Here is a 72,089-nt window from a genome sequence, read left to right on the forward strand (position 1 = left end):
TTTAGAAACCTTTCCCGATCACACGGTGTACCATCTTCTGGGTTTCTCATGCATGTTTTCGATGTAGGAAGATGCCCTTGAACCTGGAGATTTGGGACCCATGGGATGGGTACCACGCAGTATTACTTTAAAGGGTCTGCGTTTGCTCACCCAACCTCACCAAACCTCTGAGCCCCAAGAGTGTTCACCCTTATGTCTCAATCAGCAGTGGGTCTAGATATGGTCAATCCAGGTGGCATCACAGCCCCTGAACGAATTTTGTAAGAATTTCTCTCTCTTTCACTGTCTTTGTTTCACGGGTTTTTAAAAGTAGTTGATTTTTATAATGGGGTTTAGCTGCTTTTCACTGCTGTGTTTAGGCCGCTTTACACCCACTTGACTCACTTACAGAGGGATATCAACACATAGGTTTTAAGATTCTTACTAGTCAGATATATTCTTGGGCGTTGAATAGGGGGTGTTGAGTCCAGTTCACTGAGCAAGGAGTAGGTCTTGTCTATTACATATTGGGTTTATGGAACGGTATCTGAGCTAATTTGAAACCCTTCTTTTACGCATCACCCCACCTCACCTTTCCCGTTAAGCAGCCATAGTGTGTTTTCTAAACGTGTGACTCTGTTCTGTTTTGTAATTCAGTTCCAGTGTAGCGGTTTTTACATTCCCTCTATAAGTGATATCTTATGATAAGTGTCGTTTTCTGTTTGACTTATTTCACTTAGAATCGTCGTACCTAAATCCACTCATCATGCTGCCACTAGCCTTATGACGTTGATTTCATGGCTGATTGATATTCCATTGTACATAAGGACCACAACGTCTTTATCCATTTTTCTCTTTCCTGGGATATTTAAGGTGTAAGGAAGTGGAGGTTCTTGTCAGCAGAGCAGCCCTAAACTTTGGGGTGCCTGTGTCTTGCTGATTTTTAGTTTTCCCAATTTATACGCCCATGAGTGGAAGTGCCCTACGCTCTCTAAGCTGCGTTTTTTAGGTGTTTCAGGACACACCGTACACTTCTCCAGAGTGGCTGTTGGCAATTTACATCCCGCCCATCAGCGTAGCAAGGCTCCCGTTTCTCCATGGCCTGCCCTGCATTTCTGGTTTTGACACTTTATTCAGCATGGTCCTTTTGACCGATGGGGAGCGAGACTTCTTTATAGCGCTGATTTGCCTTTCCAGGTTGCTTGGTTGGCCAAAAAGGGCGTATGCGTTTTTTCCTGAATATATTCAGGAAAAAACTCATACGCCCTTTTTGGCCAAGGGCATCATTGTCGAGGTTTTGCCGCTTTTCCTGTGCTTTAAAGGCGATTCGAATCTACCTCCTGAAATCAGTTTCCTGCAATTCTGCCTTGCTTTCAAATCCTCTTCGTTGCCTTCCCTCAATATATTTGTGGACGAGAGTTATCAGTTATAACTCTGCAGGTTTGTGAATTGCAGTGCCCCTGAGCTCCATTTTTCAACTCGCTTTTTTGGGAGCTGGTCGCAAAAGCGCAGGATTGCTTAAGGCCCTATTCTGGTTCCGGGCCGCAAGCTGAGCCTCTGGTTAATTCTTCTTCCTGATGGGAAAATAGAGTGACCTGTGCCTGCCCCAACACCTAGAGCTAGTCTCTCATTGTTTGGCCCTCTTCCCGTTCATCCTCAGGACAAATGGCAACCTGGACGGAACAGGAGGTTAAAGGTGCTGATTCTCCAAGGAGGGAGATTGCTAGTAAAGCGGCTGGAATGGCGAACCCGAGCACAAGGACATGAGAAATGAGGTGCGTTTTAGAAACCTTTCCCGATCACACGGTGTACCATCTTCTGGGTGTCTCATGCATGTTTTCTATGTAGTAAGATGCCCTTGAACCTGGAGATTTGGGACCCATGGGATGGGTTCCACGCAGTATTACTTTAAAGGGTCTGCGTTTGCTCACCCAACCTCAGCAAACCTCTCAGCCCCAAGAGTGTTCACCCTTATGTCTCAATCAGCAGTGGGTCTAGATATGGTCAATCCAGGTGGCATCACAGCCCCTGAACGAATTTTGTAAGAATTTCTCTCTCTTTCACTGTCTTTGTTTCACGGGTTTTTAAAAGTAGTTGATTTTTATAATGGGGTTTAGCTGCTTTTCACTGCTGTGTTTAGGCCGCTTTACACCCACTTGACTCACTTACAGAGGGATATCAACACATAGGTTTTAAGATTCTTACTAGTCAGATATATTCTTGGGCGTTGAATAGGGGGTGTTGAGTCAAGTTCACTGAGCAAGGAGTAGGTCTTGTCGATTACATATTGGGTTTATGGAACGGTATCTGAGCTAATTTGAAACCCTTCTTTTACGCATCACCCCACCTCCCCTTTCCCGTTAAGCAGCCATAGTGTGTTTTCTAAACGTGTGACTCTGTTCTGTTTTGTAATTCAGTTCCAGTGTAGCGGTTTTTACATTCCCTCTATAAGTGATATCTTATGATAAGTGTCGTTTTCTGTTTGACTTATTTCACTTAGAATCGTCGTACCTAAATCCACTCATCATGCTGCCACTAGCCTTATGACGTTGATTTCATGGCTGAGTGATATTCCATTGTACATAAGGACCACAACGTCTTTATCCATTTTTCTCTTTCCTGGGATATTTAAGGTGTAAGGAAGTGGAGGTTCTTGTCAGCAGAGCAGCCCTAAACTTTGGGGTGCCTGTGTCTTGCTGATTTTTAGTTTTCCCAATTTATACGCCCATGAGTGGAAGTGCCCTACGCTCTCTAAGCTGCGTTTTTTAGGTGTTTCAGGACACACCGTACACTTCTCCAGAGTGGCTGTTGGCAATTTACATCCCGCCCATCAGCGTAGCAAGGCTCCCGTTTCTCCATGGCCTGCCCTGCATTTCTGGTTTTGACACTTTATTCAGCATGGTCCTTTTGACCGATGGGGAGCGAGACTTCTTTGTAGCGCTGATTTGCCTTTCCAGGTTGCTTGGTTGGCCAAAAAGGGCGTATGCGTTTTTTCCTGAATATATTCAGGAAAAAACGCATACGCCCTTTTTGGCCAAGGGCATCATTGTCGAGGTTTTGCCGCTTTTCCTGTGCTTTAAAGGCGATTCGAATCTACCTCCTGAAATCAGTTTCCTGCAATTCTGCCTTGCTTTCAAATCCTCTTCGTTGCCTTCCCTCAATATATTTGTGGACGAGAGTTATCAGTTATAACTCTGCAGGTTTGTGAATTGCAGTGCCCCTGAGCTCCATTTTTCAACTCGCTTTTTTGGGAGCTGGCCGCAAAAGCGCAGGATTGCTTCAGGCCCTATTCTGGTTCCGGGCGGCAAGCTGAGCCTCTGGTTAATTCTTCTTCCTGATGGGAAAATAGAGTGACCTGTGCCTGCCCCAACACCTAGAGCTAGTCTCTCATTGTTTGGCCCTCTTCCCGTTCATCCTCAGGACAAATGGCAACCTGGACGGAACAGGAGGTTAAAGGTGCTGATTCTCCAAGGAGGGAGATTGCTAGTAAAGCGGCTGGAATGGCGAACCCGAGCACAAGGACATGAGAAATGAGGTGCGTTTTAGAAACCTTTCCCGATCACACGGTGTACCATCTTCTGGGTGTCTCATGCATGTTTTCGATGTAGGAAGATGCCCTTGAACCTGGAGATTTGGGACCCATGGGATGGGTACCACGCAGTATTACTTTAAAGGGTCTGCGTTTGCTCACCCAACCTCACCAAACCTCTCAGCCCCAAGAGTGTTCACCCTTATGTCTCAATCAGCAGTGGGTCTAGATATGGTCAATCCAGGTGGCATCACAGCCCCTGAACGAATTTTGTAAGAATTTCTCTCTCTTTCACTGTCTTTGTTTCACGGGTTTTTAAAAGTAGTTGATTTTTATAATGGGGTTTAGCTGCTTTTCACTGCTGTGTTTAGGCCGCTTTACACCCACTTGACTCACTTACAGAGGGATATCAACACATAGGTTTTAAGATTCTTACTAGTCAGATATATTCTTGGGCGTTGAATAGGGGGTGTTGAGTCCAGTTCACTGAGCAAGGAGTAGGTCTTGTCTATTACATATTGGGTTTATGGAACGGTATCTGAACTAATTTGAAACCCTTCTTTTACGCATCACCCCACCTCCCCTTTCCCGTTAAGCAGCCATAGTGTGTTTTCTAAACGTGTGACTCTGTTCTGTTTTGTAATTCAGTTCCAGTGTAGCGGTTTTTACATTCCCTCTATAAGTGATATCTTATGATAAGTGTCGTTTTCTGTTTGACTTATTTCACTTAGAATCGTCGTACCTAAATCCACTCATCATGCTGCCACTAGCCTTATGACGTTGATTTCATGGCTGAGTGATATTCCATTGTACATAAGGATCACAACGTCTTTATCCATTTTTCTCTTTCCTGGGATATTTAAGGTGTAAGGAAGTGGAGGTTCTTGTCAGCAGAGCAGCCCTAAACTTTGGGGTGCCTGTGTCTTGCTGATTTTTAGTTTTCCCAATTTATACGCCCATGAGTGGAAGTGCCCTACGCTCTCTAAGCTGCGTTTTTTAGGTGTTTCAGGACACACCGTACACTTCTCCAGAGTGGCTGTTGGCAATTTACATCCCGCCCATCAGCGTAGCAAGGCTCCCGTTTCTCCATGGCCTGCCCTGCATTTCTGGTTTTGACACTTTATTCAGCATGGTCCTTTTGACCGATGGGGAGCGAGACTTCTTTGTAGCGCTGATTTGCCTTTCCAGGTTGCTTGGTTGGCCAAAAAGGGCGTATGCGTTTTTTCCTGAATATATTCAGGAAAAAACGCATACGCCCTTTTTGGCCAAGGGCATCATTGTCGAGGTTTTGCCGCTTTTCCTGTGCTTTAAAGGCGATTCGAATCTACCTCCTGAAATCAGTTTCCTGCAATTCTGCCTTGCTTTCAAATCCTCTTCGTTGCCTTCCGTCAATATATTTGTGGACGAGAGTTATCAGTTATAACTCTGCAGGTTTGTGAATTGCAGTGCCCCTGAGCTCCATTTTTCAACTCGCTTTTTTGGGAGCTGGTCGCAAAAGCGCAGGATTGCTTCAGGCCCTATTCTGGTTCCGGGCGGCAAGCTGAGCCTCTGGTTAATTCTTCTTCCTGATGGGAAAATAGAGTGACCTGTGCCTGCCCCAACACCTAGAGCTAGTCTCTCATTGTTTGGCCCTCTTTCCGTTCATCCTCAGGACAAATGGCAACCTGGACGGAACAGGAGGTTAAAGGTGCTGATTCTCCAAGGAGGGAGATTGCTAGTAAAGTGGCTGGAATGGTGAACCCGAGCACAAGGACATGAGAAATGAGGTGCGTTTTAGAAACCTTTCCCGATCACACGGTGTACCATCTTCTGGGTGTCTCATGCATGTTTTCGATGTAGGAAGATGCCCTTGAACCTGGAGATTTGGGACCCATGGGATGGGTACCACGCAGTATTACTTTAAAGGGTCTGCGTTTGCTCACCCAACCTCACCAAACCTCTCAGCCCCAAGAGTGTTCACCCTTATGTCTCCATCAGCAGTGGGTCTAGATATGGTCAATCCAGGTGGCATCACAGCCCCTGAACGAATTTTGTAAGAATTTCTCTCTCTTTCACTGTCTTTGTTTCACGGGTTTTTAAAAGTAGTTGATTTTTATAATGGGGTTTAGCTGCTTTTCACTGCTGTGTTTAGGCCGCTTTACACCCACTTGACTCACTTACAGAGGGATATCAACACATAGGTTTTAAGATTCTTACTAGTCAGATATATTCTTGGGCGTTGAATAGGGGGTGTTGAGTCCAGTTCACTGAGCAAGGAGTAGGTCTTGTCGATTACATATTGGGTTTATGGAACGGTATCTGAACTAATTTGAAACCCTTCTTTTACGCATCACCCCACCTCCCCTTTCCCGTTAAGCAGCCATAGTGTGTTTTCTAAACGTGTGACTCTGTTCTGTTTTGTAATTCAGTTCCAGTGTAGCGGTTTTTACATTCCCTCTATAAGTGATATCTTATGATAAGTGTCGTTTTCTGTTTGACTTATTTCACTTAGAATCGTCGTACCTAAATCCACTCATCATGCTGCCACTAGCCTTATGACGTTGATTTCATGGCTGAGTGATATTCCATTGTACATAAGGACCACAACGTCTTTATCCATTTTTCTCTTTCCTGGGATATTTAAGGTGTAAGGAAGTGGAGGTTCTTGTCAGCAGAGCAGCCCTAAACTTTGGGGTGCCTGTGTCTTGCTGATTTTTAGTTTTCCCAATTTATACGCCCATGAGTGGAAGTGCCCTACGCTCTCTAAGCTGCGTTTTTTAGGTGTTTCAGGACACACCGTACACTTCTCCAGAGTGGCTGTTGGCAATTTACATCCCGCCCATCAGCGTAGCAAGGCTCCCGTTTCTCCATGGCCTGCCCTGCATTTCTGGTTTTGACACTTTATTCAGCATGGTCCTTTTGACCGATGGGGAGCGAGACTTCTTTGTAGCGCTGATTTGCCTTTCCAGGTTGCTTGGTTGGCCAAAAAGGGCGTATGCGTTTTTTCCTGAATATATTCAGGAAAAAACGCATACGCCCTTTTTGGCCAAGGGCATCATTGTCGAGGTTTTGCCGCTTTTCCTGTGCTTTAAAGGCGATTCGAATCTACCTCCTGAAATCAGTTTCCTGCAATTCTGCCTTGCTTTCAAATCCTCTTCGTTGCCTTCCCTCAATATATTTGTGGACGAGAGTTATCAGTTATAACTCTGCAGGTTTGTGAATTGCAGTGCCCCTGAGCTCCATTTTTCAACTCGCTTTTTTGGGAGCTGGTCGCAAAAGCGCAGGATTGCTTCAGGCCCTATTCTGGTTCCGGGCGGCAAGCTGAGCCTCTGGTTAATTCTTCTTCCTGATGGGAAAATAGAGTGACCTGTGCCTGCCCCAACACCTAGAGCTAGTCTCTCATTGTTTGGCCCTCTTTCCGTTCATCCTCAGGACAAATGGCAACCTGGACGGAACAGGAGGTTAAAGGTGCTGATTCTCCAAGGAGGGAGATTGCTAGTAAAGTGGCTGGAATGGCGAACCCGAGCACAAGGACATGAGAAATGAGGTGCGTTTTAGAAACCTTTCCCGATCACACGGTGTACCATCTTCTGGGTGTCTCATGCATGTTTTCGATGTAGGAAGATGCCCTTGAACCTGGAGATTTGGGACCCATGGGATGGGTACCACGCAGTATTACTTTAAAGGGTCTGCGTTTGCTCACCCAACCTCACCAAACCTCTCAGCCCCAAGAGTGTTCACCCTTATGTCTCCATCAGCAGTGGGTCTAGATATGGTCAATCCAGGTGGCATCACAGCCCCTGAACGAATTTTGTAAGAATTTCTCTCTCTTTCACTGTCTTTGTTTCACGGGTTTTTAAAAGTAGTTGATTTTTATAATGGGGTTTAGCTGCTTTTCACTGCTGTGTTTAGGCCGCTTTACACCCACTTGACTCACTTACAGAGGGATATCAACACATAGGTTTTAAGATTCTTACTAGTCAGATATATTCTTGGGCGTTGAATAGGGGGTGTTGAGTCCAGTTCACTGAGCAAGGAGTAGGTCTTGTCGATTACATATTGGGTTTATGGAACGGTATCTGAGCTAATTTGAAACCCTTCTTTTACGCATCACCCCACCTCCCCTTTCCCGTTAAGCAGCCATAGTGTGTTTTCTAAACGTGTGACTCTGTTCTGTTTTGTAATTCAGTTCCAGTGTAGCGGTTTTTACATTCCCTCTATAAGTGATATCTTATGATAAGTGTCGTTTTCTGTTTGACTTATTTCACTTAGAATCGTCGTACCTAAATCCACTCATCATGCTGCCACTAGCCTTATGACGTTGATTTCATGGCTGAGTGATATTCCATTGTACATAAGGACCACAACGTCTTTATCCATTTTTCTCTTTCCTGGGATATTTAAGGTGTAAGGAAGTGGAGGTTCTTGTCAGCAGAGCAGCCCTAAACTTTGGGGTGCCTGTGTCTTGCTGATTTTTAGTTTTCCCAATTTATACGCCCATGAGTGGAAGTGCCCTACGCTCTCTAAGCTGCGTTTTTTAGGTGTTTCAGGACACACCGTACACTTCTCCAGAGTGGCTGTTGGCAATTTACATCCCGCCCATCAGCGTAGCAAGGCTCCCGTTTCTCCATGGCCTGCCCTGCATTTCTGGTTTTGACACTTTATTCAGCATGGTCCTTTTGACCGATGGGGAGCGAGACTTCTTTGTAGCGCTGATTTGCCTTTCCAGGTTGCTTGGTTGGCCAAAAAGGGCGTATGCGTTTTTTCCTGAATATATTCAGGAAAAAACGCATACGCCCTTTTTGGCCAAGGGCATCATTGTCGAGGTTTTGCCGCTTTTCCTGTGCTTTAAAGGCGATTCGAATCTACCTCCTGAAATCAGTTTCCTGCAATTCTGCCTTGCTTTCAAATCCTCTTCGTTGCCTTCCCTCAATATATTTGTGGACGAGAGTTATCAGTTATAACTCTGCAGGTTTGTGAATTGCAGTGCCCCTGAGCTCCATTTTTCAACTCGCTTTTTTGGGAGCTGGTCGCAAAAGCGCAGGATTGCTTAAGGCCCTATTCTGGTTCCGGGCGGCAAGCTGAGCCTCTGGTTAATTCTTCTTCCTGATGGGAAAATAGAGTGACCTGTGCCTGCCCCAACACCTAGAGCTAGTCTCTCATTGTTTGGCCCTCTTCCCGTTCATCCTCAGGACAAATGGCAACCTGGACGGAACAGGAGGTTAAAGGTGCTGATTCTCCAAGGAGGGAGATTGCTAGTAAAGCGGCTGGAATGGCGAACCCGAGCACAAGGACATGAGAAATGAGGTGCGTTTTAGAAACCTTTCCCGATCACACGGTGTACCATCTTCTGGGTGTCTCATGCATGTTTTCTATGTAGGAAGATGCCCTTGAACCTGGAGATTTGGGACCCATGGGATGGGTTCCACGCAGTATTACTTTAAAGGGTCTGCGTTTGCTCACCCAACCTCAGCAAACCTCTCAGCCCCAAGAGTGTTCACCCTTATGTCTCAATCAGCAGTGGGTCTTGATATGGTCAATCCAGGTGGCATCACAGCCCCTGAACGAATTTTGTAAGAATTTCTCTCTCTTTCACTGTCTTTGTTTCACGGGTTTTTAAAAGTAGTTGATTTTTATAATGGGGTTTAGCTGCTTTTCACTGCTGTGTTTAGCCCGCTTTACACCCACTTGACTCACTTACAGAGGGATATCAACACATAGGTTTTAAGATTCTTACTAGTCAGATATATTCTTGGGCGTTGAATAGGGGGTGTTGAGTCCAGTTCACTGAGCAAGGAGTAGGTCTTGTCTATTACATATTGGGTTTATGGAACGGTATCGGAGCTAATTTGAAACCCTTCTTTTACGCATCACCCCACCTCACCTTTCCCGTTAAGCAGCCATAGTGTGTTTTCTAAACGTGTGACTCTGTTCTGTTTTGTAATTCAGTTCCAGTGTAGCGGTTTTTACATTCCCTCTATAAGTGATATCTTATGATAAGTGTCGTTTTCTGTTTGACTTATTTCACTTAAAATCGTCGTACCTAAATCCACTCATCATGCTGCCACTAGCCTTATGACGTTGATTTCATGGCTGAGTGATATTCCATTGTACATAAGGACCACAACGTCTTTATCCATTTTTCTCTTTCCTGGGATATTTAAGGTGTAAGGAAGTGGAGGTTCTTGTCAGCAGAGCAGCCCTAAACTTTGGGGTGCCTGTGTCTTGCTGATTTTTAGTTTTCCCAATTTATACGCCCATGAGTGGAAGTGCCCTACGCTCTCTAAGCTGCGTTTTTTAGGTGTTTCAGGACACACCGTACACTTCTCCAGAGTGGCTGTTGGCAATTTACATCCCGCCCATCAGCGTAGCAAGGCTCCCGTTTCTCCATGGCCTGCCCTGCATTTCTGGTTTTGACACTTTATTCAGCATGGTCCTTTTGACCGATGGGAAGCGAGACTTCTTTGTAGCGCTGATTTGCCTTTCCAGGTTGCTTGGTTGGCCAAAAAGGGCGTATGCGTTTTTTCCTGAATATATTCAGGAAAAAACGCATACGCCCTTTTTGGCCAAGGGCATCATTGTCGAGGTTTTGCCGCTTTTCCTGTGCTTTAAAGGCGATTCGAATCTACCTCCTGAAATCAGTTTCCTGCAATTCTGCCTTGCTTTCAAATCCTCTTCGTTGCCTTCCCTCAATATATTTGTGGACGAGAGTTATCAGTTATAACTCTGCAGGTTTGTGAATTGCAGTGCCCCTGAGCTCCATTTTTCAACTCGCTTTTTTGGGAGCTGGCCGCAAAAGCGCAGGATTGCTTCAGGCCCTATTCTGGTTCCGGGCGGCAAGCTGAGCCTCTGGTTAATTCTTCTTCCTGATGGGAAAATAGAGTGACCTGTGCCTGCCCCAACACCTAGAGCTAGTCTGTCATTGTTTGGCCCTCTTCCCGTTCATCCTCAGGACAAATGGCAACCTGGACGGAACAGGAGGTTAAAGGTGCTGATTCTCCAAGGAGGGAGATTGCTAGTAAAGCGGCTGGAATGGCGAACCCGAGCACAAGGACATGAGAAATGAGGTGCGTTTTAGAAACCTTTCCCGATCACACGGTGTACCATCTTCTGGGTGTCTCATGCATGTTTTCGATGTAGGAAGATGCCCTTGAACCTGGAGATTTGGGACCCATGGGATGGGTACCACGCAGTATTACTTTAAAGGGTCTGCGTTTGCTCACCCAACCTCACCAAACCTCTGAGCCCCAAGAGTGTTCACCCTTATGTCTCAATCAGCAGTGGGTCTAGATATGGTCAATCCAGGTGGCATCACAGCCCCTGAACGAATTTTGTAAGAATTTCTCTCTCTTTCACTGTCTTTGTTTCACGGGTTTTTAAAAGTAGTTGATTTTTATAATGGGGTTTAGCTGCTTTTCACTGCTGTGTTTAGGCCGCTTTACACCCACTTGACTCACTTACAGAGGGATATCAACACATAGGTTTTAAGATTCTTACTAGTCAGATATATTCTTGGGCGTTGAATAGGGGGTGTTGAGTCCAGTTCACTGAGCAAGGAGTAGGTCTTGTCTATTACATATTGGGTTTATGGAACGGTATCTGAGCTAATTTGAAACCCTTCTTTTACGCATCACCCCACCTCACCTTTCCCGTTAAGCAGCCATAGTGTGTTTTCTAAACGTGTGACTCTGTTCTGTTTTGTAATTCAGTTCCAGTGTAGCGGTTTTTACATTCCCTCTATAAGTGATATCTTATGATAAGTGTCGTTTTCTGTTTGACTTATTTCACTTAGAATCGTCGTACCTAAATCCACTCATCATGCTGCCACTAGCCTTATGACGTTGATTTCATGGCTGATTGATATTCCATTGTACATAAGGACCACAACGTCTTTATCCATTTTTCTCTTTCCTGGGATATTTAAGGTGTAAGGAAGTGGAGGTTCTTGTCAGCAGAGCAGCCCTAAACTTTGGGGTGCCTGTGTCTTGCTGATTTTTAGTTTTCCCAATTTATACGCCCATGAGTGGAAGTGCCCTACGCTCTCTAAGCTGCGTTTTTTAGGTGTTTCAGGACACACCGTACACTTCTCCAGAGTGGCTGTTGGCAATTTACATCCCGCCCATCAGCGTAGCAAGGCTCCCGTTTCTCCATGGCCTGCCCTGCATTTCTGGTTTTGACACTTTATTCAGCATGGTCCTTTTGACCGATGGGGAGCGAGACTTCTTTATAGCGCTGATTTGCCTTTCCAGGTTGCTTGGTTGGCCAAAAAGGGCGTATGCGTTTTTTCCTGAATATATTCAGGAAAAAACTCATACGCCCTTTTTGGCCAAGGGCATCATTGTCGAGGTTTTGCCGCTTTTCCTGTGCTTTAAATGCGATTCGAATCTACCTCCTGAAATCAGTTTCCTGCAATTCTGCCTTGCTTTCAAATCCTCTTCGTTGCCTTCCCTCAATATATTTGTGGACGAGAGTTATCAGTTATAACTCTGCAGGTTTGTGAATTGCAGTGCCCCTGAGCTCCATTTTTCAACTCGCTTTTTTGGGAGCTGGTCGCTAAAGCGCAGGATTGCTTAAGGCCCTATTCTGGTTCCGGGCGGCAAGCTGAGCCTCTGGTTAATTCTTCTTCCTGATGGGAAAATAGAGTGACCTGTGCCTGCCCCAACACCTAGAGCTAGTCTCTCATTGTTTGGCCCTCTTCCCGTTCATCCTCAGGACAAATGGCAACCTGGACGGAACAGGAGGTTAAAGGTGCTGATTCTCCAAGGAGGGAGATTGCTAGTAAAGCGGCTGGAATGGCGAACCCGAGCACAAGGACATGAGAAATGAGGTGCGTTTTAGAAACCTTTCCCGATCACACGGTGTACCATCTTCTGGGTGTCTCATGCATGTTTTCTATGTAGGAAGATGCCCTTGAACCTGGAGATTTGGGACCCATGGGATGGGTTCCACGCAGTATTACTTTAAAGGGTCTGCGTTTGCTCACCCAACCTCAGCAAACCTCTCAGCCCCAAGAGTGTTCACCCTTATGTCTCAATCAGCAGTGGGTCTAGATATGGTCAATCCAGGTGGCATCACAGCCCCTGAACGAATTTTGTAAGAATTTCTCTCTCTTTCACTGTCTATGTTTCACAGGTTTTTAAAAGTAGTTGATTTTTATAATGGGTTTTAGCTGCTTTTCACTGCTGTGTTTAGGCCGCTTTACACCCACTTGACTCACTTACAGAGGGATATCAACACATAGGTTTTAAGATTCTTACTAGTCAGATATATTCTTGGGCGTTGAATAGGGGGTGTTGAGTCAAGTTCACTGAGCAAGGAGTAGGTCTTGTCGATTACATATTGGGTTTATGGAACGGTATCTGAGCTAATTTGAAACCCTTCTTTTACGCATCACCCCACCTCACCTTTCCCGTTAAGCAGCCATAGTGTGTTTTCTAAACGTGTGACTCTGTTCTGTTTTGTAATTCAGTTCCAGTGTAGCGGTTTTTACATTCCCTCTATAAGTGATATCTTATGATAAGTGTCGTTTTCTGTTTGACTTATTTCACTTAGAATCGTCGTACCTAAATCCACTCATCATGCTGCCACTAGCCTTATGACGTTGATTTCATGGCTGAGTGATATTCCATTGTACATAAGGACCACAACGTCTTTATCCATTTTTCTCTTTCCTGGGATATTTAAGATGTAAGGAAGTGGAGGTTCTTGTCAGCAGAGCAGCCCTAAACTTTGGGGTGCCTGTGTCTTGCTGATTTTTAGTTTTCCCAATTTATACGCCCATGAGTGGAAGTGCCCTACGCTCTCTAAGCTGCGTTTTTTAGGTGTTTCAGGACACACCGTACACTTCTCCAGAGTGGCTGTTGGCAATTTACATCCCGCCCATCAGCGTAGCAAGGCTCCCGTTTCTCCATGGCCTGCCCTGCATTTCTGGTTTTGACACTTTATTCAGCATGGTCCTTTTGACCGATGGGGAGCGAGACTTCTTTGTATCGCTGATTTGCCTTTCCAGGTTGCTTGGTTGGCCAAAAAGGGCGTATACGTTTTTTCCTGAATATATTCAGGAAAAAACGTATACGCCCTTTTTGGCCAAGGGCATCATTGTCGACGTTTTGCCGCTTTTCCTGTGCTTTAAAGGCGATTCGAATCTACCTCCTGAAATCAGTTTCCTGCAATTCTGCCTTGCTTTCAAATCCTCTTCGTTGCCTTCCCTCAATATATTTGTGGACGAGAGTTATCAGTTATAACTCTGCAGGTTTGTGAATTGCAGTGCCCCTGAGCTCCATTTTTCAACTCGCTTTTTTGGGAGCTGGCCGCAAAAGCGCAGGATTGCTTCAGGCCCTATTCTGGTTCCGGGCGGCAAGCTGAGCCTCTGGTTAATTCTTCTTCCTGATGGGAAAATAGAGTGACCTGTGCCTGCCCCAACACCTAGAGCTAGTCTCTCATTGTTTGGCCCTCTTCCCGTTCATCCTCAGGACAAATGGCAACCTGGACGGAACAGGAGGTGAAAGGTGCTGATTCTCCAAGGAGGGAGATTGCTAGTAAAGCGGCTGGAATGGCGAACCCGAGCACAAGGACATGAGAAATGAGGTGCGTTTTAGAAACCTTTCCCGATCACAAGGTGTACCATCTTCTGGGTGTCTCATGCATGTTTTCGATGTAGGAAGATGCCCTTGAACCTGGAGATTTGGGACCCATGGGATGGGTACCACGCAGTATTACTTTAAAGGGTCTGCGTTTGCTCACCCAACCTCAGCAAACCTCTCAGCCCCAAGAGTGTTCACCCTTATGTCTCAATCAGCAGTGGGTCTAGATATGGTCAATCCAGGTGGCATCACAGCCCCTGAACGAATTTTGTAAGAATTTCTCTCTCTTTCACTGTCTTTGTTTCACGGGTTTTTAAAAGTAGTTGATTTTTATAATGGGGTTTAGCTGCTTTTCACTGCTGTGTTTAGGCCGCTTTACACCCACTTGACTCACTTACAGAGGGATATCAACACATAGGTTTTAAGATTCTTACTAGTCAGATATATTCTTGGGCGTTGAATAGGGGGTGTTGAGTCCAGTTCACTGAGCAAGGAGTAGGTCTTGTCTATTACATATTGGGTTTATGGAACGGTATCTGAGCTAATTTGAAACCCTTCTTTTACGCATCACCCCACCTCACCTTTCCCGTTAAGCAGCCATAGTGTGTTTTCTAAACGTGTGACTCTGTTCTGTTTTGTAATTCAGTTCCAGTGTAGCGGTTTTTACATTCCCTCTATAAGTGATATCTTATGATAAGTGTCGTTTTCTGTTTGACTTATTTCACTTAAAATCGTCGTACCTAAATCCACTCATCATGCTGCCACTAGCCTTATGACGTTGATTTCATGGCTGAGTGATATTCCATTGTACATAAGGACCACAACGTCTTTATCCATTTTTCTCTTTCCTGGGATATTTAAGGTGTAAGGAAGTGGAGGTTCTTGTCAGCAGAGCAGCCCTAAACTTTGGGGTGCCTGTGTCTTGCTGATTTTTAGTTTTCCCAATTTATACGCCCATGAGTGGAAGTGCCCTACGCTCTCTAAGCTGCGTTTTTTAGGTGTTTCAGGACACACCGTACACTTCTCCAGAGTGGCTGTTGGCAATTTACATCCCGCCCATCAGCGTAGCAAGGCTCCCATTTCTCCATGGCCTGCCCTGCATTTCTGGTTTTGACACTTTATTCAGCATGGTCCTTTTGACCGATGGGAAGCGAGACTTCTTTGTAGCGCTGATTTGCCTTTCCAGGTTGCTTGGTTGGCCAAAAAGGGCGTATGCGTTTTTTCCTGAATATATTCAGGAAAAAACGCATACGCCCTTTTTGGCCAAGGGCATCATTGTCGAGGTTTTGCCGCTTTTCCTGTGCTTTAAAGGCGATTCGAATCTACCTCCTGAAATCAGTTTCCTGCAATTCTGCCTTGCTTTCAAATCCTCTTCGTTGCCTTCCCTCAATATATTTGTGGACGAGAGTTATCAGTTATAACTCTGCAGGTTTGTGAATTGCAGTGCCCCTGAGCTCCATTTTTCAACTCGCTTTTTTGGGAGCTGGCCGCAAAAGCGCAGGATTGCTTCAGGCCCTATTCTGGTTCCGGGCGGCAAGCTGAGCCTCTGGTTAATTCTTCTTCCTGATGGGAAAATAGAGTGACCTGTGCCTGCCCCAACACCTAGAGCTAGTCTCTCATTGTTTGGCCCTCTTCCCGTTCATCCTCAGGACAAATGGCAACCTGGACGGAACAGGAGGTGAAAGGTGCTGATTCTCCAAGGAGGGAGATTGCTAGTAAAGCGGCTGGAATGGCGAACCTGAGCACAAGGACATGAGAAATGAGGTGCGTTTTAGAAACCTTTGCTGATCACACGGTGTACCATCTTCTGGGTGTCTCATGCATGTTTTCGATGTAGGAAGATGCCCTTGAACCTGGAGATTTGGGACCCATGGGATGGGTACCACGCAGTATTACTTTAAAGGGTCTGCGTTTGCTCACCCAACCTCACCAAACCTCTCAGCCCCAAGAGTGTTCACCCTTATGTCTCAATCAGCAGTGGGTCTAGATATGGTCAATCCAGGTGGCATCACAGCCCCTGAACGAATTTTGTAAGAATTTCTCTCTCTTTCACTGTCTTTGTTTCACGGGTTTTTAAAAGTAGTTGATTTTTATAATGGGGTTTAGCTGCTTTTCACTGCTGTGTTTAGGCCGCTTTACACCCACTTGACTCACTTACAGAGGGATATCAACACATAGGTTTTAAGATTCTTACTAGTCAGATATATTCTTGGGCGTTGAATAGGGGGTGTTGAGTCAAGTTCACTGAGCAAGGAGTAGGTCTTGTCTATTACATATTGGGTTTATGGAACGGTATCTGAACTAATTTGAAACCCTTCTTTTACGCATCACCCCACCTCCCCTTTCCCGTTAAGCAGCCATAGTGTGTTTTCTAAACGTGTGACTCTGTTCTGTTTTGTAATTCAGTTCCAGTGTAGCGGTTTTTACATTCCCTCTATAAGTGATATCTTATGATAAGTGTCGTTTTCTGTTTGACTTATTTCACTTAGAATCGTCGTACCTAAATCCACTCATCATGCTGCCACTAGCCTTATGACGTTGATTTCATGGCTGAGTGATATTCCATTGTGCATAAGGACCACCACGTCTTTATCCGTTTTTCTCTTTCCTGGGATATTTAAGGAGTAACGAAGTGGAGGTTCTTGTCAGCAGAGCAGCCCTAAACTTTGGGGTGCCTGTGTCTTGCTGATTTTTAGTTTTCCGAATTTATACGCCCATGAGTGGAAGTGCCCTTCGCTCTCTAAGCTGCGTTTTTTAGGTGTTTCAGGACACACCGTACACTTCTCCAGAGTGGCTGTTGGCAATTTACATCCCGCCCATCAGCGTAGCAAGGCTCCCGTTTCTCCATGGCCTGCCCTGCATTTCTGGTTTTGACACTTTTTTCAGCATGGTCCTTTTGACCGATGGGGAGCGAGACTTCTTTGTAGCGGTGATTTGCCTTTCCAGGTTGCTTGGTTGGCCAAAAAGGGCGTATGCGTTTTTTCCTGAATATATTCAGGAAAAAACGCATACGCCCTTTTTGGCCAAGGGCATCATTGTCGAGGTTTTGCCGCTTTTCCTGTGCTTTAAAGGCGATTCGAATCTACCTCCTGAAATCAGTTTCCTGCAATTCTGCCTTGCTTTCAAATCCTCTTCGTTGCCTTCCCTCAATATATTTGTGGACGAGAGTTATCAGTTATAACTCTGCAGGTTTGTGAATTGCAGTGCCCCTGAGCTCCATTTTTCAACTCGCTTTTTTGGGAGCTGGCCGCAAAAGCGCAGGATTGCTTCAGGCCCTATTCTGGTTCCGGGCGGCAAGCTGAGCCTCTGGTTAATTCTTCTTCCTGATGGGAAAATAGAGTGACCTGTGCCTGCCCCAACACCTAGAGCTAGTCTCTCATTGTTTGGCCCTCTTCCCGTTCATCCTCAGGACAAATGGCAACCTGGACGGAACAGGAGGTTAAAGGTGCTGATTCTCCAAGGAGGGAGATTGCTAGTAAAGCGGCTGGAATGGCGAACCCGAGCACAAGGACATGAGAAATGAGGTGCGTTTTAGAAACCTTTCCCGATCACACGGTGTACCATCTTCTGGGTGTCTCATGCATGTTTTCGATGTAGGAAGATGCCCTTGAACCTGGAGATTTGGGACCCATGGGATGGGTACCACGCAGTATTACTTTAAAGGGTCTGCGTTTGCTCACCCAACCTCACCAAACCTCTCAGCCCCAAGAGTGTTCACCCTTATGTCTCAATCAGCAGTGGGTCTAGATATGGTCAATCCAGGTGGCATCACAGCCCCTGAACGAATTTTGTAAGAATTTCTCTCTCTTTCACTGTCTTTGTTTCACGGGTTTTTAAAAGTAGTTGATTTTTATAATGGGGTTTAGCTGCTTTTCACTGCTGTGTTTAGGCCGCTTTACACCCACTTGACTCACTTACAGAGGGATATCAACACATAGGTTTTAAGATTCTTACTAGTCAGATATATTCTTGGGCGTTGAATAGGGGGTGTTGAGTCAAGTTCACTGAGCAAGGAGTAGGTCTTGTCTATTACATATTGGGTTTATGGAACGGTATCTGAGCTAATTTGAAACCCTTCTTTTACGCATCACCCCACCTCACCTTTCCCGTTAAGCAGCCATAGTGTGTTTTCTAAACGTGTGACTCTGTTCTGTTTTGTAATTCAGTTCCAGTGTAGCGGTTTTTACTTTCCCTCTATAAGTGATATCTTATGATAAGTGTCGTTTTCTGTTTGACTTATTTCACTTAAAATCGTCGTACCTAAATCCACTCATCATGCTGCCACTAGCCTTATGACGTTGATTTCATGGCTGATTGATATTCCATTGTACATAAGGACCACAACGTCTTTATCCATTTTTCTCTTTCCTGGGATATTTAAGGTGTAAGGAAGTGGAGGTTCTTGTCAGCAGAGCAGCCCTAAACTTTGGGGTGCCTGTGTCTTGCTGATTTTTAGTTTTCCCAATTTATACGCCCATGAGTGGAAGTGCCCTACGCTCTCTAAGCTGCGTTTTTTAGGTGTTTCAGGACACACCGTACACTTCTCCAGAGTGGCTGTTGGCAATTTACATCCCGCCCATCAGCGTAGCAAGGCTCCCATTTCTCCATGGCCTGCCCTGCATTTCTGGTTTTGACACTTTATTCAGCATGGTCCTTTTGACCGATGGGAAGCGAGACTTCTTTGTAGCGCTGATTTGCCTTTCCAGGTTGCTTGGTTGGCCAAAAAGGGCGTATGCGTTTTTTCCTGAATATATTCAGGAAAAAACGCATACGCCCTTTTTGGCCAAGGGCATCATTGTCGAGGTTTTGCCGCTTTTCCTGTGCTTTAAAGGTGATTCGAATCTACCTCCTGAAATCAGTTTCCTGCAATTCTGCCTTGCTTTCAAATCCTCTTCGTTGCCTTCCCTCAATATATTTGTGGACGAGAGTTATCAGTTATAACTCTGCAGGTTTGTGAATTGCAGTGCCCCTGAGCTCCATTTTTCAACTCGCTTTTTTGGGAGCTGGCCGCAAAAGCGCAGGATTGCTTCAGGCCCTATTCTGGTTCCGGGCGGCAAGCTGAGCCTCTGGTTAATTCTTCTTCCTGATGGGAAAATAGAGTGACCTGTGCCTGCCCCAACACCTAGAGCTAGTCTCTCATTGTTTGGCCCTCTTCCCGTTCATCCTCAGGACAAATGGCAACCTGGACGGAACAGGAGGTGAAAGGTGCTGATTCTCCAAGGAGGGAGATTGCTAGTAAAGCGGCTGGAATGGCGAACCTGAGCACAAGGACATGAGAAATGAGGTGCGTTTTAGAAACCTTTGCTGATCACACGGTGTACCATCTTCTGGGTGTCTCATGCATGTTTTCGATGTAGGAAGATGCCCTTGAACCTGGAGATTTGGGACCCATGGGATGGGTACCACGCAGTATTACTTTAAAGGGTCTGCGTTTGCTCACCCAACCTCACCAAACCTCTCAGCCCCAAGAGTGTTCACCCTTATGTCTCAATCAGCAGTGGGTCTAGATATGGTCAATCCAGGTGGCATCACAGCCCCTGAACGAATTTTGTAAGAATTTCTCTCTCTTTCACTGTCTTTGTTTCACGGGTTTTTAAAAGTAGTTGATTTTTATAATGGGGTTTAGCTGCTTTTCACTGCTGTGTTTAGGCCGCTTTACACCCACTTGACTCACTTACAGAGGGATATCAACACATAGGTTTTAAGATTCTTACTAGTCAGATATATTCTTGGGCGTTGAATAGGGGGTGTTGAGTCAAGTTCACTGAGCAAGGAGTAGGTCTTGTCTATTACATATTGGGTTTATGGAACGGTATCTGAACTAATTTGAAACCCTTCTTTTACGCATCACCCCACCTCCCCTTTCCCGTTAAGCAGCCATAGTGTGTTTTCTAAACGTGTGACTCTGTTCTGTTTTGTAATTCAGTTCCAGTGTAGCGGTTTTTACATTCCCTCTATAAGTGATATCTTATGATAAGTGTCGTTTTCTGTTTGACTTATTTCACTTAGAATCGTCGTACCTAAATCCACTCATCATGCTGCCACTAGCCTTATGACGTTGATTTCATGGCTGAGTGATATTCCATTGTGCATAAGGACCACCACGTCTTTATCCGTTTTTCTCTTTCCTGGGATATTTAAGGAGTAACGAAGTGGAGGTTCTTGTCAGCAGAGCAGCCCTAAACTTTGGGGTGCCTGTGTCTTGCTGATTTTTAGTTTTCCGAATTTATACGCCCATGAGTGGAAGTGCCCTTCGCTCTCTAAGCTGCGTTTTTTAGGTGTTTCAGGACACACCGTACACTTCTCCAGAGTGGCTGTTGGCAATTTACATCCCGCCCATCAGCGTAGCAAGGCTCCCGTTTCTCCATGGCCTGCCCTGCATTTCTGGTTTTGACACTTTTTTCAGCATGGTCCTTTTGACCGATGGGGAGCGAGACTTCTTTGTAGCGGTGATTTGCCTTTCCAGGTTGCTTGGTTGGCCAAAAAGGGCGTATGCGTTTTTTCCTGAATATATTCAGGAAAAAACGCATACGCCCTTTTTGGCCAAGGGCATCATTGTCGAGGTTTTGCCGCTTTTCCTGTGCTTTAAAGGCGATTCGAATCTACCTCCTGAAATCAGTTTCCTGCAATTCTGCCTTGCTTTCAAATCCTCTTCGTTGCCTTCCCTCAATATATTTGTGGACGAGAGTTATCAGTTATAACTCTGCAGGTTTGTGAATTGCAGTGCCCCTGAGCTCCATTTTTCAACTCGCTTTTTTGGGAGCTGGCCGCAAAAGCGCAGGATTGCTTCAGGCCCTATTCTGGTTCCGGGCGGCAAGCTGAGCCTCTGGTTAATTCTTCTTCCTGATGGGAAAATAGAGTGACCTGTGCCTGCCCCAACACCTAGAGCTAGTCTCTCATTGTTTGGCCCTCTTCCCGTTCATCCTCAGGACAAATGGCAACCTGGACGGAACAGGAGGTTAAAGGTGCTGATTCTCCAAGGAGGGAGATTGCTAGTAAAGCGGCTGGAATGGCGAACCCGAGCACAAGGACATGAGAAATGAGGTGCGTTTTAGAAACCTTTCCCGATCACACGGTGTACCATCTTCTGGGTGTCTCATGCATGTTTTCGATGTAGGAAGATGCCCTTGAACCTGGAGATTTGGGACCCATGGGATGGGTACCACGCAGTATTACTTTAAAGGGTCTGCGTTTGCTCACCCAACCTCACCAAACCTCTCAGCCCCAAGAGTGTTCACCCTTATGTCTCAATCAGCAGTGGGTCTAGATATGGTCAATCCAGGTGGCATCACAGCCCCTGAACGAATTTTGTAAGAATTTCTCTCTCTTTCACTGTCTTTGTTTCACGGGTTTTTAAAAGTAGTTGATTTTTATAATGGGGTTTAGCTGCTTTTCACTGCTGTGTTTAGGCCGCTTTACACCCACTTGACTCACTTACAGAGGGATATCAACACATAGGTTTTAAGATTCTTACTAGTCAGATATATTCTTGGGCGTTGAATAGGGGGTGTTGAGTCAAGTTCACTGAGCAAGGAGTAGGTCTTGTCTATTACATATTGGGTTTATGGAACGGTATCTGAGCTAATTTGAAACCCTTCTTTTACGCATCACCCCACCTCACCTTTCCCGTTAAGCAGCCATAGTGTGTTTTCTAAACGTGTGACTCTGTTCTGTTTTGTAATTCAGTTCCAGTGTAGCGGTTTTTACTTTCCCTCTATAAGTGATATCTTATGATAAGTGTCGTTTTCTGTTTGACTTATTTCACTTAAAATCGTCGTACCTAAATCCACTCATCATGCTGCCACTAGCCTTATGACGTTGATTTCATGGCTGAGTGATATTCCATTGTACATAAGGACCACAACGTCTTTATCCATTTTTCTCTTTCCTGGGATATTTAAGGTGTAAGGAAGTGGAGGTTCTTGTCAGCAGAGCAGCCCTAAACTTTGGGGTGCCTGTGTCTTGCTGATTTTTAGTTTTCCCAATTTATACGCCCATGAGTGGAAGTGCCCTACGCTCTCTAAGCTGCGTTTTTTAGGTGTTTCAGGACACACCGTACACTTCTCCAGAGTGGCTGTTGGCAATTTACATCCCGCCCATCAGCGTAGCAAGGCTCCCATTTCTCCATGGCCTGCCCTGCATTTCTGGTTTTGACACTTTATTCAGCATGGTCCTTTTGACCGATGGGAAGCGAGACTTCTTTGTAGCGCTGATTTGCCTTTCCAGGTTGCTTGGTTGGCCAAAAAGGGCGTATGCGTTTTTTCCTGAATATATTCAGGAAAAAACGCATACGCCCTTTTTGGCCAAGGGCATCATTGTCGAGGTTTTGCCGCTTTTCCTGTGCTTTAAAGGTGATTCGAATCTACCTCCTGAAATCAGTTTCCTGCAATTCTGCCTTGCTTTCAAATCCTCTTCGTTGCCTTCCCTCAATATATTTGTGGACGAGAGTTATCAGTTATAACTCTGCAGGTTTGTGAATTGCAGTGCCCCTGAGCTCCATTTTTCAACTCGCTTTTTTGGGAGCTGGCCGCAAAAGCGCAGGATTGCTTCAGGCCCTATTCTGGTTCCGGGCGGCAAGCTGAGCCTCTGGTTAATTCTTCTTCCTGATGGGAAAATAGAGTGACCTGTGCCTGCCCCAACACCTAGAGCTAGTCTCTCATTGTTTGGCCCTCTTCCCGCTCATCCTCAGGACAAATGGCAACCTGGACGGAACAGGAGGTGAAAGGTGCTGATTCTCCAAGGAGGGAGATTGCTAGTAAAGCGGCTGGAATGGCGAACCTGAGCACAAGGACATGAGAAATGAGGTGCGTTTTAGAAACCTTTGCTGATCACACGGTGTACCATCTTCTGGGTGTCTCATGCATGTTTTCGATGTAGGAAGATGCCCTTGAACCTGGAGATTTGGGACCCATGGGATGGGTACCACGCAGTATTACTTTAAAGGGTCTGCGTTTGCTCACCCAACCTCACCAAACCTCTCAGCCCCAAGAGTGTTCACCCTTATGTCTCAATCAGCAGTGGGTCTAGATATGGTCAATCCAGGTGGCATCACAGCCCCTGAACGAATTTTGTAAGAATTTCTCTCTCTTTCACTGTCTTTGTTTCACGGGTTTTTAAAAGTAGTTGATTTTTATAATGGGGTTTAGCTGCTTTTCACTGCTGTGTTTAGGCCGCTTTACACCCACTTGACTCACTTACAGAGGGATATCAACACATAGGTTTTAAGATTCTTACTAGTCAGATATATTCTTGGGCGTTGAATAGGGGGTGTTGAGTCAAGTTCACTGAGCAAGGAGTAGGTCTTGTCTATTACATATTGGGTTTATGGAACGGTATATGAACTAATTTGAAACCCTTCTTTTACGCATCACCCCACCTCCCCTTTCCCGTTAAGCAGCCATAGTGTGTTTTCTAAACGTGTGACTCTGTTCTGTTTTGTAATTCAGTTCCAGTGTAGCGATTTTTACATTCCCTCTATAAGTGATATCTTATGATAAGTGTCGTTTTCTGTTTGACTTATTTCACTTAGAATCGTCGTACCTAAATCCACTCATCATGCTGCCACTAGCCTTATGACGTTGATTTCATGGCTGAGTGATATTCCATTGTGCATAAGGACCACCACGTCTTTATCCGTTTTTCTCTTTCCTGGGATATTTAAGGAGTAACGAAGTGGAGGTTCTTGTCAGCAGAGCAGCCCTAAACTTTGGGGTGCCTGTGTCTTGCTGATTTTTAGTTTTCCCAATTTATACGCCCATGAGTGGAAGTGCCCTTCGCTCTCTAAGCTGCGTTTTTTAGGTGTTTCAGGACACACCGTACACTTCTCCAGAGTGGCTGTTGGCAATTTACATCCCGCCCATCAGCGTAGCAAGGCTCCCGTTTCTCCATGGCCTGCCCTGCATTTCTGGTTTTGACACTTTTTTCAGCATGGTCCTTTTGACCGATGGGGAGCGAGACTTCTTTGTAGCGGTGATTTGCCTTTCCAGGTTGCTTGGTTGGCCAAAAAGGGCGTATGCGTTTTTTCCTGAATATATTCAGGAAAAAACGCATACGCCCTTTTTGGCCAAGGGCATCATTGTCGAGGTTTTGCCGCTTTTCCTGTGCTTTAAAGGCGATTCGAATCTACCTCCTGAAATCAGTTTCCTGCAATTCTGCCTTGCTTTCAAATCCTCTTCGTTGCCTTCCCTCAATATATTTGTGGACGAGAGTTATCAGTTATAACTCTGCAGGTTTGTGAATTGCAGTGCCCCTGAGCTCCATTTTTCAACTCGCTTTTTTGGGAGCTGGCCGCAAAAGAGCAGGATTGCTTCAGGCCCTATTCTGGTTCCGGGCGGCAAGCTGAGCCTCTGGTTAATTCTTCTTCCTGATGGGAAAATAGAGTGACCTGTGCCTGCCCCAACACCTAGAGCTAGTCTCTCATTGTTTGGCCCTCTTCCCGTTCATCCTCAGGACAAATGGCAACCTGGACGGAACAGGAGGTGAAAGGTGCTGATTCTCCAAGGAGGGAGATTGCTAGTAAAGCGGCTGGAATGGCGAACCCGAGCACAAGGACATGAGAAATGAGGTGCGTTTTAGAAACCTTTCCCGATCACACGGTGTACCACCTTCTGGGTGTCTCATGCATGTTTTCGATGTAGGAAGATGCCCTTGAACCTGGAGATTTGGGACCCATGGGATGGGTACCACGCAGTATTACTTTAAAGGGTCTGCGTTTGCTCACCCAACCTCAGCAAACCTCTCAGCCCCAAGAGTGTTCACCCTTATGTCTCAATCAGCAGTGGGTCTAGATATGGTCAATCCAGGTGGCATCACAGCCCCTGAACGAATTTTGTAAGAATTTCTCTCTCTTTCACTGTCTTTGTTTCACGGGTTTTTAAAAGTAGTTGATTTTTATAATGGGGTTTAGCTGCTTTTCACTGCTGTGTTTAGGCCGCTTTACACCCACTTGACTCACTTACAGAGGGATATCAACACATAGGTTTTAAGATTCTTACTAGTCAGATATATTCTTGGGCGTTGAATAGGGGGTGTTGAGTCAAGTTCACTGAGCAAGGAGTAGGTCTTGTCGATTACATATTGGGTTTATGGAACGGTATCTGAGCTAATTTGAAACCCTTCTTTTACGCATCACCCCACCTCACCTTTCCCGTTAAGCAGCCATAGTGTGTTTTCTAAACGTGTGACTCTGTTCTGTTTTGTAATTCAGTTCCAGTGTAGCGGTTTTTACATTCCCTCTATAAGTGATATCTTATGATAAGTGTCGTTTTCTGTTTGACTTATTTCACTTAGAATCGTCGTACCTAAATCCACTCATCATGCTGCCACTAGCCTTATGACGTTGATTTCATGGCTGATTGATATTCCATTGTACATAAGGACCACAACGTCTTTATCCATTTTTCTCTTTCCTGGGATATTTAAGGTGTAAGGAAGTGGAGGTTCTTGTCAGCAGAGCAGCCCTAAACTTTGGGGTGCCTGTGTCTTGCTGATTTTTAGTTTTCCCAATTTATACGCCCATGAGTGGAAGTGCCCTACGCTCTCTAAGCTGCGTTTTTTAGGTGTTTCAGGACACACCGTACACTTCTCCAGAGTGGCTGTTGGCAATTTACATCCCGCCCATCAGCGTAGCAAGGCTCCCGTTTCTCCATGGCCTGCCCTGCATTTCTGGTTTTGACACTTTATTCAGCATGGTCCTTTTGACCGATGGGGAGCGAGACTTCTTTGTATCGCTGATTTGCCTTTCCAGGTTGCTTGGTTGGCCAAAAAGGGCGTATACGTTTTTTCCTGAATATATTCAGGAAAAAACGCATACGCCCTTTTTGGCCAAGGGCATCATTGTCGAGGTTTTGCCGCTTTTCCTGTGCTTTAAAGGCGATTCGAATCTACCTCCTGAAATCAGTTTCCTGCAATTCTGCCTTGCTTTCAAATCCTCTTCGTTGCCTTCCCTCAATATATTTGTGGACGAGAGTTATCAGTTATAACTCTGCAGGTTTGTGAATTGCAGTGCCCCTGAGCTCCATTTTTCAACTCGCTTTTTTGGGAGCTGGCCGCAAAAGCGCAGGATTGCTTCAGGCCCTATTCTGGTTCCGGGCGGCAAGCTGAGCCTCTGGTTAATTCTTCTTCCTGATGGGAAAATAGAGTGACCTGTGCCTGCCCCAACACCTAGAGCTAGTCTCTCATTGTTTGGCCCTCTTCCCGTTCATCCTCAGGACAAATGGCAACCTGGACGGAACAGGAGGTTAAAGGTGCTGATTCTCCAAGGAGGGAGATTGCTAGTAAAGCGGCTGGAATGGCGAACCCGAGCACAAGGACATGAGAAATGAGGTGCGTTTTAGAAACCTTTCCCGATCACACGGTGTACCATCTTCTGGGTGTCTCATGCATGTTTTCGATGTAGGAAGATGCCCTTGAACCTGGAGATTTGGGACCCATGGGATGGGTACCACGCAGTATTACTTTAAAGGGTCTGCGTTTGCTCACCCAACCTCAGCAAACCTCTCAGCCCCAAGAGTGTTCACCCTTATGTCTCAATCAGCAGTGGGTCTAGATATGGTCAATCCAGGTGGCATCACAGCCCCTGAACGAATTTTGTAAGAATTTCTCTCTCTTTCACTGTCTTTGTTTCACGGGTTTTTAAAAGTAGTTGATTTTTATAATGGGGTTTAGCTGCTTTTCACTGCTGTGTTTAGGCCGCTTTACACCCACTTGACTCACTTACAGAGGGATATCAACACATAGGTTTTAAGATTCTTACTAGTCAGATATATTCTTGGGCGTTGAATAGGGGGTGTTGAGTCAAGTTCACTGAGCAAGGAGTAGGTCTTGTCGATTACATATTGGGTTTATGGAACGGTATCTGAGCTAATTTGAAACCCTTCTTTTACGCATCACCCCACCTCACCTTTCCCGTTAAGCAGCCATAGTGTGTTTTCTAAACGTGTGACTCTGTTCTGTTTTGTAATTCAGTTCCAGTGTAGCGGTTTTTACATTCCCTCTATAAGTGATATCTTATGATAAGTGTCGTTTTCTGTTTGACTTATTTCACTTAGAATCGTCGTACCTAAATCCACTCATCATGCTGCCACTTGCCTTATGACGTTGATTTCATGGCTGATTGATATTCCATTGTACATAAGGACCACAACGTCTTTATCCATTTTTCTCTTTCCTGGGATATTTAAGGTGTAAGGAAGTGGAGGTTCTTGTCAGCAGAGCAGCCCTAAACTTTGGGGTGCCTGTGTCTTGCTGATTTTTAGTTTTCCCAATTTATACGCCCATGAGTGGAAGTGCCCTACGCTCTCTAAGCTGCGTTTTTTAGGTGTTTCAGGACACACCGTACACTTCTCCAGAGTGGCTGTTGGCAATTTACATCCCGCCCATCAGCGTAGCAAGGCTCCCGTTTCTCCATGGCCTGCCCTGCATTTCTGGTTTTGACACTTTATTCAGCATGGTCCTTTTGACCGATGGGGAGCGAGACTTCTTTGTATCGCTGATTTGCCTTTCCAGGTTGCTTGGTTGGCCAAAAAGGGCGTATACGTTTTTTCCTGAATATATTCAGGAAAAAACACATACGCCCTTTTTGGCCAAGGGCATCATTGTCGAGGTTTTGCCGCTTTTCCTGTGCTTTAAAGGCGATTCGAATCTACCTCCTGAAATCAGTTTCCTGCAATTCTGCCTTGCTTTCAAATCCTCTTCGTTGCCTTCCCTCAATATATTTGTGGACGAGAGTTATCAGTTATAACTCTGCAGGTTTGTGAATTGCAGTGCCCCTGAGCTCCCTTTTTCAACTCGCTTTTTTGGGAGCTGGTCGCAAAAGCGCAGGATTGCTTCAGGCCCTATTCTGGTTCCGGGCGGCAAGCTGAGCCTCTGGTTAATTCTTCTTCCTGATGGGAAAATAGAGTGACCTGTGCCTGCCCCAACACCTAGAGCTAGTCTCTCATTGTTTGGCCCTCTTCCCCTTCATCCTCAGGACAAATGGCAACCTGGACGGAACAGGAGGTTAAAGGTGCTGATTCTCCAAGGAGGGAGATTGCTAGTAAAGAGGCTGGAATGGCGAACCCGAGCACAAGGACATGAGAAATGAGGTGCGTTTTAGAAACCTTTCCCGATCACACGGTGTACCATCTTCTGGGTGTCTCATGCATGTTTTCGATGTAGGAAGATTCCCTTGAACCTGGAGATTTGGGACCCATGGGATGGGTACCACGCAGTATTACTTTAAAGGGTCTGCGTTTGCTCACCCAACCTCAGCAAACCTCTCAGCCCCAAGAGTGTTCACCCTTATGTCTCAATCAGCAGTGGGTCTAGATATGGTCAATCCAGGTGGCATCACAGCCCCTGAACGAATTTTGTAAGAATTTCTCTCTCTTTCACTGTCTTTGTTTCACGGGTTTTTAAAAGTAGTTGATTTTTATAATGGGGTTTAGCTGCTTTTCACTGCTGTGTTTAGGCCGCTTTACACCCACTTGACTCACTTACAGAGGGATATCAACAGATAGGTTTTAAGATTCTTACTAGTCAGATATATTCTTGGGCGTTGAATAGGGGGTGTTGAGTCCAGTTCACTGAGCAAGGAGTAGGTCTTGTCTATTACATATTGGGTTTATGGAACGGTATCTGAGCTAATTTGAAACCCTTCTTTTACGCATCACCCCACCTCACCTTTCCCGTTAAGCAGCCATAGTGTGTTTTCTAAACGTGTGACTCTGTTCTGTTTTGTAATTCAGTTCCAGTGTAGCGGTTTTTACATTCCCTCTATAAGTGATATCTTATGATAAGTGTCGTTTTCTGTTTGACTTATTTCACTTAAAATCGTCGTACCTAAATCCACTCATCATGCTGCCACTAGCCTTATGACGTTGATTTCATGGCTGAGTGATATTCCATTGTACATAAGGACCACAACGTCTTTATCCATTTTTCTCTTTCCTGGGATATTTAAGGTGTAAGGAAGTGGAGGTTCTTGTCAGCAGAGCAGCCCTAAACTTTGGGGTGCCTGTGTCTTGCTGATTTTTAGTTTTCCCAATTTATACGCCCATGAGTGGAAGTGCCCTACGCTCTCTAAGCTGCGTTTTTTAGGTGTTTCAGGACACACCGTACACTTCTCCAGAGTGGCTGTTGGCAATTTACATCCCGCCCATCAGCGTAGCAAGGCTCCCATTTCTCCATGGCCTGCCCTGCATTTCTGGTTTTGACACTTTATTCAGCATGGTCCTTTTGACCGATGGGAAGCGAGACTTCTTTGTAGCGCTGATTTGCCTTTCCAGGTTGCTTGGTTGGCCAAAAAGGGCGTATGCGTTTTTTCCTGAATATATTCAGGAAAAAACGCATACGCCCTTTTTGGCCAAGGGCATCATTGTCGAGGTTTTGCCGCTTTTCCTGTGCTTTAAAGGCGATTCGAATCTACCTCCTGAAATCAGTTTCCTGCAATTCTGCCTTGCTTTCAAATCCTCTTCGTTGCCTTCCCTCAATATATTTGTGGACGAGAGTTATCAGTTATAACTCTGCAGGTTTGTGAATTGCAGTGCCCCTGAGCTCCATTTTTCAACTCGCTTTTTTGGGAGCTGGCCGCAAAAGCGCAGGATTGCTTCAGGCCCTATTCTGGTTCCGGGCGGCAAGCTGAGCCTCTGGTTAATTCTTCTTCCTGATGGGAAAATAGAGTGACCTGTGCCTGCCCCAACACCTAGAGCTAGTCTCTCATTGTTTGGCCCTCTTCCCGTTCATCCTCAGGACAAATGGCAACCTGGACGGAACAGGAGGTTAAAGGTGCTGATTCTCCAAGGAGGGAGATTGCTAGTAAAGCGGCTGGAATGGCGAACCCGAGCACAAGGACATGAGAAATGAGGTGCGTTTTAGAAACCTTTCCCGATCACACGGTGTACCATCTTCTGGGTGTCTCATGCATGTTTTCGATGTAGGAAGATGCCCTTGAACCTGGAGATTTGGGACCCATGGGATGGGTACCACGCAGTATTACTTTAAAGGGTCTGCGTTTGCTCACCCAACCTCAGCAAACCTCTCAGCCCCAAGAGTGTTCACCCTTATGTCTCAATCAGCAGTGGGTCTAGATATGGTCAATCCAGGTGGCATCACAGCCCCTGAACGAATTTTGTAAGAATTTCTCTCTCTTTCACTGTCTTTGTTTCACGGGTTTTTAAAAGTAGTTGATTTTTATAATGGGGTTTAGCTGCTTTTCACTGCTGTGTTTAGGCCGCTTTACACCCACTTGACTCACTTACAGAGGGATATCAACACATAGGTTTTAAGATTCTTACTAGTCAGATATATTCTTGGGCGTTGAATAGGGGGTGTTGAGTCCAGTTCACTGAGCAAGGAGTAGGTCTTGTCTATTACATATTGGGTTTATGGAACGGTATCTGAGCTAATTTGAAACCCTTCTTTTACGCATCACCCCACCTCACCTTTCCCGTTAAGCAGCCATAGTGTGTTTTCTAAACGTGTGACTCTGTTCTGTTTTGTAATTCAGTTCCAGTGTAGCGGTTTTTACATTCCCTCTATAAGTGATATCTTATGATAAGTGTCGTTTTCTGTTTGACTTATTTCACTTAAAATCGTCGTACCTAAATCCACTCATCATGCTGCCACTAGCCTTATGACGTTGATTTCATGGCTGAGTGATATTCCATTGTACATAAGGACCACAACGTCTTTATCCATTTTTCTCTTTCCTGGGATATTTAAGGTGTAAGGAAGTGGAGGTTCTTGTCAGCAGAGCAGCCCTAAACTTTGGGGTGCCTGTGTCTTGCTGATTTTTAGTTTTCCCAATTTATACGCCCATGAGTGGAAGTGCCCTACGCTCTCTAAGCTGCGTTTTTTAGGTGTTTCAGGACACACTGTACACTTCTCCAGAGTGGCTGTTGGCAATTTACATCCCGCCCATCAGCGTAGCAAGGCTCCCGTTTCTCCATGGCCTGCCCTGCATTTCTGGTTTTGACACTTTATTCAGCATGGTCCTTTTGACCGATGGGAAGCGAGACTTCTTTGTAGCGCTGATTTGCCTTTCCAGGTTGCTTGGTTGGCCAAAAAGGGCGTATGCGTTTTTTCCTGAATATATTCAGGAAAAAACGCATACGCCCTTTTTGGCCAAGGGCATCATTGTCGAGGTTTTGCCGCTTTTCCTGTGCTTTAAAGGCGATTCGAATCTACCTCCTGAAATCAGTTTCCTGCAATTCTGCCTTGCTTTCAAATCCTCTTCGTTGCCTTCCCTCAATATATTTGTGGACGAGAGTTATCAGTTATAACTCTGCAGGTTTGTGAATTGCAGTGCCCCTGAGCTCCATTTTTCAACTCGCTTTTTTGGGAGCTGGCCGCAAAAGCGCAGGATTGCTTCAGGCCCTATTCTGGTTCCGGGCGGCAAGCTGAGCCTCTGGTTAATTCTTCTTCCTGATGGGAAAATAGAGTGACCTGTGCCTGCCCCAACACCTAGAGCTAGTCTCTCATTGTTTGGCCCTCTTCCCGTTCATCCTCAGGACAAATGGCAACCTGGACGGAACAGGAGGTGAAAGGTGCTGATTCTCCAAGGAGGGAGATTGCTAGTAAAGCGGCTGGAATGGCGAACCCGAGCACAAGGACATGAGAAATGAGGTGCGTTTTAGAAACGTTTCCCGATCACACGGTGTACCATCTTCTGGGTGTCTCATGCATGTTTTCGATGTAGGAAGATGCCCTTGAACCTGGAGATTTGGGACCCATGGGATGGGTACCACGCAGTATTACTTTAAAGGGTCTGCGTTTGCTCACCCAACCTCAGCAAACCTCTCAGCCCCAAGAGTGTTCACCCTTATGTCTCAATCAGCAGTGGGTCTAGATATGGTCAATCCAGGTGGCATCACAGCCCCTGAACGAATTTTGTAAGAATTTCTCTCTCTTTCACTGTCTTTGTTTCACGGGTTTTTAAAAGTAGTTGATTTTTATAATGGGGTTTAGCTGCTTTTCACTGCTGTGTTTAGGCCGCTTTACACCCACTTGACTCACTTACAGAGGGATATCAACACATAGGTTTTAAGATTCTTACTAGTCAGATATATTCTTGGGCGTTGAATAGGGGGTGTTGAGTCCAGTTCACTGAGCAAGGAGTAGGTCTTGTCGATTACATATTGGGTTTATGGAACGGTATCTGAGCTAATTTGAAACCCTTCTTTTACGCATCACCCCACCTCACCTTTCCCGTTAAGCAGCCATAGTGTGTTTTCTAAACGTGTGACTCTGTTCTGTTTTGTAATTCAGTTCCAGTGTAGCGGTTTTTACATTCCCTCTATAAGTGATATCTTATGATAAGTGTCGTTTTCTGTTTGACTTATTTCACTTAAAATCGTCGTACCTAAATCCACTCATCATGCTGCCACTAGCCTTATGACGTTGATTTCATGGCTGATTGATATTCCATTGTACATAAGGACCACAACGTCTTTATCCATTTTTCTCTTTCCTGGGATATTTAAGGTGTAAGGAAGTGGAGGTTCTTGTCAGCAGAGCAGCCCTAAACTTTGGGGTGCCTGTGTCTTGCTGATTTTTAGTTTTCCCAATTTATACGCCCATGAGTGGAAGTGCCCTACGCTCTCTAAGCTGCGTTTTTTAGGTGTTTCAGGACACACCGTACACTTCTCCAGAGTGGCTGTTGGCAATTTACATCCCGCCCATCAGCGTAGCAAGGCTCCCGTTTCTCCATGGCCTGCCCTGCATTTCTGGTTTTGACACTTTATTCAGCATGGTCCTTTTGACCGATGGGGAGCGAGACTTCTTTGTAGCGCTGATTTGCGTTTCCAGGTTGCTTGGTTGGCCAAAAAGGGCGTATGCGTTTTTTCCTGAATATATTCAGGAAAAAACGCATACGCCCTTTTTGGCCAAGGGCATCATTGTCGAGTTTTTGCCGCTTTTCCTGTGCTTTAAAGGCGATTCGAATCTACCTCCTGAAATCAGTTTCCTGCAAATCTGCCTTGCTTTCAAATCCTCCTCGTTGCCTTCCCTCAATATATTTGTGGACGAGAGTTATCAGTTATAACTCTGCAGGTTTGTGAATTTCAGTGCCCCGGAGCTCCATTTTTCAACTCGCTTTTTTGGGATCTGGTCGCAAAAGCGCAGGATTGCTTCAGGCCCTATTCTGGTTCCGGGCGGCAAGCTGAGCCTCTGGTTAATTCTTCTTCCTGATGGGAAAATAGAGTGACCTGTGCCTGCCCCAACACCTAGAGCTAGTCTCTCATTGTTTGGCCCTCTTCCCGTTCATCCTCAGGACAAATGGCAACCTGGACGGAACAGGAGGTGAAAGGTGCTGATTCTCCAAGGAGGGAGATTGCTAGTAAAGCGGCTGGAATGGCGAACCCGAGCACAAGGACATGAGAAATGAGGTGCGTTTTAGAAACCTTTCCCGATCACACGGTGTACCATCTTCTGGGTGTCTCATGCATGTTTTCGATGTAGGAAGATGCCCTTGAACCTGGAGATTTGGGACCCATGGGATGGGTACCACGCAGTATTACTTTAAAGGGTCTGCGTTTGCTCACCCAACCTCAGCAAACCTCTCAGCCCCAAGAGTGTTCACCCTTATGTCTCAATCAGCAGTGGGTCTAGATATGGTCAATCCAGGTGGCATCACAGCCCCTGAACGAATTTTGTAAGAATTTCTCTCTCTTTCACTGTCTTTGTTTCACGGGTTTTTAAAAGTAGTTGATTTTTATAATGGGGTTTAGCTGCTTTTCACTGCTGTGTTTAGGCCGCTTTACACCCACTTGACTCACTTACAGAGGGATATCAACACATAGGTTTTAAGATTCTTACTAGTCAGATATATTCTTGGGCGTTGAATAGGGGGTGTTGAGTCCAGTTCACTGAGCAAGGAGTAGGTCTTGTCGATTACATATTGGGTTTATGGAACGGTATCTGAGCTAATTTGAAACCCTTCTTTTACGCATCACCCCACCTCACCTTTCCCGTTAAGCAGCCATAGTGTGTTTTCTAAACGTGTGACTCTGTTCTGTTTTGTAATTCAGTTCCAGTGTAGCGGTTTTTACATTCCCTGTATAAGTGATATCTTATGATAAGTGTCGTTTTCTGTTTGACTTATTTCACTTAAAATCGTCGTACCTAAATCCACTCATCATGCTGCCACTAGCCTTATGACGTTGATTTCATGGCTGAGTGATATTCCATTGTACATAAGGACCACAACGTCTTTATCCATTTTTCTCTTTCCTGGGATATTTAAGGTGTAAGGAAGTGGAGGTTCTTGTCAGCAGAGCAGCCCTAAACTTTGGGGTGCCTGTGTCTTGCTGATTTTTAGTTTTCCCAATTTATACGCCCATGAGTGGAAGTGCCCTACGCTCTCTAAGCTGCGTTTTTTAGGTGTTTCAGGACACACCGTACACTTCTCCAGAGTGGCTGTTGGCAATTTACATCCCGCCCATCAGCGTAGCAAGGCTCCCGTTTCTCCATGGCCTGCCCTGCATTTCTGGTTTTGACACTTTATTCAGCATGGTCCTTTTGACCGATGGGGAGCGAGACTTCTTTGTAGCGCTGATTTGCCTTTCCAGGTTGCTTGGTTGGCCAAAAAGGGCGTATGCGTTTTTTCCTGAATATATTCAGGAAAAAACGCATACGCCCTTTTTGGCCAAGGGCATCATTGTCGAGGTTTTGCCGCTTTTCCTGTGCTTTAAAGGCGATTCGAATCTACCTCCTGAAATCAGTTTCCTGCAATTCTGCCTTGCTTTCAAATCCTCTTCGTTGCCTTCCCTCAATATATTTGTGGACGAGAGTTATCAGTTATAACTCTGCAGGTTTGTGAATTGCAGTGCCCCTGAGCTCCATTTTTCAACTCGCTTTTTTGGGAGCTGGCCGCAAAAGCGCAGGATTGCTTCAGGCCCTATTCTGGTTCCGGGCGGCAAGCTGAGCCTCTGGTTAATTCTTCTTCCTGATGGGAAAATAGAGTGACCTGTGCCTGCCCCAACACCTAGAGCTAGTCTCTCATTGTTTGGCCCTCTTCCCGTTCATCCTCAGGACAAATGGCAACCTGGACGGAACAGGAGGTTAAAGGTGCTGATTCTCCAAGGAGGGAGATTGCTAGTAAAGCGGCTGGAATGGCGAACCCGAGCACAAGGACATGAGAAATGAGGTGCGTTTTAGAAACCTTTCCCGATCACACGGTGTACCATCTTCTGGGTGTCTCATGCATGTTTTCGATGTAGGAAGATGCCCTTGAACCTGGAGATTTGGGACCCATGGGATGGGTACCACGCAGTATTACTTTAAAGGGTCTGCGTTTGCTCACCCAACCTCAGCAAACCTCTCAGCCCCAAGAGTGTTCACCCTTATGTCTCAATCAGCAGTGGGTCTAGATATGGTCAATCCAGGTGGCATCACAGCCCCTGAACGAATTTTGTAAGAATTTCTCTCTCTTTCACTGTCTTTGTTTCACAGGTTTTTAAAAGTAGTTGATTTTTATAATGGGGTTTAGCTGCTTTTCACTGCTGTGTTTAGGCCGCTTTACACCCACTTGACTCACTTACAGAGGGATATCAACACATAGGTTTTAAGATTCTTACTAGTCAGATATATTCTTGGGCGTTGAATAGGGGGTGTTGAGTCAAGTTCACTGAGCAAGGAGTAGGTCTTGTCGATTACATATTGGGTTTATGGAACGGTATCTGAGCTAATTTGAAACCCTTCTTTTACGCATCACCCCACCTCACCTTTCCCGTTAAGCAGCCATAGTGTGTTTTCTAAACGTGTGACTCTGTTCTGTTTTGTAATTCAGTTCCAGTGTAGCGGTTTTTACATTCCCTCTATAAGTGATATCTTATGATAAGTGTCGTTTTCTGTTTGACTTATTTCACTTAGAATCGTCGTACCTAAATCCACTCATCATGCTGCCACTAGCCTTATGACGTTGATTTCATGGCTGGTTGATATTCCATTGTACATAAGGACCACAACGTCTTTATCCATTTTTCTCTTTCCTGGGATATTTAAGGTGTAAGGAAGTGGAGGTTCTTGTCAGCAGAGCAGCCCTAAACTTTGGGGTGCCTGTGTCTTGCTGATTTTTAGTTTTCCCAATTTATACGCCCATGAGTGGAAGTGCCCTACGCTCTCTAAGCTGCGTTTTTTAGGTGTTTCAGGACACACCGTACACTTCTCCAGAGTGGCTGTTGGCAATTTACATCCCGCCCATCAGCGTAGCAAGGCTCCCGTTTCTCCATGGCCTGCCCTGCATTTCTGGTTTTGACACTTTATTCAGCATGGTCCTTTTGACCGATGGGGAGCGAGACTTCTTTGTATCGCTGATTTGCCTTTCCAGGTTGCTTGGTTGGCCAAAAAGGGCGTATACGTTTTTTCCTGAATATATTCAGGAAAAAACACATACGCCCTTTTTGGCCAAGGGCATCATTGTCGAGGTTTTGCCGCTTTTCCTGTGGTTTAAAGGCGATTCGAATCTACCTCCTGAAATCAGTTTCCTGCAATTCTGCCTTGCTTTCAAATCCTCTTCGTTGCCTTCCCTCAATATATTTGTGGACGAGAGTTATCAGTTATAACTCTGCAGGTTTGTGAATTGCAGTGCCCCTGAGCTCCCTTTTTCAACTCGCTTTTTTGGGAGCTGGTCGCAAAAGCGCAGGATTGCTTCAGGCCCTATTCTGGTTCCGGGCGGCAAGCTGAGCCTCTGGTTAATTCTTCTTCCTGATGGGAAAATAGAGTGACCTGTGCCTGCCCCAACACCTAGAGCTAGTCTCTCATTGTTTGGCCCTCTTCCCGTTCATCCTCAGGACAAATGGCAACCTGGACGGAACAGGAGGTGAAAGGTGCTGATTCTCCAAGGAGGGAGATTGCTAGTAAAGCGGCTGGAATGGCGAACCCGAGCACAAGGACATGAGAAATGAGGTGCGTTTTAGAAACCTTTCCCGATCACACGGTGTACCATCTTCTGGGTGTCTCATGCATGTTTTCGATGTAGGAAGATTCCCTTGAACCTGGAGATTTGGGACCCATGGGATGGGTACCACGCAGTATTACTTTAAAGGGTCTGCGTTTGCTCACCCAACCTCAGCAAACCTCTCAGCCCCAAGAGTGTTCACCCTTATGTCTCAATCAGCAGTGGGTCTAGATATGGTCAATCCAGGTGGCATCACAGCCCCTGAACGAATTTTGTAAGAATTTCTCTCTCTTTCACTGTCTTTGTTTCACGGGTTTTTAAAAGTAGTTGATTTTTATAATGGGGTTTAGCTGCTTTTCACTGCTGTGTTTAGACCTCTTTACACCCACTTGACTCACTTACAGAGGGATATCAACACATAGGTTTTAAGATTCTTACTAGTCAGATATATTCTTGGGCGTTGAATAGGGGGTGTTGAGTCCAGTTCACTGAGCAAGGAGTAGGTCTTGTCTATTACATATTGGGTTTATGGAACGGTATCTGAGCTAATTTGAAACCCTTCTTTTACGCATCACCCCACCTCACCTTTCCCGTTAAGCAGCCATAGTGTGTTTTCTAAACGTGTGACTCTGTTCTGTTTTGTAATTCAGTTCCAGTGTAGCGGTTTTTACATTCCCTCTATAAGTGATATCTTATGATAAGTGTCGTTTTCTGTTTGACTTATTTCACTTAGAATCGTCGTACCTAAATCCACTCATCATGCTGCCACTAGCCTTATGACGTTGATTTCATGGCTGAGTGATATTCCATTGTACATAAGGACCACAACGTCTTTATCCATTTTTCTCTTTCCTGGGATATTTAAGGTGTAAGGAAGTGGAGGTTCTTGTCAGCAGAGCAGCCCTAAACTTTGGGGTGCCTGTGTCTTGCTGATTTTTAGTTTTCCCAATTTATACGCCCATGAGTGGAAGTGCCCTACGCTCTCTAAGCTGCGTTTTTTAGGTGTTTCAGGACACACCGTACACTTCTCCAGAGTGGCTATTGGCAATTTACATCCCGCCCATCAGCGTAGCAAGGCTCCCGTTTCTCCATGGCCTGCCCTGCATTTCTGGTTTTGACACTTTATTCAGCATGGTCCTTTTGACCGATGGGGAGCGAGACTTCTTTGTAGCGCTGATTTGCCTTTCCAGGTTGCTTGGTTGGCCAAAAAGGGCGTATGCGTTTTTTCCTGAATATATTCAGGAAAAAACGCATACGCCCTTTTTGGCCAAGGGCATCATTGTCGAGGTTTTGCCGCTTTTCCTGTGCTTTAAAGGCGATTCGAATCTACCTCCTGAAATCAGTTTCCTGCAATTCTGCCTTGCTTTCAAATCCTCTTCGTTGCCTTCCCTCAATATATTTGTGGACGAGAGTTATCAGTTATAACTCTGCAGGTTTGTGAATTGCAGTGCCCCTGAGCTCCATTTTTCAACTCGCTTTTTTGGGAGCTGGCCGCAAAAGCGCAGGATTGCTTCAGGCCCTATTCTGGTTCCGGGCGGCAAGCTGAGCCTCTGGTTAATTCTTCTTCCTGATGGGAAAATAGAGTGACCTGTGCCTGCCCCAACACCTAGAGCTAGTCTCTCATTGTTTGGCCCTCTTCCCGTTCATCCTCAGGACAAATGGCAACCTGGACGGAACAGGAGGTTAAAGGTGCTGATTCTCCAAGGAGGGAGATTGCTAGTAAAGCGGCTGGAATGGCGAACCCGAGCACAAGGACATGAGAAATGAGGTGCGTTTTAGAAACCTTTCCCGATCACACGGTGTACCATCTTCTGGGTGTCTCATGCATGTTTTCGATGTAGGAAGATGCCCTTGAACCTGGAGATTTGGGACCCATGGGATGGGTACCACGCAGTATTACTTTAAAGGGTCTGCGTTTGCTCACCCAACCTCAGCAAACCTCTCAGCCCCAAGAGTGTTCACCCTTATGTCTCAATCAGCAGTGGGTCTAGATATGGTCAATCCAGGTGGCCTCACAGCCCCTGAACGAATTTTGTAAGAATTTCTCTCTCTTTCACTGTCTTTGTTTCACGGGTTTTTAAAAGTAGTTGATTTTTATAATGGGGTTTAGCTGCTTTTCACTGCTGTGTTTAGGCCTCTTTACACCCACTTGACTCACTTACAGAGGGATATCAACACATAGGTTTTAAGATTCTTACTAGTCAGATATATTCTTGGGCGTTGAATAGGGGGTGTTGAGTCCAGTTCACTGAGCAAGGAGTAGGTCTTGTCTATTACATATTGGGTTTATGGAACGGTATCTGAACTAATTTGAAACCCTTCTTTTACGCATCACCCCACCTCCCCTTTCCCGTTAAGCAGCCATAGTGTGTTTTCTAAACGTGTGACTCTGTTCTGTTTTGTAATTCAGTTCCAGTGTAGCGGTTTTTACATTCCCTCTATAAGTGATATCTTATGATAAGTGTCGTTTTCTGTTTGACTTATTTCACTTAGAATCGTCGTACCTAAATCCACTCATCATGCTGCCACTAGCCTTATGACGTTGATTTCATGGCTGAGTGATATTCCATTGTACATAAGGACCACCACGTCTTTATCCGTTTTTCTCTTTCCTGGGATATTTAAGGAGTAACGAAGTGGAGGTTCTTGTCAGCAGAGCAGCCCTAAACTTTGGGGTGCCTGTGTCTTGCTGATTTTTAGTTTTCCGAATTTATACGCCCATGAGTGGAAGTGCCCTTCGCTCTCTAAGCTGCGTTTTTTAGGTGTTTCAGGACACACCGTACACTTCTCCAGAGTGGCTGTTGGCAATTTACATCCCGCCCATCAGCGTAGCAAGGCTCCCGTTTCTCCATGGCCTGCCCTGCATTTCTGGTTTTGACACTTTTTTCAGCATGGTCCTTTTGACCGATGGGGAGCGAGACTTCTTTGTAGCGCTGATTTGCCTTTCCAGGTTGCTTGGTTGGCCAAAAAGGGCGTATGCGTTTTTTCCTGAATATATTCAGGAAAAAACGCATACGCCCTTTTTGGCCAAGGGCATCATTGTCGAGGTTTTGCCGCTTTTCCTGTGCTTTAAAGGCGATTCGAATCTACCTCCTGAAATCAGTTTCCTGCAATTCTGCCTTGCTTTCAAATCCTCTTCGTTGCCTTCCCTCAATATATTTGTGGACGAGAGTTATCAGTTATAACTCTGCAGGTTTGTGAATTGCAGTGCCCCTGAGCTCCATTTTTCAACTCGCTTTTTTGGGAGCTGGCCGCAAAAGCGCAGGATTGCTTCAGGCCCTATTCTGGTTCCGGGCGGCAAGCTGAGCCTCTGGTTAATTCTTCTTCCTGATGGGAAAATAGAGTGACCTGTGCCTGCCCCAACACCTAGAGCTAGTCTCTCATTGTTTGGCCCTCTTCCCGTTCATCCTCAGGACAAATGGCAACCTGGACGGAACAGGAGGTTAAAGGTGCTGATTCTCCAAGGAGGGAGATTGCTAGTAAAGCGGCTGGAATGGCGAACCCGAGCACAAGGACATGAGAAATGAGGTGCGTTTTAGAAACCTTTCCCGATCACACGGTGTACCATCTTCTGGGTGTCTCATGCATGTTTTCGATGTAGGAAGATGCCCTTGAACCTGGAGATTTGGGACCCATGGGATGGGTACCACGCAGTATTACTTTAAAGGGTCTGCGTTTGCTCACCCAACCTCAGCAAACCTCTCAGCCCCAAGAGTGTTCACCCTTATGTCTCAATCAGCAGTGGGTCTAGATATGGTCAATCCAGGTGGCATCACAGCCCCTGAACGAATTTTGTAAGAATTTCTCTCTCTTTCACTGTCTTTGTTTCACGGGTTTTTAAAATTAGTTGATTTTTATAATGGGGTTTAGCTGCTTTTCACTGCTGTGTTTAGGCCGCTTTACACCCACTTGACTCACTTACAGAGGGATATCAACACATAGGTTTTAAGATTCTTACTAGTCAGATATATTCTTGGGCGTTGAGTAGGGGGTGTTGAGTCCAGTTCACTGAGCAAGGAGTAGGTCTTGTCTATTACATATTGGGTTTATGGAACGGTATCTGAGCTAATTTGAAACCCTTCTTTTACGCATCACCCCACCTCCCCTTTCCCGTTAAGCAGCCATAGTGTGTTTTCTAAACGTGTGACTCTGTTCTGTTTTGTAATTCAGTTCCAGTGTAGCGGTTTTTACATTCCCTGTAAAAGTGATATCTTATGATAAGTGTCGTTTTCTGTTTGACTTATTTCACTTAAAATCGTCGTACCTAAATCCACTCATCATGCTGCCACTAGCCTTATGACGTTGATTTCATGGCTGAGTGATATTCCATTGTACATAAGGACCACCACGTCTTTATCCATTTTTCTCTTTCCTGGGATATTTAAGGTGTAAGGAAGTGGAGGTTCTTGTCAGCAGAGCAGCCCTAAACTTTGGGGTGCCTGTGTCTTGCTGATTTTTAGTTTTCCGAATTTATACGCCCATGAGTGGAAGTGCCCTACGCTCTCTAAGCTGCGTTTTTTAGGTGTTTCAGGACACACCGTACACTTCTCCAGAGTGGCTGTTGGCAATTTACATCCCGCCCATCAGCGTAGCAAGGCTCCCGTTTCTCCATGGCCTGCCCTGCATTTCTGGTTTTGACACTTTATTCAGCATGGTCCTTTTGACCGATGGGGAGCGAGACTTCTTTGTAGCGCTGATTTGCCTTTCCAGGTTGCTTGGTTGGCCAAAAAGGGCGTATGCGTTTTTTCCTGAATATATTCAGGAAAAAACGCATACGCCCTTTTTGGCCAAGGGCATCATTGTCGAGGTTTTGCCGCTTTTCCTGTGCTTTAAAGGCGATTCGAATCTACCTCCTGAAATCAGTTTCCTGCAATTCTGCCTTGCTTTCAAATCCTCTTCGTTGCCTTCCCTCAATATATTTGTGGACGAGAGTTATCAGTTATAACTCTGCAGGTTTGTGAATTGCAGTGCCCCTGAGCTCCATTTTTCAACTCGCTTTTTTGGGAGCTGGCCGCAAAAGCGCAGGATTGCTTCAGGCCCTATTCTGGTTCCGGGCGGCAAGCTGAGCCTCTGGTTAATTCTTCTTCCTGATGGGAAAATAGAGTGACCTGTGCCTGCCCCAACACCTAGAGCTAGTCTCTCATTGTTTGGCCCTCTTCCCGTTCATCCTCAGGACAAATGGCAACCTGGACGGAACAGGAGGTTAAAGGTGCTGATTCTCCAAGGAGGGAGATTGCTAGTAAAGCGGCTGGAATGGCGAACCCGAGCACAAGGACATGAGAAATGAGGTGCGTTTTAGAAACCTTTCCCGATCACACGGTGTACCATCTTCTGGGTGTCTCATGCATGTTTTCGATGTAGGAAGATGCCCTTGAACCTGGAGATTTGGGACCCATGGGATGGGTACCACGCAGTATTACTTTAAAGGGTCTGCGTTTGCTCACCCAACCTCAGCAAACCTCTCAGCCCCAAGAGTGTTCACCCTTATGTCTCAATCAGCAGTGGGTCTAGATATGGTCAATCCAGGTGGCATCACAGCCCCTGAACGAATTTTGTAAGAATTTCTCTCTCTTTCACTGTCTTTGTTTCACGGGTTTTTAAAATTAGTTGATTTTTATAATGGGGTTTAGCTGCTTTTCACTGCTGTGTTTAGGCCGCTTTACACCCACTTGACTCACTTACAGAGGGATATCAACACATAGGTTTTAAGATTCTTACTAGTCAGATATATTCTTGGGCGTTGAGTAGGGGGTGTTGAGTCCAGTTCACTGAGCAAGGAGTAGGTCTTGTCTATTACATATTGGGTTTATGGAACGGTATCTGAGCTAATTTGAAACCCTTCTTTTACGCATCACCCCACCTCCCCTTTCCCGTTAAGCAGCCATAGTGTGTTTTCTAAACGTGTGACTCTGTTCTGTTTTGTAATTCAGTTCCAGTGTAGCGGTTTTTACATTCCCTGTAAAAGTGATATCTTATGATAAGTGTCGTTTTCTGTTTGACTTATTTCACTTAAAATCGTCGTACCTAAATCCACTCATCATGCTGCCACTAGCCTTATGACGTTGATTTCATGGCTGAGTGATATTCCATTGTACATAAGGACCACCACGTCTTTATCCATTTTTCTCTTTCCTGGGATATTTAAGGTGTAAGGAAGTGGAGGTTCTTGTCAGCAGAGCAGCCCTAAACTTTGGGGTGCCTGTGTCTTGCTGATTTTTAGTTTTCCGAATTTATACGCCCATGAGTGGAAGTGCCCTACGCTCTCTAAGCTGCGTTTTTTAGGTGTTTCAGGACACACCGTACACTTCTCCAGAGTGGCTGTTGGCAATTTACATCCCGCCCATCAGCGTAGCAAGGCTCCCATTTCTCCATGGCCTGCCCTGCATTTCTGGTTTTGACACTTTATTCAGCATGGTCCTTTTGACCGATGGGAAGCGAGACTTCTTTGTAGCGCTGATTTGCCTTTCCAGGTTGCTTGGTTGGCCAAAAAGGGCGTATGCGTTTTTTCCTGAATATATTCAGGAAAAAACGCATACGCCCTTTTTGGCCAAGGGCATCATTGTCGAGGTTTTGCCGCTTTTCCTGTGCTTTAAAGGCGATTCGAATCTACCTCCTGAAATCAGTTTCCTGCAATTCTGCCTTGCTTTCAAATCCTCTTCGTTGCCTTCCCTCAATATATTTGTGGACGAGAGTTATCAGTTATAACTACTCTGCAGGTTTGTGAATTGCAGTGCCCCTGAGCTCCATTTTTCAACTCGCTTTTTTGGGAGCTGGCCGCAAAAGCGCAGGATTGCTTCAGGCCCTATTCTGGTTCCGGGCGGCAAGCTGAGCCTCTGGTTAATTCTTCTTCCTGATGGGAAAATAGAGTGACCTGTGCCTGCCCCAACACCTAGAGCTAGTCTCTCATTGTTTGGCCCTCTTCCCGTTCATCCTCAGGACAAATGGCAACCTGGACGGAACAGGAGGTTAAAGGTGCTGATTCTCCAAGGAGGGAGATTGCTAGTAAAGCGGCTGGAATGGCGAACCCGAGCACAAGGACATGAGAAATGAGGTGCGTTTTAGAAACCTTTCCCGATCACACGGTGTACCATCTTCTGGGTGTCTCATGCATGTTTTCGATGTAGGAAGATGCCCTTGAACCTGGAGATTTGGGACCCATGGATGGGTACCACGCAGTATTACTTTAAAGGGTCTGCGTTTGCTCACCCAACCTCAGCAAACCTCTCAGCCCCAAGAGTGTTCACCCTTATGTCTCAATCAGCAGTGGGTCTAGATATGGTCAATCCAGGTGGCATCACAGCCCCTGAACGAATTTTGTAAGAATTTCTCTCTCTTTCACTGTCTTTGTTTCACGGGTTTTTAAAATTAGTTGATTTTTATAATGGGGTTTAGCTGCTTTTCACTGCTGTGTTTAGGCCGCTTTACACCCACTTGACTCACTTACAGAGGGATATCAACACATAGGTTTTAAGATTCTTACTAGTCAGATATATTCTTGGGCGTTGAATAGGGGGTGTTGAGTCCAGTTCACTGAGCAAGGAGTAGGTCTTGTCGATTACATATTGGGTTTATGGAACGGTATCTGAGCTAATTTGAAACCCTTCTTTTACGCATCACCCCACCTCACCTTTCCCGTTAAGCAGCCATAGTGTGTTTTCTAAACGTGTGACTCTGTTCTGTTTTGTAATTCAGTTCCAGTGTAGCGGTTTTTACATTCCCTCTATAAGTGATATCTTATGATAAGTGTCGTTTTCTGTTTGACTTATTTCACTTAGAATCGTCGTACCTAAATCCACTCATCATGCTGCCACTAGCCTTATGACGTTGATTTCATGGCTGGTTGATATTCCATTGTACATAAGGACCACAACGTCTTTATCCATTTTTCTCTTTCCTGGGATATTTAAGGTGTAAGGAAGTGGAGGTTCTTGTCAGCAGAGCAGCCCTAAACTTTGGGGTGCCTGTGTCTTGCTGATTTTTAGTTTTCCCAATTTATACGCCCATGAGTGGAAGTGCCCTACGCTCTCTAAGCTGCGTTTTTTAGGTGTTTCAGGACACACCGTACACTTCTCCAGAGTGGCTGTTGGCAATTTACATCCCGCCCATCAGCGTAGCAAGGCTCCCGTTTCTCCATGGCCTGCCCTGCATTTCTGGTTTTGACACTTTATTCAGCATGGTCCTTTTGACCGATGGGGAGCGAGACTTCTTTGTATCGCTGATTTGCCTTTCCAGGTTGCTTGGTTGGCCAAAAAGGGCGTATGCGTTTTTTCCTGAATATATTCAGGAAAAAACGCATACGCCCTTTTTGGCCAAGGGCATCATTGTCGAGGTTTTGCCGCTTTTCCTGTGCTTTAAAGGCGATTCGAATCTACCTCCTGAAATCAGTTTCCTGCAATTCTGCCTTGCTTTCAAATCCTCTTCGTTGCCTTCCCTCAATATATTTGTGGACGAGAGTTATCAGTTATAACTCTGCAGGTTTGTGAATTGCAGTGCCCCTGAGCTCCATTTTTCAACTCGCTTTTTTGGAGCTGGCCGCAAAAGCGCAGGATTGCTTCAGGCCCTATTCTGGTTCCGGGCGGCAAGCTGAGCCTCTGGTTAATTCTTCTTCCTGATGGGAAAATAGAGTGACCTGTGCCTGCCCCAACACCTAGAGCTAGTCTCTCATTGTTTGGCCCTCTTCCCGTTCATCCTCAGGACAAATGGCAACCTGGACGGAACAGGAGGTTAAAGGTGCTGATTCTCCAAGGAGGGAGATTGCTAGTAAAGCGGCTGGAATGGCGAACCCGAGCACAAGGACATGAGAAATGAGGTGCGTTTTAGAAACCTTTCCCGATCACACGGTGTACCATCTTCTGGTGTCTCATGCATGTTTTCGATGTAGGAAGATGCCCTTGAACCTGGAGATTTGGGACCCATGGGATGGGTACCACGCAGTATTACTTTAAAGGGTCTGCGTTTGCTCACCCAACCTCAGCAAACCTCTCAGCCCCAAGAGTGTTCACCCTTATGTCTCAATCAGCAGTGGGTCTAGATATGGTCAATCCAGGTGGCATCACAGCCCCTGAACGAATTTTGTAAGAATTTCTCTCTCTTTCACTGTCTTTGTTTCACGGGTTTTTAAAAGTAGTTGATTTTTATAATGGGGTTTAGCTGCTTTTCACTGCTGTGTTTAGGCCGCTTTACACCCACTTGACTCACTTACAGAGGGATATCAACACATAGGTTTTAAGATTCTTACTAGTCAGATATATTCTTGGGCGTTGAATAGGGGGTGTTGAGTCAAGTTCACTGAGCAAGGAGTAGGTCTTGTCGATTACATATTGGGTTTATGGAACGGTATCTGAGCTAATTTGAAACCCTTCTTTTACGCATCACCCCACCTCACCTTTCCCGTTAAGCAGCCATAGTGTGTTTTCTAAACGTGTGACTCTGTTCTGTTTTGTAATTCAGTTCCAGTGTAGCGGTTTTTACATTCCCTCTATAAGTGATATCTTATGATAAGTGTCGTTTTCTGTTTGACTTATTTCACTTAGAATCGTCGTACCTAAATCCACTCATCATGCTGCCACTAGCCTTATGACGTTGATTTCATGGCTGGTTGATATTCCATTGTACATAAGGACCACAACGTCTTTATCCATTTTTCTCTTTCCTGGGATATTTAAGGTGTAAGGAAGTGGAGGTTCTTGTCAGCAGAGCAGCCCTAAACTTTGGGGTGCCTGTGTCTTGCTGATTTTTAGTTTTCCCAATTTATACGCCCATGAGTGGAAGTGCCCTACGCTCTCTAAGCTGCGTTTTTTAGGTGTTTCAGGACACACCGTACACTTCTCCAGAGTGGCTGTTGGCAATTTACATCCCGCCCATCAGCGTAGCAAGGCTCCCGTTTCTCCATGGCCTGCCCTGCATTTCTGGTTTTGACACTTTATTCAGCATGGTCCTTTTGACCGATGGGGAGCGAGACTTCTTTGTATCGCTGATTTGCCTTTCCAGGTTGCTTGGTTGGCCAAAAAGGGCGTATGCGTTTTTTCCTGAATATATTCAGGAAAAAACACATACGCCCTTTTTGGCCAAGGGCATCATTGTCGAGGTTTTGCCGCTTTTCCTGTGGTTTAAAGGCGATTCGAATCTACCTCCTGAAATCAGTTTCCTGCAATTCTGCCTTGCTTTCAAATCCTCTTCGTTGCCTTCCCTCAATATATTTGTGGACGAGAGTTATCAGTTATAACTCTGCAGGTTTGTGAATTGCAGTGCCCCTGAGCTCCCTTTTTCAACTCGCTTTTTTGGGAGCTGGTCGCAAAAGCGCAGGATTGCTTCAGGCCCTATTCTGGTTCCGGGCGGCAAGCTGAGCCTCTGGTTAATTCTTCTTCCTGATGGGAAAATAGAGTGACCTGTGCCTGCCCCAACACCTAGAGCTAGTCTCTCATTGTTTGGCCCTCTTCCCGTTCATCCTCAGGACAAATGGCAACCTGGACGGAACAGGAGGTGAAAGGTGCTGATTCTCCAAGGAGGGAGATTGCTAGTAAAGCGGCTGGAATGGCGAACCCGAGCACAAGGACATGAGAAATGAGGTGCGTTTTAGAAACCTTTCCCGATCACACGGTGTACCATCTTCTGGGTGTCTCATGCATGTTTTCGATGTAGGAAGATGCCCTTGAACCTGGAGATTTGGGACCCATGGGATGGGTACCACGCAGTATTACTTTAAAGGGTCTGCGTTTGCTCACCCAACCTCAGCAAACCTCTCAGCCCCAAGAGTGTTCACCCTTATGTCTCAATCAGCAGTGGGTCTAGATATGGTCAATCCAGGTGGCATCACAGCCCCTGAACGAATTTTGTAAGAATTTCTCTCTCTTTCACTGTCTTTGTTTCACGGGTTTTTAAAAGTAGTTGATTTTTATAATGGGGTTTAGCTGCTTTTCACTGCTGTGTTTAGGCCGCTTTACACCCACTTGACTCACTTACAGAGGGATATCAACACATAGGTTTTAAGATTCTTACTAGTCAGATATATTCTTGGGCGTTGAATAGGGGGTGTTGAGTCAAGTTCACTGAGCAAGGAGTAGGTCTTGTCGATTACATATTGGGTTTATGGAACGGTATCTGAGCTAATTTGAAACCCTTCTTTTACGCATCACCCCACCTCACCTTTCCCGTTAAGCAGCCATAGTGTGTTTTCTAAACGTGTGACTCTGTTCTGTTTTGTAATTCAGTTCCAGTGTAGCGGTTTTTACATTCCCTCTATAAGTGATATCTTATGATAAGTGTCGTTTTCTGTTTGACTTATTTCACTTAGAATCGTCGTACCTAAATCCACTCATCATGCTGCCACTAGCCTTATGACGTTGATTTCATGGCTGGTTGATATTCCATTGTACATAAGGACCACAACGTCTTTATCCATTTTTCTCTTTCCTGGGATATTTAAGGTGTAAGGAAGTGGAGGTTCTTGTCAGCAGAGCAGCCCTAAACTTTGGGGTGCCTGTGTCTTGCTGATTTTTAGTTTTCCCAATTTATACGCCCATGAGTGGAAGTGCCCTACGCTCTCTAAGCTGCGTTTTTTAGGTGTTTCAGGACACACCGTACACTTCTCCAGAGTGGCTGTTGGCAATTTACATCCCGCCCATCAGCGTAGCAAGGCTCCCGTTTCTCCATGGCCTGCCCTGCATTTCTGGTTTTGACACTTTATTCAGCATGGTCCTTTTGACCGATGGGGAGCGAGACTTCTTTGTAGCGCTGATTTGCCTTTCCAGGTTGCTTGGTTGGCCAAAAAGGGCGTATACGTTTTTTCCTGAATATATTCAGGAAAAAACGCATACGCCCTTTTTGGCCAAGGGCATCATTGTCGAGGTTTTGCCGCTTTTCCTGTGGTTTAAAGGCGATTCGAATCTACCTCCTGAAATCAGTTTCCTGCAATTCTGCCTTGCTTTCAAATCCTCTTCGTTGCCTTCCCTCAATATATTTGTGGACGAGAGTTATCAGTTATAACTCTGCAGGTTTGTGAATTGCAGTGCCCCTGAGCTCCCTTTTTCAACTCGCTTTTTTGGGAGCTGGTCGCAAAAGCGCAGGATTGCTTCAGGCCCTATTCTGGTTCCGGGCGGCAAGCTGAGCCTCTGGTTAATTCTTCTTCCTGATGGGAAAATAGAGTGACCTGTGCCTGCCCCAACACCTAGAGCTAGTCTCTCATTGTTTGGCCCTCTTCCCGTTCATCCTCAGGACAAATGGCAACCTGGACGGAACAGGAGGTGAAAGGTGCTGATTCTCCAAGGAGGGAGATTGCTAGTAAAGCGGCTGGAATGGCGAACCCGAGCACAAGGACATGAGAAATGAGGTGCGTTTTAGAAACCTTTCCCGATCACACGGTGTACCATCTTCTGGGTGTCTCATGCATGTTTTCGATGTAGGAAGATGCCCTTGAACCTGGAGATTTGGGACCCATGGGATGGGTACCACGCAGTATTACTTTAAAGGGTCTGCGTTTGCTCACCCAACCTCAGCAAACCTCTCAGCCCCAAGAGTGTTCACCCTTATGTCTCAATCAGCAGTGGGTCTAGATATGGTCAATCCAGGTGGCATCACAGCCCCTGAACGAATTTTGTAAGAATTTCTCTCTCTTTCACTGTCTTTGTTTCACGGGTTTTTAAAAGTAGTTGATTTTTATAATGGGGTTTAGCTGCTTTTCACTGCTGTGTTTAGGCCGCTTTACACCCACTTGACTCACTTACAGAGGGATATCAACACATAGGTTTTAAGATTCTTACTAGTCAGATATATTCTTGGGCGTTGAATAGGGGGTGTTGAGTCCAGTTCACTGAGCAAGGAGTAGGTCTTGTCTATTACATATTGGGTTTATGGAACGGTATCTGAGCTAATTTGAAACCCTTCTTTTACGCATCACCCCACCTCACCTTTCCCGTTAAGCAGCCATAGTGTGTTTTCTAAACGTGTGACTCTGTTCTGTTTTGTAATTCAGTTCCAGTGTAGCGGTTTTTACATTCCCTCTATAAGTGATATCTTATGATAAGTGTCGTTTTCTGTTTGACTTATTTCACTTAGAATCGTCGTACCTAAATCCACTCATCATGCTGCCACTAGCCTTATGACGTTGATTTCATGGCTGAGTGATATTCCATTGTACATAAGGACCACAACGTCTTTATCCATTTTTCTCTTTCCTGGGATATTTAAGGTGTAAGGAAGTGGAGGTTCTTGTCAGCAGAGCAGCCCTAAACTTTGGGGTGCCTGTGTCTTGCTGATTTTTAGTTTTCCCAATTTATACGCCCATGAGTGGAAGTGCCCTACGCTCTCTAAGCTGCGTTTTTTAGGTGTTTCAGGACACACCGTACACTTCTCCAGAGTGGCTGTTGGCAATTTACATCCCGCCCATCAGCGTAGCAAGGCTCCCGTTTCTCCATGGCCTGCCCTGCATTTCTGGTTTTGACACTTTATTCAGCATGGTCCTTTTGACCGATGGGGAGCGAGACTTCTTTGTAGCGCTGATTTGCCTTTCCAGGTTGCTTGGTTGGCCAAAAAGGGCGTATGCGTTTTTTCCTGAATATATTCAGGAAAAAACGCATACGCCCTTTTTGGCCAAGGGCATCATTGTCGAGGTTTTGCCGCTTTTCCTGTGCTTTAAAGGCGATTCGAATCTACCTCCTGAAATCAGTTTCCTGCAATTCTGCCTTGCTTTCAAATCCTCTTCGTTGCCTTCCCTCAATATATTTGTGGACGAGAGTTATCAGTTATAACTCTGCAGGTTTGTGAATTGCAGTGCCCCTGAGCTCCATTTTTCAACTCGCTTTTTTGGGAGCTGGCCGCAAAAGCGCAGGATTGCTTCAGGCCCTATTCTGGTTCCGGGCGGCAAGCTGAGCCTCTGGTTAATTCTTCTTCCTGATGGGAAAATAGAGTGACCTGTGCCTGCCCCAACACCTAGAGCTAGTCTCTCATTGTTTGGCCCTCTTCCCGTTCATCCTCAGGACAAATGGCAACCTGGACGGAACAGGAGGTTAAAGGTGCTGATTCTCCAAGGAGGGAGATTGCTAGTAAAGCGGCTGGAATGGCGAACCCGAGCACAAGGACATGAGAAATGAGGTGCGTTTTAGAAACCTTTCCCGATCACACGGTGTACCATCTTCTGGGTGTCTCATGCATGTTTTCGATGTAGGAAGATGCCCTTGAACCTGGAGATTTGGGACCCATGGGATGGGTACCACGCAGTATTACTTTAAAGGGTCTGCGTTTGCTCACCCAACCTCAGCAAACCTCTCAGCCCCAAGAGTGTTCACCCTTATGTCTCAATCAGCAGTGGGTCTAGATATGGTCAATCCAGGTGGCATCACAGCCCCTGAACGAATTTTGTAAGAATTTCTCTCTCTTTCACTGTCTTTGTTTCACAGGTTTTTAAAAGTAGTTGATTTTTATAATGGGGTTTAGCTGCTTTTCACTGCTGTGTTTAGGCCTCTTTACACCCACTTGACTCACTTACAGAGGGATATCAACACATAGGTTTTAAGATTCTTACTAGTCAGATATATTCTTGGGCGTTGAATAGGGGGTGTTGAGTCCAGTTCACTGAGCAAGGAGTAGGTCTTGTCGATTACATATTGGGTTTATGGAACGGTATCTGAGCTAATTTGAAACCCTTCTTTTACGCATCACCCCACCTCACCTTTCCCGTTAAGCAGCCATAGTGTGTTTTCTAAACGTGTGACTCTGTTCTGTTTTGTAATTCAGTTCCAGTGTAGCGGTTTTTACATTCCCTCTATAAGTGATATCTTATGATAAGTGTCGTTTTCTGTTTGACTTATTTCACTTAAAATCGTCGTACCTAAATCCACTCATCATGCTGCCACTAGCCTTATGACGTTGATTTCATGGCTGAGTGATATTCCATTGTACATAAGGACCACAACGTCTTTATCCATTTTTCTCTTTCCTGGGATATTTAAGGTGTAAGGAAGTGGAGGTTCTTGTCAGCAGAGCAGCCCTAAACTTTGGGGTGCCTGTGTCTTGCTGATTTTTAGTTTTCCCAATTTATACGCCCATGAGTGGAAGTGCCCTACGCTCTCTAAGCTGCGTTTTTTAGGTGTTTCAGGACACACCGTACACTTCTCCAGAGTGGCTGTTGGCAATTTACATCCCGCCCATCAGCGTAGCAAGGCTCCCATTTCTCCATGGCCTGCCCTGCATTTCTGGTTTTGACACTTTATTCAGCATGGTCCTTTTGACCGATGGGAAGCGAGACTTCTTTGTAGCGCTGATTTGCCTTTCCAGGTTGCTTGGTTGGCCAAAAAGGGCGTATGCGTTTTTTCCTGAATATATTCAGGAAAAAACGCATACGCCCTTTTTGGCCAAGGGCATCATTGTCGAGGTTTTGCCGCTTTTCCTGTGCTTTAAAGGCGATTCGAATCTACCTCCTGAAATCAGTTTCCTGCAATTCTGCCTTGCTTTCAAATCCTCTTCGTTGCCTTCCCTCAATATATTTGTGGACGAGAGTTATCAGTTATAACTCTGCAGGTTTGTGAATTGCAGTGCCCCTGAGCTCCATTTTTCAACTCGCTTTTTTGGGAGCTGGCCGCAAAAGCGCAGGATTGCTTCAGGCCCTATTCTGGTTCCGGGCGGCAAGCTGAGCCTCTGGTTAATTCTTCTTCCTGATGGGAAAATAGAGTGACCTGTGCCTGCCCCAACACCTAGAGCTAGTCTCTCATTGTTTGGCCCTCTTCCCGTTCATCCTCAGGACAAATGGCAACCTGGACGGAACAGGAGGTGAAAGGTGCTGATTCTCCAAGGAGGGAGATTGCTAGTAAAGCGGCTGGAATGGCGAACCTGAGCACAAGGACATGAGAAATGAGGTGCGTTTTAGAAACCTTTGCTGATCACACGGTGTACCATCTTCTGGGTGTCTCATGCATGTTTTCGATGTAGGAAGATGCCCTTGAACCTGGAGATTTGGGACCCATGGGATGGGTACCACGCAGTATTACTTTAAAGGGTCTGCGTTTGCACACCCAACCTCACCAAACCTCTCAGCCCCAAGAGTGTTCACCCTTATGTCTCAATCAGCAGTGGGTCTAGATATGGTCAATCCAGGTGGCATCACAGCCCCTGAACGAATTTTGTAAGAATTTCTCTCTCTTTCACTGTCTTTGTTTCACGGGTTTTTAAAAGTAGTTGATTTTTATAATGGGGTTTAGCTGCTTTTCACTGCTGTGTTTAGGCCGCTTTACACCCACTTGACTCACTTACAGAGGGATATCAACACATAGGTTTTAAGATTCTTACTAGTCAGATATATTCTTGGGCGTTGAATAGGGGGTGTTGAGTCAAGTTCACTGAGCAAGGAGTAGGTCTTGTCTATTACATATTGGGTTTATGGAACGGTATCTGAACTAATTTGAAACCCTTCTTTTACGCATCACCCCACCTCCCCTTTCCCGTTAAGCAGCCATAGTGTGTTTTCTAAACGTGTGACTCTGTTCTGTTTTGTAATTCAGTTCCAGTGTAGCGGTTTTTACATTCCCTCTATAAGTGATATCTTATGATAAGTGTCGTTTTCTGTTTGACTTATTTCACTTAGAATCGTCGTACCTAAATCCACTCATCATGCTGCCACTAGCCTTATGACGTTGATTTCATGGCTGAGTGATATTCCATTGTACATAAGGACCACCACGTCTTTATCCGTTTTTCTCTTTCCTGGGATATTTAAGGAGTAACGAAGTGGAGGTTCTTGTCTGCAGAGCAGCCCTAAACTTTGGGGTGCCTGTGTCTTGCTGATTTTTAGTTTTCCGAATTTATACGCCCATGAGTGGAAGTGACTTCGCTCTCTAAGCTGCGTTTTTTAGGTGTTTCAGGACACACCGTACACTTCTCCAGAGTGGCTGTTGGCAATTTACATCCCGCCCATCAGCGTAGCAAGGCTCCCGTTTCTCCATGGCCTGCCCTGCATTTCTGGTTTTGACACTTTTTTCAGCATGGTCCTTTTGACCGATGGGGAGCGAGACTTCTTTGTAGCGCTGATTTGCCTTTCCAGGTTGCTTGGTTGGCCAAAAAGGGCGTATGCGTTTTTTCCTGAATATATTCAGGAAAAAACGCATACGCCCTTTTTGGCCAAGGGCATCATTGTCGAGGTTTTGCCGCTTTTCCTGTGCTTTAAAGGCGATTCGAATCTACCTCCTGAAATCAGTTTCCTGCAATTCTGCCTTGCTTTCAAATCCTCTTCGTTGCCTTCCCTCAATATATTTGTGGACGAGAGTTATCAGTTATAACTCTGCAGGTTTGTGAATTGCAGTGCCCCTGAGCTCCATTTTTCAACTCGCTTTTTTGGGAGCTGGCCGCAAAAGCGCAGGATTGCTTCAGGCCCTATTCTGGTTCCGGGCGGCAAGCTGAGCCTCTGGTTAATTCTTCTTCCTGATGGGAAAATAGAGTGACCTGTGCCTGCCCCAACACCTAGAGCTAGTCTCTCATTGTTTGGCCCTCTTCCCGTTCATCCTCAGGACAAATGGCAACCTGGACGGAACAGGAGGTTAAAGGTGCTGATTCTCCAAGGAGGGAGATTGCTAGTAAAGCGGCTGGAATGGCGAACCCGAGCACAAGGACATGAGAAATGAGGTGCGTTTTAGAAACCTTTCCCGATCACACGGTGTACCATCTTCTGGGTGTCTCATGCATGTTTTCGATGTAGGAAGATGCCCTTGAACCTGGAGATTTGGGACCCATGGGATGGGTACCACGCAGTATTACTTTAAAGGGTCTGCGTTTGCTCACCCAACCTCAGCAAACCTCTCAGCCCCAAGAGTGTTCACCCTTATGTCTCAATCAGCAGTGGGTCTAGATATGGTCAATCCAGGTGGCATCACAGCCCCTGAACGAATTTTGTAAGAATTTCTCTCTCTTTCACTGTCTTTGTTTCACGGGTTTTTAAAATTAGTTGATTTTTATAATGGGGTTTAGCTGCTTTTCACTGCTGTGTTTAGGCCGCTTTACACCCACTTGACTCACTTACAGAGGGATATCAACACATAGGTTTTAAGATTCTTACTAGTCAGATATATTCTTGGGCGTTGAGTAGGGGGTGTTGAGTCCAGTTCACTGAGCAAGGAGTAGGTCTTGTCTATTACATATTGGGTTTATGGAACGGTATCTGAGCTAATTTGAAACCCTTCTTTTACGCATCACCCCACCTCACCTTTCCCGTTAAGCAGCCATAGTGTGTTTTCTAAACGTGTGACTCTGTTCTGTTTTGTAATTCAGTTCCAGTGTAGCGGTTTTTACTTTCCCTCTATAAGTGATATCTTATGATAAGTGTCGTTTTCTGTTTGACTTATTTCACTTAGAATCGTCGTACCTAAATCCACTCATCATGCTGCCACTAGCCTTATGACGTTGATTTCATGGCTGAGTGATATTCCATTGTACATAAGGACCACAACGTCTTTATCCATTTTTCTCTTTCCTGGGATATTTAAGGTGTAAGGAAGTGGAGGTTCTTGTCAGCAGAGCAGCCCTAAACTTTGGGGTGCCTGTGTCTTGCTGATTTTTAGTTTTCCCAATTTATACGCCCATGAGTGGAAGTGCCCTACGCTCTCTAAGCTGCGTTTTTAGGTGTTTCAGGACACACCGTACACTTCTCCAGAGTGGCTGTTGGCAATTTACATCCCGCCCATCAGCGTAGCAAGGCTCCCGTTTCTCCATGGCCTTCCCTGCATTTCTGGTTTTGACACTTTATTCAGCATGGTCCTTTTGACCGATGGGGAGCGAGACTTCTTTGTAGCGCTGATTTGCCTTTCCAGGTTGCTTGGTTGGCCAAAAAGGGCGTATGCGTTTTTTCCTGAATATATTCAGGAAAAAACGCATACGCCCTTTTTGGCCAAGGGCATCATTGTCGAGGTTTTGCCGCTTTTCCTGTGCTTTAAAGGCGATTCGAATCTACCTCCTGAAATCAGTTTCCTGCAATTCTGCCTTGCTTTCAAATCCTCTTCGTTGCCTTCCCTCAATATATTTGTGGACGAGAGTTATCAGTTATAACTCTGCAGGTTTGTGAATTGCAGTGCCCCTGAGCTCCATTTTTCAACTCGCTTTTTTGGGAGCTGGTCGCAAAAGCGCAGGATTGCTTAAGGCCCTATTCTGGTTCCGGGCGGCAAGCTGAGCCTCTGGTTAATTCTTCTTCCTGATGGGAAAATAGAGTGACCTGTGCCTGCCCCAACACCTAGAGCTAGTCTCTCATTGTTTGGCCCTCTTCCCGTTCATCCTCAGGACAAATGGCAACCTGGACGGAACAGGAGGTGAAAGGTGCTGATTCTCCAAGGAGGGAGATTGCTAGTAAAGCGGCTGGAATGGCGAACCCGAGCACAAGGACATGAGAAATGAGGTGCGTTTTAGAAACCTTTCCCGATCACACGGTGTACCATCTTCTGGGTGTCTCATGCATGTTTTCGATGTAGGAAGATGCCCTTGAACCTGGAGATTTGGGACCCATGGGATGGGTACCACGCAGTATTACTTTAAAGGGTCTGCGTTTGCTCACCCAACCTCAGCAAACCTCTCAGCCCCAAGAGTGTTCACCCTTATGTCTCAATCAGCAGTGGGTCTAGATATGGTCAATCCAGGTGGCATCACAGCCCCTGAACGAATTTTGTAAGAATTTCTCTCTCTTTCACTGTCTTTGTTTCACGGGTTTTTAAAAGTAGTTGATTTTTATAATGGGGTTTAGCTGCTTTTCACTGCTGTGTTTAGGCCGCTTTACACCCACTTGACTCACTTACAGAGGGATATCATCACATAGGTTTTAAGATTCTTCCTAGTCAGACATATTCTTGGGCGTTGAATAGGGGGTGTTGAGTCAAGTTCACTGAGCAAGGAGTAGGTCTTTTCTATTACATATTGGGTTTATGGAACGGTATCTGAGCTACTTTGAAACCCTTCTTTTACGCATCACCCCACCTCACCTTTCCCGTTAAGCAGCCATAGTGTGTTTTCTAAACGTGTGACTCTGTTCTGTTTTGTAATTCAGTTCCAGTGTAGCGGTTTTTACTTTCCCTCTATAAGTGATATCTTATGATAAGTGTCGTTTTCTGTTTGACTTATTTCACTTAGAATCGTCGTACCTAAATCCACTCATCATGCTGCCACTAGCCTTATGACGTTGATTTCATGGCTGAGTGATATTCCATTGTAAATAAGGACCACAACGTCTTTATCCATTTTTCTCTTTCCTGGGATATTTAAGGTGTAAGGAAGTGGAGGTTCTTGTCAGCAGAGCAGCCCTAAACTTTGGGGTGCCTGTGTCTTGCTGATTTTTAGTTTTCCCAATTTATACGCCCATGAGTGGAAGTGCCCTACGCTCTCTAAGCTGCGTTTTTTAGGTGTTTCAGGACACACCGTACACTTCTCCAGAGTGGCTATTGGCAATTTACATCCCGCCCATCAGCGTAGCAAGGCTCCCGTTTCTCCATGGCCTGCCCTGCATTTCTGGTTTTGACACTTTATTCAGCATGGTCCTTTTGACCGATGGGGAGCGAGACTTCTTTGTAGCGCTGATTTGCCTTTCCAGGTTGCTTGGTTGGCCAAAAAGGGCGTATGCGTTTTTTCCTGAATATATTCAGGAAAAAACGCATACGCCCTTTTTGGCCAAGGGCATCATTGTCGAGGTTTTGCCGCTTTTCCTGTGCTTTAAAGGCGATTCGAATCTACCTCCTGAAATCAGTTTCCTGCAATTCTGCCTTGCTTTCAAATCCTCTTCGTTGCCTTCCCTCAATATATTTGTGGACGAGAGTTATCAGTTATAACTCTGCAGGTTTGTGAATTGCAGTGCCCCTGAGCTCCATTTTTCAACTCGCTTTTTTGGGAGCTGGCCGCAAAAGAGCAGGATTGCTTCAGGCCCTATTCTGGTTCCGGGCGGCAAGCTGAGCCTCTGGTTAATTCTTCTTCCTGATGGGAAAATAGAGTGACCTGTGCCTGCCCCAACACCTAGAGCTAGTCTCTCATTGTTTGGCCCTCTTCCCGTTCATCCTCAGGACAAATGGCAACCTGGACGGAACAGGAGGTGAATGGTGCTGATTCTCCAAGGAGGGAGATTGCTAGTAAAGCGGCTGGAATGGCGAACCCGAGCACAAGGACATGAGAAATGAGGTGCGTTTTAGAAACCTTTCCCGATCACACGGTGTACCACCTTCTGGGTGTCTCATGCATGTTTTCGATGTAGGAAGATGCCCTTGAACCTGGAGATTTGGGACCCATGGGATGGGTACCACGCAGTATTACTTTAAAGGGTCTGCGTTTGCTCACCCAACCTCAGCAAACCTCTCAGCCCCAAGAGTGTTCACCCTTATGTCTCAATCAGCAGTGGGTCTAGATATGGTCAATCCAGGTGGCATCACAGCCCCTGAACGAATTTTGTAAGAATTTCTCTCTCTTTCACTGTCTTTGTTTCACGGGTTTTTAAAAGTAGTTGATTTTTATAATGGGGTTTAGCTGCTTTTCACTGCTGTGTTTAGGCCGCTTTACACCCACTTGACTCACTTACAGAGGGATATCAACACATAGGTTTTAAGATTCTTACTAGTCAGATATATTCTTGGGCGTTGAATAGGGGGTGTTGAGTCAAGTTCACTGAGCAAGGAGTAGGTCTTGTCGATTACATATTGGGTTTATGGAACGGTATCTGAGCTAATTTGAAACCCTTCTTTTACGCATCACCCCACCTCACCTTTCCCGTTAAGCAGCCATAGTGTGTTTTCTAAACGTGTGACTCTGTTCTGTTTTGTAATTCAGTTCCAGTGTAGCGGTTTTTACATTCCCTCTATAAGTGATATCTTATGATAAGTGTCGTTTTCTGTTTGACTTATTTCACTTAGAATCGTCGTACCTAAATCCACTCATCATGCTGCCACTAGCCTTATGACGTTGATTTCATGGCTGGTTGATATTCCATTGTACATAAGGACCACAACGTCTTTATCCATTTTTCTCTTTCCTGGGATATTTAAGGTGTAAGGAAGTGGAGGTTCTTGTCAGCAGAGCAGCCCTAAACTTTGGGGTGCCTGTGTCTTGCTGATTTTTAGTTTTCCCAATTTATACGCCCATGAGTGGAAGTGCCCTACGCTCTCTAAGCTGCGTTTTTTAGGTGTTTCAGGACACACCGTACACTTCTCCAGAGTGGCTGTTGGCAATTTACATCCCGCCCATCAGCGTAGCAAGGCTCCCGTTTCTCCATGGCCTGCCCTGCATTTCTGGTTTTGACACTTTATTCAGCATGGTCCTTTTGACCGATGGGGAGCGAGACTTCTTTGTATCGCTGATTTGCCTTTCCAGGTTGCTTGGTTGGCCAAAAAGGGCGTATGCGTTTTTTCCTGAATATATTCAGGAAAAAACACATACGCCCTTTTTGGCCAAGGGCATCATTGTCGAGGTTTTGCCGCTTTTCCTGTGGTTTAAAGGCGATTCGAATCTACCTCCTGAAATCAGTTTCCTGCAATTCTGCCTTGCTTTCAAATCCTCTTCGTTGCCTTCCCTCAATATATTTGTGGACGAGAGTTATCAGTTATAACTCTGCAGGTTTGTGAATTGCAGTGCCCCTGAGCTCCCTTTTTCAACTCGCTTTTTTGGGAGCTGGTCGCAAAAGCGCAGGATTGCTTCAGGCCCTATTCTGGTTCCGGGCGGCAAGCTGAGCCTCTGGTTAATTCTTCTTCCTGATGGGAAAATAGAGTGACCTGTGCCTGCCCCAACACCTAGAGCTAGTCTCTCATTGTTTGGCCCTCTTCCCGTTCATCCTCAGGACAAATGGCAACCTGGACGGAACAGGAGGTGAAAGGTGCTGATTCTCCAAGGAGGGAGATTGCTAGTAAAGCGGCTGGAATGGCGAACCCGAGCACAAGGACATGAGAAATGAGGTGCGTTTTAGAAACCTTTCCCGATCACACGGTGTACCATCTTCTGGGTGTCTCATGCATGTTTTCGATGTAGGAAGATGCCCTTGAACCTGGAGATTTGGGACCCATGGGATGGGTACCACGCAGTATTACTTTAAAGGGTCTGCGTTTGCTCACCCAACCTCAGCAAACCTCTCAGCCCCAAGAGTGTTCACCCTTATGTCTCAATCAGCAGTGGGTCTAGATATGGTCAATCCAGGTGGCATCACAGCCCCTGAACGAATTTTGTAAGAATTTCTCTCTCTTTCACTGTCTTTGTTTCACGGGTTTTTAAAAGTAGTTGATTTTTATAATGGGGTTTAGCTGCTTTTCACTGCTGTGTTTAGGCCGCTTTACACCCACTTGACTCACTTACAGAGGGATATCAACACATAGGTTTTAAGATTCTTACTAGTCAGATATATTCTTGGGCGTTGAATAGGGGGTGTTGAGTCAAGTTCACTGAGCAAGGAGTAGGTCTTGTCGATTACATATTGGGTTTATGGAACGGTATCTGAGCTAATTTGAAACCCTTCTTTTACGCATCACCCCACCTCACCTTTCCCGTTAAGCAGCCATAGTGTGTTTTCTAAACGTGTGACTCTGTTCTGTTTTGTAATTCAGTTCCAGTGTAGCGGTTTTTACATTCCCTCTATAAGTGATATCTTATGATAAGTGTCGTTTTCTGTTTGACTTATTTCACTTAGAATCGTCGTACCTAAATCCACTCATCATGCTGCCACTAGCCTTATGACGTTGATTTCATGGCTGGTTGATATTCCATTGTACATAAGGACCACAACGTCTTTATCCATTTTTCTCTTTCCTGGGATATTTAAGGTGTAAGGAAGTGGAGGTTCTTGTCAGCAGAGCAGCCCTAAACTTTGGGGTGCCTGTGTCTTGCTGATTTTTAGTTTTCCCAATTTATACGCCCATGAGTGGAAGTGCCCTACGCTCTCTAAGCTGCGTTTTTTAGGTGTTTCAGGACACACCGTACACTTCTCCAGAGTGGCTGTTGGCAATTTACATCCCGCCCATCAGCGTAGCAAGGCTCCCGTTTCTCCATGGCCTGCCCTGCATTTCTGGTTTTGACACTTTATTCAGCATGGTCCTTTTGACCGATGGGGAGCGAGACTTCTTTGTAGCGCTGATTTGCCTTTCCAGGTTGCTTGGTTGGCCAAAAAGGGCGTATACGTTTTTTCCTGAATATATTCAGGAAAAAACACATACGCCCTTTTTGGCCAAGGGCATCATTGTCGAGGTTTTGCCGCTTTTCCTGTGGTTTAAAGGCGATTCGAATCTACCTCCTGAAATCAGTTTCCTGCAATTCTGCCTTGCTTTCAAATCCTCTTCGTTGCCTTCCCTCAATATATTTGTGGACGAGAGTTATCAGTTATAACTCTGCAGGTTTGTGAATTGCAGTGCCCCTGAGCTCCCTTTTTCAACTCGCTTTTTTGGGAGCTGGTCGCAAAAGCGCAGGATTGCTTCAGGCCCTATTCTGGTTCCGGGCGGCAAGCTGAGCCTCTGGTTAATTCTTCTTCCTGATGGGAAAATAGAGTGACCTGTGCCTGCCCCAACACCTAGAGCTAGTCTCTCATTGTTTGGCCCTCTTCCCGTTCATCCTCAGGACAAATGGCAACCTGGACGGAACAGGAGGTGAAAGGTGCTGATTCTCCAAGGAGGGAGATTGCTAGTAAAGCGGCTGGAATGGCGAACCCGAGCACAAGGACATGAGAAATGAGGTGCGTTTTAGAAACCTTTCCCGATCACACGGTGTACCATCTTCTGGGTGTCTCATGCATGTTTTCGATGTAGGAAGATGCCCTTGAACCTGGAGATTTGGGACCCATGGGATGGGTACCACGCAGTATTACTTTAAAGGGTCTGCGTTTGCTCACCCAACCTCAGCAAACCTCTCAGCCCCAAGAGTGTTCACCCTTATGTCTCAATCAGCAGTGGGTCTAGATATGGTCAATCCAGGTGGCATCACAGCCCCTGAACGAATTTTGTAAGAATTTCTCTCTCTTTCACTGTCTTTGTTTCACGGGTTTTTAAAAGTAGTTGATTTTTATAATGGGGTTTAGCTGCTTTTCACTGCTGTGTTTAGGCCGCTTTACACCCACTTGACTCACTTACAGAGGGATATCAACACATAGGTTTTAAGATTCTTACTAGTCAGATATATTCTTGGGCGTTGAATAGGGGGTGTTGAGTCCAGTTCACTGAGCAAGGAGTAGGTCTTGTCTATTACATATTGGGTTTATGGAACGGTATCTGAGCTAATTTGAAACCCTTCTTTTACGCATCACCCCACCTCACCTTTCCCGTTAAGCAGCCATAGTGTGTTTTCTAAACGTGTGACTCTGTTCTGTTTTGTAATTCAGTTCCAGTGTAGCGGTTTTTACATTCCCTCTATAAGTGATATCTTATGATAAGTGTCGTTTTCTGTTTGACTTATTTCACTTAGAATCGTCGTACCTAAATCCACTCATCATGCTGCCACTAGCCTTATGACGTTGATTTCATGGCTGAGTGATATTCCATTGTACATAAGGACCACAACGTCTTTATCCATTTTTCTCTTTCCTGGGATATTTAAGGTGTAAGGAAGTGGAGGTTCTTGTCAGCAGAGCAGCCCTAAACTTTGGGGTGCCTGTGTCTTGCTGATTTTTAGTTTTCCCAATTTATACGCCCATGAGTGGAAGTGCCCTACGCTCTCTAAGCTGCGTTTTTTAGGTGTTTCAGGACACACCGTACACTTCTCCAGAGTGGCTGTTGGCAATTTACATCCCGCCCATCAGCGTAGCAAGGCTCCCGTTTCTCCATGGCCTGCCCTGCATTTCTGGTTTTGACACTTTATTCAGCATGGTCCTTTTGACCGATGGGGAGCGAGACTTCTTTGTAGCGCTGATTTGCCTTTCCAGGTTGCTTGGTTGGCCAAAAAGGGCGTATGCGTTTTTTCCTGAATATATTCAGGAAAAAACGCATACGCCCTTTTTGGCCAAGGGCATCATTGTCGAGGTTTTGCCGCTTTTCCTGTGCTTTAAAGGCGATTCGAATCTACCTCCTGAAATCAGTTTCCTGCAATTCTGCCTTGCTTTCAAATCCTCTTCGTTGCCTTCCCTCAATATATTTGTGGACGAGAGTTATCAGTTATAACTCTGCAGGTTTGTGAATTGCAGTGCCCCTGAGCTCCATTTTTCAACTCGCTTTTTTGGGAGCTGGCCGCAAAAGCGCAGGATTGCTTCAGGCCCTATTCTGGTTCCGGGCGGCAAGCTGAGCCTCTGGTTAATTCTTCTTCCTGATGGGAAAATAGAGTGACCTGTGCCTGCCCCAACACCTAGAGCTAGTCTCTCATTGTTTGGCCCTCTTCCCGTTCATCCTCAGGACAAATGGCAACCTGGACGGAACAGGAGGTTAAAGGTGCTGATTCTCCAAGGAGGGAGATTGCTAGTAAAGCGGCTGGAATGGCGAACCCGAGCACAAGGACATGAGAAATGAGGTGCGTTTTAGAAACCTTTCCCGATCACACGGTGTACCATCTTCTGGGTGTCTCATGCATGTTTTCGATGTAGGAAGATGCCCTTGAACCTGGAGATTTGGGACCCATGGGATGGGTACCTCGCAGTATTACTTTAAAGGGTCTGCGTTTGCTCACCCAACCTCAGCAAACCTCTCAGCCCCAAGAGTGTTCACCCTTATGTCTCAATCAGCAGTGGGTCTAGATATGGTCAATCCAGGTGGCATCACAGCCCCTGAACGAATTTTGTAAGAATTTCTCTCTCTTTCACTGTCTTTGTTTCACAGGTTTTTAAAAGTAGTTGATTTTTATAATGGGGTTTAGCTGCTTTTCACTGCTGTGTTTAGGCCTCTTTACACCCACTTGACTCACTTACAGAGGGATATCAACACATAGGTTTTAAGATTCTTACTAGTCAGATATATTCTTGGGCGTTGAATAGGGGGTGTTGAGTCCAGTTCACTGAGCAAGGAGTAGGTCTTGTCGATTACATATTGGGTTTATGGAACGGTATCTGAGCTAATTTGAAACCCTTCTTTTACGCATCACCCCACCTCACCTTTCCCGTTAAGCAGCCATAGTGTGTTTTCTAAACGTGTGACTCTGTTCTGTTTTGTAATTCAGTTCCAGTGTAGCGGTTTTTACATTCCCTCTATAAGTGATATCTTATGATAAGTGTCGTTTTCTGTTTGACTTATTTCACTTAAAATCGTCGTACCTAAATCCACTCATCATGCTGCCACTAGCCTTATGACGTTGATTTCATGGCTGAGTGATATTCCATTGTACATAAGGACCACAACGTCTTTATCCATTTTTCTCTTTCCTGGGATATTTAAGGTGTAAGGAAGTGGAGGTTCTTGTCAGCAGAGCAGCCCTAAACTTTGGGGTGCCTGTGTCTTGCTGATTTTTAGTTTTCCCAATTTATACGCCCATGAGTGGAAGTGCCCTACGCTCTCTAAGCTGCGTTTTTTAGGTGTTTCAGGACACACCGTACACTTCTCCAGAGTGGCTGTTGGCAATTTACATCCCGCCCATCAGCGTAGCAAGGCTCCCATTTCTCCATGGCCTGCCCTGCATTTCTGGTTTTGACACTTTATTCAGCATGGTCCTTTTGACCGATGGGAAGCGAGACTTCTTTGTAGCGCTGATTTGCCTTTCCAGGTTGCTTGGTTGGCCAAAAAGGGCGTATGCGTTTTTTCCTGAATATATTCAGGAAAAAACGCATACGCCCTTTTTGGCCAAGGGCATCATTGTCGAGGTTTTGCCGCTTTTCCTGTGCTTTAAAGGCGATTCGAATCTACCTCCTGAAATCAGTTTCCTGCAATTCTGCCTTGCTTTCAAATCCTCTTCGTTGCCTTCCCTCAATATATTTGTGGACGAGAGTTATCAGTTATAACTCTGCAGGTTTGTGAATTGCAGTGCCCCTGAGCTCCATTTTTCAACTCGCTTTTTTGGGAGCTGGCCGCAAAAGCGCAGGATTGCTTCAGGCCCTATTCTGGTTCCGGGCGGCAAGCTGAGCCTCTGGTTAATTCTTCTTCCTGATGGGAAAATAGAGTGACCTGTGCCTGCCCCAACACCTAGAGCTAGTCTCTCATTGTTTGGCCCTCTTCCCGTTCATCCTCAGGACAAATGGCAACCTGGACGGAACAGGAGGTGAAAGGTGCTGATTCTCCAAGGAGGGAGATTGCTAGTAAAGCGGCTGGAATGGCGAACCTGAGCACAAGGACATGAGAAATGAGGTGCGTTTTAGAAACCTTTGCTGATCACACGGTGTACCATCTTCTGGGTGTCTCATGCATGTTTTCGATGTAGGAAGATGCCCTTGAACCTGGAGATTTGGGACCCATGGGATGGGTACCACGCAGTATTACTTTAAAGGGTCTGCGTTTGCACACCCAACCTCACCAAACCTCTCAGCCCCAAGAGTGTTCACCCTTATGTCTCAATCAGCAGTGGGTCTAGATATGGTCAATCCAGGTGGCATCACAGCCCCTGAACGAATTTTGTAAGAATTTCTCTCTCTTTCACTGTCTTTGTTTCACGGGTTTTTAAAAGTAGTTGATTTTTCTAATGGGGTTTAGCTGCTTTTCACTGCTGTGTTTAGGCCGCTTTACACCCACTTGACTCACTTACAGAGGGATATCAACACATAGGTTTTAAGATTCTTACTAGTCAGATATATTCTTGGGCGTTGAATAGGGGGTGTTGAGTCAAGTTCACTGAGCAAGGAGTAGGTCTTGTCTATTACATATTGGGTTTATGGAACGGTATCTGAACTAATTTGAAACCCTTCTTTTACGCATCACCCCACCTCCCCTTTCCCGTTAAGCAGCCATAGTGTGTTTTCTAAACGTGTGACTCTGTTCTGTTTTGTAATTCAGTTCCAGTGTAGCGGTTTTTACATTCCCTCTATAAGTGATATCTTATGATAAGTGTCGTTTTCTGTTTGACTTATTTCACTTAGAATCGTCGTACCTAAATCCACTCATCATGCTGCCACTAGCCTTATGACGTTGATTTCATGGCTGAGTGATATTCCATTGTACATAAGGACCACCACGTCTTTATCCGTTTTTCTCTTTCCTGGGATATTTAAGGAGTAACGAAGTGGAGGTTCTTGTCAGCAGAGCAGCCCTAAACTTTGGGGTGCCTGTGTCTTGCTGATTTTTAGTTTTCCGAATTTATACGCCCATGAGTGGAAGTGCCCTTCGCTCTCTAAGCTGCGTTTTTTAGGTGTTTCAGGACACACCGTACACTTCTCCAGAGTGGCTGTTGGCAATTTACATCCCGCCCATCAGCGTAGCAAGGCTCCCGTTTCTCCATGGCCTGCCCTGCATTTCTGGTTTTGACACTTTTTTCAGCATGGTCCTTTTGACCGATGGGGAGCGAGACTTCTTTGTAGCGCTGATTTGCCTTTCCAGGTTGCTTGGTTGGCCAAAAAGGGCGTATGCGTTTTTTCCTGAATATATTCAGGAAAAAACGCATACGCCCTTTTTGGCCAAGGGCATCATTGTCGAGGTTTTGCCGCTTTTCCTGTGCTTTAAAGGCGATTCGAATCTACCTCCTGAAATCAGTTTCCTGCAATTCTGCCTTGCTTTCAAATCCTCTTCGTTGCCTTCCCTCAATATATTTGTGGACGAGAGTTATCAGTTATAACTCTGCAGGTTTGTGAATTGCAGTGCCCCTGAGCTCCATTTTTCAACTCGCTTTTTTGGGAGCTGGCCGCAAAAGCGCAGGATTGCTTCAGGCCCTATTCTGGTTCCGGGCGGCAAGCTGAGCCTCTGGTTAATTCTTCTTCCTGATGGGAAAATAGAGTGACCTGTGCCTGCCCCAACACCTAGAGCTAGTCTCTCATTGTTTGGCCCTCTTCCCGTTCATCCTCAGGACAAATGGCAACCTGGACGGAACAGGAGGTTAAAGGTGCTGATTCTCCAAGGAGGGAGATTGCTAGTAAAGCGGCTGGAATGGCGAACCCGAGCACAAGGACATGAGAAATGAGGTGCGTTTTAGAAACCTTTCCCGATCACACGGTGTACCATCTTCTGGGTGTCTCATGCATGTTTTCGATGTAGGAAGATGCCCTTGAACCTGGAGATTTGGGACCCATGGGATGGGTACCACGCAGTATTACTTTAAAGGGTCTGCGTTTGCTCACCCAACCTCAGCAAACCTCTCAGCCCCAAGAGTGTTCACCCTTATGTCTCAATCAGCAGTGGGTCTAGATATGGTCAATCCAGGTGGCATCACAGCCCCTGAACGAATTTTGTAAGAATTTCTCTCTCTTTCACTGTCTTTGTTTCACGGGTTTTTAAAATTAGTTGATTTTTATAATGGGGTTTAGCTGCTTTTCACTGCTGTGTTTAGGCCGCTTTACACCCACTTGACTCACTTACAGAGGGATATCAACACATAGGTTTTAAGATTCTTACTAGTCAGATATATTCTTGGGCGTTGAGTAGGGGGTGTTGAGTCCAGTTCACTGAGCAAGGAGTAGGTCTTGTCTATTACATATTGGGTTTATGGAACGGTATCTGAGCTAATTTGAAACCCTTCTTTTACGCATCACCCCACCTCACCTTTCCCGTTAAGCAGCCATAGTGTGTTTTCTAAACGTGTGACTCTGTTCTGTTTTGTAATTCAGTTCCAGTGTAGCGGTTTTTACTTTCCCTCTATAAGTGATATCTTATGATAAGTGTCGTTTTCTGTTTGACTTATTTCACTTAGAATCGTCGTACCTAAATCCACTCATCATGCTGCCACTAGCCTTATGACGTTGATTTCATGGCTGAGTGATATTCCATTGTACATAAGGACCACAACGTCTTTATCCATTTTTCTCTTTCCTGGGATATTTAAGGTGTAAGGAAGTGGAGGTTCTTGTCAGCAGAGCAGCCCTAAACTTTGGGGTGCCTGTGTCTTGCTGATTTTTAGTTTTCCCAATTTATACGCCCATGAGTGGAAGTGCCCTACGCTCTCTAAGCTGCGTTTTTAGGTGTTTCAGGACACACCGTACACTTCTCCAGAGTGGCTGTTGGCAATTTACATCCCGCCCATCAGCGTAGCAAGGCTCCCGTTTCTCCATGGCCTTCCCTGCATTTCTGGTTTTGACACTTTATTCAGCATGGTCCTTTTGACCGATGGGGAGCGAGACTTCTTTGTAGCGCTGATTTGCCTTTCCAGGTTGCTTGGTTGGCCAAAAAGGGCGTATGCGTTTTTTCCTGAATATATTCAGGAAAAAACGCATACGCCCTTTTTGGCCAAGGGCATCATTGTCGAGGTTTTGCCGCTTTTCCTGTGCTTTAAAGGCGATTCGAATCTACCTCCTGAAATCAGTTTCCTGCAATTCTGCCTTGCTTTCAAATCCTCTTCGTTGCCTTCCCTCAATATATTTGTGGACGAGAGTTATCAGTTATAACTCTGCAGGTTTGTGAATTGCAGTGCCCCTGAGCTCCATTTTTCAACTCGCTTTTTTGGGAGCTGGTCGCAAAAGCGCAGGATTGCTTAAGGCCCTATTCTGGTTCCGGGCGGCAAGCTGAGCCTCTGGTTAATTCTTCTTCCTGATGGGAAAATAGAGTGACCTGTGCCTGCCCCAACACCTAGAGCTAGTCTCTCATTGTTTGGCCCTCTTCCCGTTCATCCTCAGGACAAATGGCAACCTGGACGGAACAGGAGGTGAAAGGTGCTGATTCTCCAAGGAGGGAGATTGCTAGTAAAGCGGCTGGAATGGCGAACCCGAGCACAAGGACATGAGAAATGAGGTGCGTTTTAGAAACCTTTCCCGATCACACGGTGTACCATCTTCTGGGTGTCTCATGCATGTTTTCGATGTAGGAAGATGCCCTTGAACCTGGAGATTTGGGACCCATGGGATGGGTACCACGCAGTATTACTTTAAAGGGTCTGCGTTTGCTCACCCAACCTCAGCAAACCTCTCAGCCCCAAGAGTGTTCACCCTTATGTCTCAATCAGCAGTGGGTCTAGATATGGTCAATCCAGGTGGCATCACAGCCCCTGAACGAATTTTGTAAGAATTTCTCTCTCTTTCACTGTCTTTGTTTCACGGGTTTTTAAAAGTAGTTGATTTTTATAATGGGGTTTAGCTGCTTTTCACTGCTGTGTTTAGGCCGCTTTACACCCACTTGACTCACTTACAGAGGGATATCATCACATAGGTTTTAAGATTCTTCCTAGTCAGACATATTCTTGGGCGTTGAATAGGGGGTGTTGAGTCAAGTTCACTGAGCAAGGAGTAGGTCTTTTCTATTACATATTGGGTTTATGGAACGGTATCTGAGCTACTTTGAAACCCTTCTTTTACGCATCACCCCACCTCACCTTTCCCGTTAAGCAGCCATAGTGTGTTTTCTAAACGTGTGACTCTGTTCTGTTTTGTAATTCAGTTCCAGTGTAGCGGTTTTTACTTTCCCTCTATAAGTGATATCTTATGATAAGTGTCGTTTTCTGTTTGACTTATTTCACTTAGAATCGTCGTACCTAAATCCACTCATCATGCTGCCACTAGCCTTATGACGTTGATTTCATGGCTGAGTGATATTCCATTGTAAATAAGGACCACAACGTCTTTATCCATTTTTCTCTTTCCTGGGATATTTAAGGTGTAAGGAAGTGGAGGTTCTTGTCAGCAGAGCAGCCCTAAACTTTGGGGTGCCTGTGTCTTGCTGATTTTTAGTTTTCCCAATTTATACGCCCATGAGTGGAAGTGCCCTACGCTCTCTAAGCTGCGTTTTTTAGGTGTTTCAGGACACACCGTACACTTCTCCAGAGTGGCTATTGGCAATTTACATCCCGCCCATCAGCGTAGCAAGGCTCCCGTTTCTCCATGGCCTGCCCTGCATTTCTGGTTTTGACACTTTATTCAGCATGGTCCTTTTGACCGATGGGGAGCGAGACTTCTTTGTAGCGCTGATTTGCCTTTCCAGGTTGCTTGGTTGGCCAAAAAGGGCGTATGCGTTTTTTCCTGAATATATTCAGGAAAAAACGCATACGCCCTTTTTGGCCAAGGGCATCATTGTCGAGGTTTTGCCGCTTTTCCTGTGCTTTAAAGGCGATTCGAATCTACCTCCTGAAATCAGTTTCCTGCAATTCTGCCTTGCTTTCAAATCCTCTTCGTTGCCTTCCCTCAATATATTTGTGGACGAGAGTTATCAGTTATAACTCTGCAGGTTTGTGAATTGCAGTGCCCCTGAGCTCCATTTTTCAACTCGCTTTTTTGGGAGCTGGCCGCAAAAGAGCAGGATTGCTTCAGGCCCTATTCTGGTTCCGGGCGGCAAGCTGAGCCTCTGGTTAATTCTTCTTCCTGATGGGAAAATAGAGTGACCTGTGCCTGCCCCAACACCTAGAGCTAGTCTCTCATTGTTTGGCCCTCTTCCCGTTCATCCTCAGGACAAATGGCAACCTGGACGGAACAGGAGGTGAATGGTGCTGATTCTCCAAGGAGGGAGATTGCTAGTAAAGCGGCTGGAATGGCGAACCCGAGCACAAGGACATGAGAAATGAGGTGCGTTTTAGAAACCTTTCCCGATCACACGGTGTACCACCTTCTGGGTGTCTCATGCATGTTTTCGATGTAGGAAGATGCCCTTGAACCTGGAGATTTGGGACCCATGGGATGGGTACCACGCAGTATTACTTTAAAGGGTCTGCGTTTGCTCACCCAACCTCACCAAACCTCTCAGCCCCAAGAGTGTTCACCCTTATGTCTCAATCAGCAGTGGGTCTAGATATGGTCAATCCAGGTGGCATCACAGCCCCTGAACGAATTTTGTAAGAATTTCTCTCTCTTTCACTGTCTTTGTTTCACGGGTTTTTAAAAGTAGTTGATTTTTATAATGGGGTTTAGCTGCTTTTCACTGCTGTGTTTAGGCCGCTTTACACCCACTTGACTCACTTACAGAGGGATATCAACACATAGGTTTTAAGATTCTTACTAGTCAGATATATTCTTGGGCGTTGAATAGGGGGTGTTGAGTCCAGTTCACTGAGCAAGGAGTAGGTCTTGTCTATTACATATTGGGTTTATGGAACGGTATCTGAGCTAATTTGAAACCCTTCTTTTACGCATCACCCCACCTCACCTTTCCCGTTAAGCAGCCATAGTGTGTTTTCTAAACGTGTGACTCTGTTCTGTTTTGTAATTCAGTTCCAGTGTAGCGGTTTTTACATTCCCTGTATAAGTGATATCTTATGATAAGTGTCGTTTTCTGTTTGACTTATTTCACTTAAAATCGTCGTACCTAAATCTACTCATCATGCTGCCACTAGCCTTATGACGTTGATTTCATGGCTGAGTGATATTCCATTGTACATAAGGACCACAACGTCTTTATCCATTTTTCTCTTTCCTGGGATATTTAAGGTGTAAGGAAGTGGAGGTTCTTGTCAGCAGAGCAGCCCTAAACTTTGGGGTGCCTGTGTCTTGCTGATTTTTAGTTTTCCCAATTTATACGCCCATGAGTGGAAGTGCCCTACGCTCTCTAAGCTGCGTTTTTTAGGTGTTTCAGGACACACCGTACACTTCTCCAGAGTGGCTGTTGGCAATTTACATCCCGCCCATCAGCGTAGCAAGGCTCCCGTTTCTCCATGGCCTGCCCTGCATTTCTGGTTTTGACACTTTATTCAGCATGGTCCTTTTGACCGATGGGAAGCGAGACTTCTTTGTAGCGCTGATTTGCCTTTCCAGGTTGCTTGGTTGGCCAAAAAGGGCGTATGCGTTTTTTCCTGAATATATTCAGGAAAAAACGCATACGCCCTTTTTGGCCAAGGGCATCATTGTCGAGGTTTTGCCGCTTTTCCTGTGCTTTAAAGGCGATTCGAATCTACCTCCTGAAATCAGTTTCCTGCAATTCTGCCTTGCTTTCAAATCCTCTTCGTTGCCTTCCCTCAATATATTTGTGGACGAGAGTTATCAGTTATAACTCTGCAGGTTTGTGAATTGCAGTGCCCCTGAGCTCCATTTTTCAACTCGCTTTTTTGGGAGCTGGCCGCAAAAGCGCAGGATTGCTTCAGGCCCTATTCTGGTTCCGGGCGGCAAGCTGAGCCTCTGGTTAATTCTTCTTCCTGATGGGAAAATAGAGTGACCTGTGCCTGCCCCAACACCTAGAGCTAGTCTCTCATTGTTTGGCCCTCTTCCCGTTCATCCTCAGGACAAATGGCAACCTGGACGGAACAGGAGGTTAAAGGTGCTGATTCTCCAAGG

Source organism: Eschrichtius robustus, chromosome 1, assembly GCF_028021215.1.
Source record: "Eschrichtius robustus isolate mEscRob2 chromosome 1, mEscRob2.pri, whole genome shotgun sequence".
Taxonomy (NCBI): domain Eukaryota; kingdom Metazoa; phylum Chordata; class Mammalia; order Artiodactyla; family Eschrichtiidae; genus Eschrichtius; species Eschrichtius robustus.